Here is a 72,089-nt window from a genome sequence, read left to right as displayed (position 1 = left end):
GACCTCAGTGGGTCCCAACAGAATAAGTATATAGCCTAAACATAGTTTCTAACATGGATCACAACTCAATTACTCTAGCACGTAGAAATTTTATGGATAGAAACAAGGTTAGGTAAATACACTGTACCACAGAATCAACCGAGTCATAATTCACACGATGCACACCCACACGCCCGTCACCTAGCATGTACATCACCTCAACACCAAACCCATAGCACGTATATTTAGGGGTTCATACCCTCAACACCAAGTTTAGAAGTGTTACTTACCTCGAACAAGTGGAATCCAATACCGAGCAAGCTAAACAATACTCTAGAAATATCATCCCATGCGTATCAACCTCAAAACGACTCGAAACTAGCCAAAAGCAACTCAAATACATCAAATAATGTCTAAGGAAAGAATCACAAACGATAAAGGTCGAATCTTTAATCAAAAACCTCAAGTCAACCAAATTCAAACCTGTGATCGCACCTCGAAACCTGATAAAATTTACAAAATCCGACAACACATTCAATTATGAGTTCAACGATACTAGTTATACTCAAATCCGACTCCGAATCACTGTTCAAAACTCAAAAATTTACTTTGTGAAATTTTAGGCAAAACCCACAAATTCCTCTTCGAATTTCATAATCCAAATGCCAAAAGCAAAGATAGATTCATGTACTATAATCAAATCGAGTCAAGAATGCTTACCCCAATGCGTGTGGTGAAATTCGTCTCCAAAATCACCCAAATCCGAGTTCCCCAACTCAAAATATAAGAAAATGAACCAAGCTTCGAATTAATACTGTCTGCCCAGGCCTTTCCGCACATGTGGAATAGTAGCCGCTTCTGAGGCGTTGCCTTTGTGAGTACAAACCTGCTCATGCGGAGACCACTGCTATTCCGATATCTTGCACCTGCGGACCACAATCCGCTTCTATGACAACACATGTGCGATGTCCCTTCCGCTTCAGCGAAGCACTCGACAATCTTGCTTTCCCGCTCCTGCGCAACCATTCCTGCATCTACGCTCCCGCAGATGCGCTTAGTTATACGCATCTGCGACTTCACGCCCCAGCTTGATTTTTTGCTTCTTCGCCACCTCGCCCGCATTTGCGTATCCGCACCTGTGCCCAAATGTTTCGCAGGTGCGGTCACACCAGGTATCAAAATTCTCAGCAATGTTACCATGAATTCGAAATGGTCTGAATCAAACTGAAACACACCCGAGCCCCTCGAGGCCCCGTCTGAACATACCAACAAGTTCCAAAACATAACACACACCTACTCTATACATAACAATATCAAAAACACAGACCTACTCAAATCATACATAACAATATCAAAACGATGAATCTCATCTCACATCAAATTTAATGAACTTTGAATCTTTCGACTTCCAAAACTCGTGCCGGACCTTATCAAATCAACTCGTAATGAACTCATTTTCACACAAGTCCCAAATGACATAACGAAGCTATTTCAATTTCTGGAACAAGTATTCAAGTCCGATATCACCAAAGTCAACTCCCGGTCTAACTTATGAACATTCCAAACCTTCAAATTTCCAACTTTTGCCAATTAGTGCCAAAACCTTCTAGAATATCCAAATACAAGTCCGGGAAAACGTCCAAGTCCAAAATTACCATCCGGACCTAATGGAACCATCAAACCTCTGATCTGAGGTCAAATATTCAAAAGTCAAACTTAGTCAACTCTTCCAACTTAAAACTTCCTAGTTGAGAATCTTTCTCCCAAATCAATTCCGATTAACCTGTGATCACGCCCAACTTTAGCCCTAAAAAGGATAAGCGGCCGCTGCAAATATAATTCGGTCTAAAAGTCTGGAGTCGAATCCCATAGAGAACTAAGAATTAGCTATATCTGTTTAATAATCACTAAAAAGACAAGTTTGAACAATTTTCTAAATTATAAAGATTGAGATTTATATTTTTAACTAATTAACTAGCAAAAACTAGAAAATAGTAAAATTATCAACTAACGAGACAAAGGATTGGAGACTAAATTAAGGAGGTCTAGAGTTATGATTTCCCCAATTGTCGGAATCCTTCTAGTTATGTTCCCTACAATTTTGCCAATATATTCTCTACTGATCGTGAGCACTTTAGATGTCAGAATTCTCTCTCGAGCAACTACAATAATTTACTAGATATATTCTCTCAAACTATGCTAGTTGGCTTTATCTAACTGCTCATTATGACCACGTCAAGACTTTGTTATTTCTAAACCTACCTTTAAACCCGCTGTATTTATTTCTCATATACGTCATAAGTGACATTTTTCAACAACTACCTAAATATGTACTCTCTCTCGATCACTACACACTAAATAGGCACAGTCAATTGATGGCCATTCAATCAACAACAACAAACACGTAGTTGAACAAGTAGAGAAATCCAACGGCTCAATTATATAAAAACATAACAAGAATTTATCCTATAAAAGGTTCTATCAAAACCCTAGATAACAAATTAGCTATTATAATAATATGTAAAACTACAATACTAAAGTCATAACCAACAATGAAAAAATAGGAAGAGGAAGGAAAAACTCGTAAAACAATTCTCCGCCTTGCTCCTATTGTATCTCTGCCTCCTTAGGTCGAATCTGTATCAAAAATTGGTCTCCTCCCCTCCTTAGGTTTAAATTATGTCAAAAGTATGTATCCTCCCTCAAAAATACCGTTTTCCATGTATATATGCCTAGTAGGGTCGGGCCCAAATAATTATACCTTCTCCTACGCGAAAAAGGATAAGTTTTTAGACCTGGACGGCCGCGGCCGCGGTATTTGGCAAGTATACTACCTCAGCCCGCCTCAGATCCGCGGTTGCAGTTTCGGCCGCATTTTTCACCCTGTTCCGTTTGGAATTTGGAAAAACATAAAACATTAAAGTTGTAGCCCTTTGAGTAGCTTTCCAACCATATATTGTGGAGCTCATATGGAGTTTGAGAGAAAAGTTATGTTTATTTTATTACACAGTGCGCAGTATGCCTACTCGATTCTTCGTTTTGTTGCTGTATAATATGTCGATCCCCGAATATGATCCCGGCTTAATTCTTTGGGCTTTTACTCAGGCTTCAAAGCTCCAAATCACTTGAATTCACTCCATAACATCTACATAGCTCGGAATCACTCCTACAAGGAATAAAACACACAATTAGTGCAAGACACTAGCGATTAAAGCTCAAACTCAATTAAAGTGCAGTAAATTTGAGTGTAATAAGTGACTAAAATAAGTAATTATAGCCTATCATCAATACCCCACACTTAAACCATTACTCGTCCTCGAGAAATCAAACTACACTTTTTTTATAGACACGACCTTTTTAAACAATTCTCCAACTCATCACACCAAGAGTATTTAAAATAGACTAAGCACAAAAGCGTAACATATTCACCTCAAGATTTGACTCACAAGTACCACGCATTATTCACAATTCACCCATTTACTCTAACATAGAGGTCACTGACATTACTTTTCCTTTATGAATAAAGTGCCCTCACATAACAAAAGAGAGTAGTTCCACACAATAAAATTTAAGAACACTTAGGAACTCAAGATAGAAAGAATACACTCACTCTCAGAAATAACATTCATATGCCATAAAAGATGCACCATAAGCTTGCCCGTAGTGCACTACTCCACTAATCAAGCTCATTCAATCTAGGATCAATTAGGACTTTATTTGGTTGTAATGTAGGCTAGGGGACGGGTAGGATATATTTAGATATAAGAGTGACTACACCTCCCTAAGCACTTTAATGCATATACTTTAACATTCAAACCCCATACTTATGTCAAACCAAAACTCCACCTTCACATCAATGTATATTACCACATTCTTATTTAAGCACACTTACATCAAGAGCCACCACTTATCAAGGAATTATTTTTTCACAACAATCCAACTATTTTTTTTTTTTTTTTTTTTTTTTTTTTTCCAATTCAAGTGGCTCTTACTTTTTTCAAAATAGTGCACCTTTCTCCTTATTTCATTAATTCCACTAAAAAGCTAAACCAACCATCCCACACTTTAACTTTTACACATTTCATAATAATTCAAGTGCTCATGAGAGGTTAAAAGGTTCGAGTAGATGATTAATTCAAACAAATGGGTAAGGCTTGTAATGTGGTTGCCAAAGAAACAAGATTACATGTTCAAAGGGGTTAACTACGATACATAACAATTAGGTGGGTAAAATATACATATCTGGCTCAACAAAGAAACACCTATATCACTTCCAAGACTGAACAAAACTACTATTTCGCTTTGCAAATACACAGGGCAAGTTCTAGGCATTAAATGCAATGCACAGAATATAACAAATCCTTACACACAAATGGCACATAACTCACTCAGGATTGCACTCATCAAGACACTCTAGTCAAAACAGTTAAGCAAATTTAAGGTACTTATACAAGAGTCAAAAACTGAGTCTAAGCGTCACAACCAAAGTACTCACTATTCTCAAGGCATAACAAAGTCAAGAAATATTGCTTCAATTCAAAACACAACACAATGGCTCCTATTTCTAAAAAAGACTAACTACACCCGATTCAAATAAAACCCTTGGAAAAGAACTGTGGTTTAAAGAAAAACCAAGGGGTAATTGCTACACTATCTAACAAAAGAAAATCTTTTTGTTTTTTTCTTTAGACTTAAATCCCTCAAGAAAATTGTCTAATAGATCCATTGTAGGGAAAAGTCCAATCTTTTTTATTTTTTTAAAAAAATTATTCAATTAAACTAACACAACTAAAATAGCATAGAAAGTCACCCAGACAATCTCCTCACCCCACACTTAAAATTGTGTATTGTCCCCAATGCACATCATAACTAATAAAAGGGTAAAATAGACTACTTGATAGGCCAAAGGCCGAAGCACTAACAACTCATGGGGTACTCAGACTTCTTCCAAGCTTGGTCCTTCGTGCGGGTACCTCACACTTAGTTCCAACCATTTGGTTTGTTGTTGCATCCTTCCAATACCTTTGCTTTCCATGCTCCTAGAAAATAAAAAATTGACACTACAAAAATAATACAATTTAAAAAAATAAATAATAAATAAAAGAAAGCAATAAAGCTGGGTTACCTCCTAACAAGCGCTTGATTTAATATCGCGCCACGAGGCGAATCACTTTTTGCCTCCACCTCCAGCTTATGAATTGAACCCCCAATTTGGAATCAAGTTTTCGGCTATGCTCCAGACGTGGAGGAACAAATCTAATTGGCCCAAGCAACCATTGTACTATTCTACACTTCTTGGCTTTTAGATGAGGTATGTAATCCTGTCTTTCTGGAAAGAAAAAATCCAGAATGTAGGCACCTTGTTCCAAATTCCTTGACTTCTCAATCAGCTCAGATGACTCTATTTCTATATCGTCATCCAAGCACAATGTAGAAAAATGTTTGGAGTGAGGACAAATGTGCTCACATACATGAACTTCAAGACTTTCAGCATCCTCAACATCAATGATACTAGAGTCAACAAAATTTGTATCCTCAATGCCCTTGGCTGACTCTAGTCTCACTTTTTCAACATTGACATCCTCAAATTGTAGTTGGCTAGGTTGTTGATGTTCTACTCTGACCTCCTCAATTAACACCTCAAATTCATGTTCTTCTTGGCTACTATCATCAATATTGGTTTGTTGAGCATTAAAAGCTCCAACCACTTGACTCAATTGAGCCTCCAACATGTGAATAGTTACCTCTTACCTTTCTATCCGCAGTTGTTTCTCATTATTTTGTTCCAGAAGGCACTTTAACATATCCTTGATCTCCTTCAGGCCCGCATTCCCAGGTTCATTGTTCCTATTAAATTCACAAGAAAAGGTAGAACCATCATAGTAAGGGGTTGGGGGGAGATAAGAAATATAAGCACAACCATTAAAATGACCATTTTTACCACCACACACATCACACACATTCCACAAATAAGATTGAGTTGGTGCACATAACTCGCTCTCAGGAATATTTTGATAATTTTGATACGGGTGGTTTCCTTCACAATATGTATGAGGATGAATAGTAGAATTATCTACACCTAAATTCCCATAATTCCAAGATGTCATGTTTCTCGAATCAACAGTTATAAGAAAATACAAAAAAAAAAGTTCAAACTTGAACCCTAGCAATATATACAGCTACAACTACACCGTTAGTTCTCCAGCAACGGCGCCAAAATTTGATCACGCCCAACTCTAGTCCTAAAAAGGATAAGCGGTCGATGCAAATATAATCCGGTCTAAAATTCCGGAGTCGAATCCCACAGAGAGCTAAGACTTAGCTATATATGTTTAATATCACTAAAAAGACAAGTTTGAACAATTTTCTAAATTATAAAGATTGATATTTATATTTTTAACTAATTAATTAGCAAATACTAGAAAACGGTATAATTATCAACTAACGAGACAAAGGTTGGAGACTAAATTAATGAGATCTAGAGTTATGATTTCCCCAATTGTCGGGATCCTTCTAGCTATGTTCCCTACAATTTTGTCAACGTATTCTCTACTGATCGTGAGCACTTTAGATGTCGGAATTCTCTCTCGAGCAGCTACAACAATTTACTAGACATATTCTCTCGAACTATGCTAGTTGGCTTTATCTAACCACTCATTATGACCACGTCAAAAATTTGTTATTTCTAAACCTACCTTTAAACCCGTTGTATTGATTTCTCACATATGTTAGAAGTGACGTTTTTCAACAACTACCTAAATATATACTCTCTCTCGAGCACTACACACTAAATAGGCACAGTCAATTGATGGCCATTCAATCAACAACAACAAACACGTAGTTGAACAAGTGGAGAAATCTAACGGCTCAATTATATAAAAACATAACAAGAATTTATCATACAAAAGATTCTATCAAAACCCTAGATAACAAATTAGCTATTATAATAGTATGTAAAACTACAATACTAAAAGTCATAACCAACAATGAAAAAAAATAGGAAGAGGAAGGAAAAACTCGTAAAAACATTCACCGCCTTACTCCTATTGTGTCTCTACCTCCTTAGGTCGAATCTGTGTCAAAAATTGGTATCCTCCCCTCCTTAGGTCTAAATTATGTCAAAAGTATGTATCCTCCCTCAAAAATATCGTTTTTCCATGTATATATGCCAAGTAAGGTCGGGACCAAATAATTATAGCTTCTTTTACGCGAAAAAAGACAAGTTTTCAGGCCCAGATGGCCGCAACCGCGGTTGGGGCGCGATACGGGCGCGGTATTTGGCAAGTATACTGCCTCACTCCATCTCAGGTCCGCGGTCGCGATTTTGACTGCATTTTTCATCTCGTTTCGTTTGGAATTTGGAAAACATAAAACATAAAAGTTGTATCCCTTTGAGTTAGCTTTCCAACCATTTATTGTGGAGCCTAAATGGAGTTCTGAGAAAAAAGTTATGTTCATTTTACTAGACAATGCGCAATATGCCTACTCGATTCTTCGTTTTGTTGCTCTATCATCTGTCGATCCCCGAATACGATCCTGGCTTAATTCCTTGGGCTTTTACTCAAACTTCAAAGCTTCAAATCACTTGAATTCATTCCATAACATCTTCATAGCTCAGAATCACTCCTACAAGGCATAAAACACATAATTAGTGCAAAACACTAGCGATTAAAGCTCAAACTCAATTAAAGTGCAGTAAATTTGAGTGTAATAAGCGACTAAAATACGTAATTATAGCCTATCATTAACTTGAAAACCAGAATCGATGATTCACTAAAATTATAATACATTATATGAAGCTACTCAAGACTTCAAATGGTTGAACAGAATGCAAATGCTCAAAACTACCGGTCGGGTCGTTACAATGAGGTCTTCGATTTTCAACCCGAACGAACCTTCCCTTCCAGCCTCGATCTTTGTCCTTGTCGATGCTTGAGAACAGAGCCTTGCTGACTCAACGAACGAGCTTGATTATCCCCTTCGGAAGATTCGGGAACTGTATAGACGAAGTAGATGGTCGAGGGTGAACCAATGTGCTTCGGTGTTGTTCACGAAGTATCGAAGGGGGATTACGATTCTCCAAAAGGGATGGGTCAATTTGCCTATGGCAGACCTCGTACCTTTTACAGATGTCAAGCACTATGGGGTCCACCGGAGCGAACGTGAAGGGGTAAGTGTAAAAACTTAATTACCCCTCTACATGAGTGATGATATCGTCATTGGGCCCGGGGATGACCACCTCCTTGACCTCCCAATTATAGTCCACCCAGACTGTGGGTAGTATTAACTCAGTAACGAAGCATATGTACCTTCATTCTCCCTCACCTCGGTCCTGTTGACTAGAGGTGTTCTCGACATTAAAATCGTTCCCAATAGAGCAGCCCCCGGGTACAAAGCTCTTCAATGGGGGCTTCTGGGCCACCTCAGGAATGTCCATCTCGGCGTCTGTGGCGGGGTTGGAAGATGAAGGAGCAATTTGCTGAGGCACAAATTTGGAAGTTTTTTCCATCAGAATCTGGGAAATATGAAGGTTTGAAGAAAATATATGAAGATTTGAAAATGGGATAAAGATATGAAGATCTGGGTTGAAGATTCAAAGAGAATGTATGAAGATTGAGGATGATGATTTGAAGGTGTGAGGAGCAATGTGAAGATTTGAATGAGTTAAAAGTAAGTAGAGAAGTCGAGGGTAAGTCGAATAAAGGGAAATTTTTTCTTTTGTAACACACAAATCAAAGCAATAAAAATTTATTTTCTGCCCTTCAGTTACTTTTAAAAGACTTTGCCCATTTGTCTTATTCTTCATTCACGACTGGGCTCGAACCGAGGGTCCAATTGAGGACGAGGTCATTGTTCAATCTAAGTTCAGACTTGGTCATAACATTGCAATTGGTTTGATCGTTTATTTTGTCTCTAATTAATTTATCTAATATTCTTAATTATTTATGTTGAATTAAACTTGTATTCATAAAATCGCATACAAATTTAATTGTTATTCAATTTTGGGGTAAACAATATTTCCCAAAAATTAGGAACTGAAGTCCGAATTTATTTAAAAAATTGGCATAACTGAACCCTACTTATTTTAATTGGATGGAATAGTTTAAAGAAAAGGAAAATAAATACAGCAGAGAATTTTAAGACACAAATTGAAGTCTCCCAACTAACTCAGAGTTAGGGGTGTCAATGGATATTTGAAAACCGACTAAACCGACCAAACCGTACCGCATCGAACCGATTTTTACGTTTCTTTCAAAAAACCCATAGATTTTTATATAAATCTATAACCGTACCGATAATTAGGGTAAGTTTTTTATTTTATAAAAATAAACCGAAAAAATACCGAACCGTACCGAATAAATTTTATATGTGAAAAATATATTTATATAGTAAGTTTAAAAATAATAAAGCATTAAATTTATTCTTTGGGTCTTGGAATTATGAAAACTATTACAAGCCAACAAGTAATTAAACTCAAAATACCAAGTAATCAGGGGCCCACCTGGAGAACAAGGGAAAACAAATCAAGTTTCAAGGAAGATTGGCACAAGTATTGGTAATCAGGCACCCACTTGGAGGAACGAGGGAGAACAAGCCAAAGAAAGGTAGTTGTAAGAAGAAGATGGACCAAGTTTCAGAAATCAGGCATCTACCTGGAGAACAAGGAAAAGCAGTTAAAGATTCAGCAATCAAGCATCCACATGGAAAACAAGGAAAGACAGTTGAAATATCAGCAATCGGGCATCCACCCGGAGAACAAGGAAAGACAGTTGGAATATCAGCAATCAGGCGTCCACTTGAAGAACAAGGAATAACGGTTGAAATCAGCAATCAGGCGTCAACCTGGAGAACAAGGAACAACAATTGAAGTATCAGCAATCAGGTGTCCACCTGGAGAACAAGGAACAACAGTTGAAGTATTGGAAATCAGGAGCCCACCTGGAGAACAAGGGAACACATTCAAGTTTCAGCAATCAAGAGCCCACCTGGAGAACAAGGGGATACATTTTGAATTTCAGCAATCAGGAGCCTACCTGGAGAACAAGGGAATACAATTCAAATTTTAAGTAATCAGGAGCCCGCCTGTAGAACAGAGGATAGGCAACAATGGTCAAAGGAAGATGTTTAAAGGTTCAGCAATGAGGTGCCAGCCTGGAGGAAAGAGAAAGCATCTCAAAAATATAATTCAAGTTAGCAGAAAAAGGAACTTTCGCTGGAAAATACAAGTCAATGAGGCAACAAGAATCACAAGATCAAGCTTGAGAAGTATAGAATAGATATTTGTAATTCATAGATCATATTTTAGTCTAGCTTCTTTATTTTTGTCATGGTGTAATAAGGAGGTCAGTAAGCAGTAGCAACAGCAGTAACAATTGTAAAATCACAGCTTCATGGTAGTCCCAGCTACTGAAACTTCCCGAACTACATTGACCTGATTCCTTTATAGCCAAGGATATGTAGGAAACCTTTGAAGCAGAGGTTCGGTCAAATCTTCCAAAAAATGCTTTCCACAGAGTATTCAAACGAACAAAAATCGCTCGTATCTGCTCACTTTATCTTTGCACGAAAACTCTTCATGTTTCCGGGCAAAGAGGGGCAGCTGTGAGCACGTGATTTTTGCCTCACACGAATTACTCCAAAAGAATTCCCAAAATTAGGTCTTTTCTTTAAGATTACACACCGTAATTCCACCCCATATCATCCCAAGGCGAATGGAGCAGTCGAGGCAGCCAACAAAAACATAAAAAAAAATACTTCGAAAAATGGTAGAAAGTTCCAGGCAATGGCATGAAAAATTACCATTTGCGTTGTTGGGTTATCGCACTACTGTTCGTACTTCAGTGGGTGCAACTCCTTATTTGTTGGTACATGGAACTGAAGCGGTGATACCTGCGAAAGTTGAAATCCCGTCCCTTCGGATTGTCGTTGAGGCTGAGTTTGATGATGATAAGTGGGTCAAAACCCGTTTGGAGCAGTTGAGTTTGATTGATGAAAAAAGATTGGTAGTAGTGTGTCATGGCCAGTTATATCAGAAGAGAATGGCAAGAGCATACAACAAGAAAGTGCTTCCCCGGAAGTTTGAAGTAGGTCAGCAAGTGCTGAAACGTATTCTTCCACATCAGGCTGAAGCAAAAGGCAAGTTCGCCCCAAATTGGCAAGGGTCATTCATTGTGACCAGAGTATTTTCCAATGGTGCTTTATGTTTAACAAATATTGAAGGAAAATGTATAGACATGGCTATCAATTCTGATGCAGTCAAGAGATATTATGTATAATTTCTTTCTTATAATTGTTGATTGTTTGTACTTGGCATTGTTTCGAAGAATGAAATGACGAAGGCAATTTGTTCCGCTATCGAAACACTCTACCCTTTGTTCCCCCTTTTTGAGCCTTATTTGTTTCTTTCATACCCCTCTTTTGGAATCAATAACGAAAAGAAAGGAAAAGAAAGAAAAGAAAAAAAAGTGAAAAGAGAAAGTACAGCAACAAGGAAATTCAGATGTGAACTACGTTTGACCTGATTCCTGTTAAGGATACGTAGGCAGCTTTACAGCTCGGTCATAGTAAAATAAAAGTCAAAAGATCCCAAGCAAGAATTTGGGGCAGAAGTTGTGATTGTAATAAGAAATGTGATTCCAAAAGTTGTAATTCTAACCCATTTTGAAATTGCTTTGAGCCTTCAAAAGCTCACATTGTTGTCCAAAGAAAGACCTCCCGATCAATCTTCGAGAGATACCAAGTCAAGCAAGTAAAGAGAATTCATATCAGGGACAACACTCCAGTTTAAGCAAGTGAAAATCAAAAAACGAGAGAGTCTTATTGGTGAAAACCCTCATGGGCACCATGAGGCGACGAAAGCTGAGAGAAAATAAAAATGAGAGTCTTATTGGTGAAAACCTTCACGGGCACCATGAGGCGACAAAGAATTGAGGAATGAACAAATGAGAAAGGTTTGTCGGTGAAAACCCTTCAGGACACTGCAAGTCGAACAAGGTCCGTAAGTTGGCGGAAAGTAAATTGGGTTGTGGAGATCTTGGAGCACAAATTAAAACAATTGGAAAAGATATTGGTTAAATATACTGGGTTGATTAATCCAAAATGCATACCATGATCATTGGTGCCAGTGACTCCACTCAGATAAGTTCCTTTTCCTATCTCCAACAGTCATCCAAATTTGGATTTTCTTCTTTATTCATAACTCTCAAAATCATTGCATTTCATTGCTGTTAATTCTACTCCTCTAAACCCCTTCCAAGCTTAGCCTTGTTTCAACGACTAAGAAGGAATTTCAAAGTTTACTACCAGCTTTGATATTGCACAAAGCAAAATGAGGCTAGGACATGCAAGAGATAATATGATGAAAAGTGGGACATAGAATGTAAGCAAAAATTAAATCGGTGGAATGGTTCAGTAATGTCGTGGGAGATGTACGAGTTAAGACAGAAAGGCCAGAAATGGAGAACAACAGTTGGGGATCCTGCAGTTAAGGATCAGTCAGAAGGTCAAAACAATCTTTCGACCATGTTCGAGGCAGTCGATCGAAGCAAAGCATGACAAAGAGAAAACCATCCCCAGTAAGAACGCCACAACTAACCACCACGTTTTTAACGGACAAGATTTTCTTTGATTTGAAACAGGGGCAAAGACGGCATTTATTTCAGGAGCACCCTATAAGGAAAGCAAGTACCATGCAGGTTTGATCGTAAAATTCTCAGGACCCTCCTGAAAAATGGAACTTAGTTTAAGATCTAAAATAATCATGAGTAGCAGAATTACAAGTGGAACTTCGAAGTTTTGCATGCTTGAGATACATTTTGGACATTACCCCTAGAGGCCTCGGAATTCAGCATAATTTGGGAAACCTTCATAGCCCCGGTCTCTCGGGCTGGCTAACAAAGGGACCAAAAAGAACCCGTTTCTGATTCCTTTTTCTAAAAAAAATATCTTTTCCCACCTTTTTCCCCTAAGCAGAAACACCATATTTTTCCACCTTTTTACCCTATGAGAACAAAGATTCTGACTTTTTTTCTTTCCCAGACTGGTGGTTATGATTTTCTGCTTCCTCAAACTTTCTCCCAAGAAGAAACACCATCTTTTTCCACCTTTTCCCCCGATTTAATTGGAAAATTTCAGGACCCTCCTGGATAATGGGACTTAGCTTTAATTCTAAATATTCATAAGTACAATATCTAACATAACATCTACTTTGTGAAAATATAAGTTGGTTTGAATTTTTCATTTTTTTAAGACAATAATCAATTCGAAACTTAGGACCCTCCTGGAAAATAGGACCTAGGTTAAAATCCAAAACAATCATAAGTAGTAAATATAGGACAAATGTGCAACAAAAGGAATATAAGTTGGCTTAAAGGTTTGCATAAGAGTTTTTAGGACCCACCTGAATAATGGGACGTAACTTTAAGCATTCCATTAGATAAGTAAGTGTTGTTAAAAGAGAGTACAGTTTAGCCTTGAAATTGTCATTCGTAAGATAAGCTTTAATTCAAAATTTCAGGACCCTCCTGGATAATGGGATGTAGCTTTAAGATTGTCTTAGATAACAAGATTCAACGGAAGTCATACCTCTAAAAAAAATATAATGTATCTTTGGAAACTTACTAGAGATTTTTCAGGACCCTCCTGGATAAAAGGATATAGCTTATGAATTGTTAGAAATATTTGGTAAACTGATTCAATTAACGCTCACAAATGCGCCTAGTTACCAAACTGGGGCAGAAAATTTTCTTTTGTTGTCTATTTTGCTGAAGTCAGATGCCCGTCTGAAGAACAGGGAAGAACAACCCGGGTATTAAAGATAAAAAGTAGAGCATGACCAAGTAATCAGGGGCCCACCTGGAGAACAAGGGAAAACAAATCAAGTTTCAAGGAAGATTGACACAAGTATTGGTAATCAGGCACCCACCTGGAGGAACGAGGGAGAACAAGCCAAAGAAAGGCAGTTGCGAGAAGAAGATGGACCAAGTTTCAGAAATCAGGCATCCACCTAGAGAACAAGGAAAAGCAGTTAAAGATTCAGCAATTAGTCATCCACATGGAAAACAAGGAAAGACAGTTGAAATATCAACAATCAGGCATCCACATGGAGAACAAGGAAAGATAGTTGGAATATCAGCAATCAGGCGTCCACCTAAAGAACAAGGAATAATGGTTGAAATATAAGCAATCGGGAGCCCACCTGGACAACAAGGGAACACATTTCAAGTTTCAGCAATCAGGAGCCACCTGGAGAACAAGGGGATACATTTCGAGTTTCAGCAATCAGGAGCCCACCTGGAGAACAAGGGAACACATTTCAAGTTTCAGCAATCAGGAGCCCACCTGGAGTTCAGCAATCAGGAGCCCACCTGGAGAACAAGGGGATACATTTCGAGATTCAGCAATCTGGAGACCACCTGGAGAACAAGGGAATACAATTCAAATTTCAAGTAATCAGGAGCTCGCCCGTAGAACAGAGGATAGGCAACAATGGTCAAAGGAAGACGTTTAAAAGTTCAGCAATGAGGTGCCCACCTGGAGGAAAGAGAAAGCATCTCAAAAATACAATTCAAGTTAGCAGCAAAGGAACTTCCGCTGGAAAATACAAGTCAATGAGGCAACAAGAATCACAAGATCAATCTTGAGAAGCATAGAATAGATCTTTGTAATGCATAGATCATATTTTAGTCTAGCTTCTTTATTTTTGTCATGGGGTAATAAGGAGGTCAGTAAGCAGTAGCAACAACAACAACAATAGTAAAATCACAGCTTCATGGTAGTCCCAGCTACTGAAACTTCCTGAACTACATTGACCTGATTCCTTTATAGCCAAGGATATATAGGAAACCTTTGAAGCAGAGGTTCGGTCAAATCATTCAAAAAATGCTTCTCACGGAGTATTCAAACGGGCAAAAATCACTCGTATCCGCTCACTTTATCTTTGAACAAAAACTCTTCATGTTTCCGGGCAAAGAGGGGCAGCTGTGAGCACGTGATTTTTGCCTCACACGAATTACTCCAAAAGAATTCCCAAAATTAGGTCTTTTCTTTAATTATGTGTTATTCTAGGAATTACTCTGCGATTTTCCTGATTGTTTGCATATCTTTGTGTGCATATTTAATTTTATTAATGCATTAAAAAATACAAAAAATATAGCATCTGCACTTAGGATTTGATTTTACATTTTTTGGTTAATTTAGTAAAATGTTGTTTTACAAAAATGAAAAATTCACAAAAATAACGTATTTTTGCATTTTAGTGTTTAATGTCAAAAATTTTCGATTTTCTTTTAATTTGGTATCAATTATGTGTAATAATTAGTATTTTAAGATAATTTGGGTTTCTATAGATTAATTTAGGATTTTTAAGTTTTAATTTTTGAAAAAGAATTAATAAAAGAGAGGAAGCTAGATCTGGGCCAAAAATCCCCAGCCCAAACACAAAACCAATCCAAAACCCATTAGAAAACCATCCAAACCCGTTCGAACTGGTCCAAATACCCAGTCCGTCTCCAGCTTCAACCAAACGACGCCGTTTCAGGTATTTCAATCTGGACCGTTGAATTAGCCTGATCGAACGGTCCAAAGCCTTCCTCACAACCCGACCCGTTCCCATACCCGAACCGCCCCAGTTGCTACACCAAACGACACCGTTTCATTAAAAGGTTAATCGTATCCATTGGATTCCAATTATCCAATGGCCCAAATTAATTAGCTAATTTAATATACCCAAAACCCTTACCCCTACCCCAAACCAAACCCCCTACCTCTTCATCTCTCACTATCTCTCAAAGACCCCCCCCCCTTTAGCCCCGCCCTAAACCACATTCTGCCGCCCGCCGGAAATCGCCTATGGCGGCGGCCGGTGTCCAATCCTTTCTAAAATTACACCCCAGAATCCCCTTCACCTCCCATCCTAAATACCCAAACCATTTCCTTTGAATCGTAGCCGAACTCGTCGAATCTTCGATCGAAGTTTGAACCCCAAACCCTAGTTTACCCAATCGACCCCAAAAAGGAGGTGTGACAGCACTGGCGACTCTGCTAGGGACAATCGAAATGAGCCCACAATGGTCGTTGTAGTATAGTGGTGAGTATTCCCGCCTGTCATGCGGGTGACCCTGGTTCGTTCCCCAGCAGAGTCGTCAGAGCTGTCACACCTCCTTTTTACTACACCCGGAAGGGTATAAGGGAGTTTTTCCAATTAAAGGACAATCGAAAAGGGATTTATTTCAATTAAAATTCAGAGTCGCCACTTAGGATAATTTATGGTATCCCAAATCACCGATTCAAATCCCGAATCAAGGAAAAAGTTGACTCTGTATTACAGTTCGTGAACCAGAAATTAGGGTAAGGAATTCTGTTAACCCGGGAGAAGGTGTTAGGTCCGGGTTCCGTGGTTCCAGCACGGTCACTCAACTGTCATAACTGGCCTAATTATCTGATTTTGAACACTTTTAAACCTATGTGCATTTTTAGCTTTTAACCGCTTTTATTTATTTTAAAGAAGATTTAACGTCGTCTAAAATATGTCTTTGGATCGCGCCACATGAAATGCACCCGCAATATGAAACACATTTTTATTTAATGTTATTGAGATTTGGATTTGGGTCACATGAAATGCACACCCGAGTTTAGGAAGGTAAATTATTAAAATGGCGCGCCTAAAGAAACTACGTGTTTGCAACTTTGTGAGGGCCATGGAAATTTCACTAGGTGGCACGCCTCGATTTCTAAGGATAAAACAAGATTAATTATATGACGGCCATGCAATTGTTATTTTTGTTCGGCACAGAACACCTAAATTTATCCTAACCAAAAGGTTTCTAAGCTAACTTACGATGGTCATAAATTGTACAATTATGCAAATATGGCACACCTTGATTTATTTTCTAAAAAAGGAATTATATTCAAACGGGAGCAATCATAGGAATTCTTGATTTACTGAAATTTATGTGAAGTCCAGAATTAAGTATTCCAAATGAGATTGTGAGTTAAAGATCAACAGGCCGCCCAGTTTGGGCCCAAACTCAAATTGCGTAAATACAAAAAAAAAAACTAACGACGGAATCAGTACCAATGCAAGCAAACTTCGGAGTCATATTTCAATTTATCAATGAACAATTATCTGGTATTCTAGCCATGATTCAACTTTGAAAACAATTTGAAATCCCTTTTTTGCAACTGACAGTATTTTAATTCCCAAGTCTCCAACTTTCCTTGCAATATAGTCCTAAAGATTTAAACCAAACCAATCTAATACAAGTAAGACCTATATACAACTAAACTAGTACTTTGCCATTTTTATAGTGAATTTGAGCGCAAACCTACATTAAAGAACCCCAGCGAACCTCAACCATAACCCTTCTAAAGGAAAATCAAAGACAAGCATTTAAAAAAACATGAGAGTCTATGACCAGTTGAACCATCAATTGGTATTTTAAAATAAAAAACATGATACTTATACTAATTAATCTCTATTAGAGGAGTCCGATTGATATCCTTAAAATCAGAATCCTAAACTGTTTAATCAAATACTATGTTAATCAAAAGTCCATCCAGATTTACAAATTAAAGAAAACCCAAACAAGACCATAACTAAGCCAATGATCACACCAAACCTTTGTATTTCACATCCCATTGATTCAATTTCTGTATTTCACAAGAATAAAATAATTTCGGATTTGCAACTAGATAGGCCTCCAACAGATTCTTTTCCCAGCATTCATTCAAATTTATTAGAAGAAATCTAAATGGGTAGAGTCCACAGTCCATTTGTCAATACAAACTACAGCTAACATTTAACTATAAAAGCCTTTAATAAACCTCACTTAGGCAGGACTTTGAGTACGATTACTAACTATGCATGAACAAACATCATACAGGGCCTAACAAATCTAATGATGATTCAGACTTTAATACATGATGCTAATAGATCAGTTAATGATGGATCTAGATGATTGGATCTCTATTAATAATCATAAATCATTCAACCTTGTATGAAACCAACAAGATGAACTGAAGGTTCACCATATAAATACTAACACCATATCCTCTCTACTAGTAACTACAACATGCTCAACTAAACTGATTTGGACAAAATAATCACATTGAATAAACAGACAGATCAGAGAAGAACAAAATGGAATATTTTCTATGCTCCAATTCTTCATTTTCATTTTTTCATTCCTCAAATTCGCTTCACAACCAAAGGAGTTACAGGATCGTGTACCTGGAAGTAAAAGAAGGAAGCAAAAAAGCGAGGTATCAACAGGAATCATAGCAGAGCAACACCAGTTTCAACAAAACAACTCAAACTCAAGAAGATTGATATGAAGCAGTAGATGAAACAGTCCCAATCGAGTTGGAAATATGACCACTTCAAACCAAGCTTTTGAAAACCAGATTTAATCTGTTTCAGCTACCAGAATCAGCAATCACTTTAGAAATCAAAACTTCAAGAAATCTCAGAAAAGCTCAATGGAACAGTAAAATCTATATTCTTTTTTTCAGTATTTTTCAGAATATATCTCAGTATTTTTCCCTCAGTCTTAGAATGTTCTTATGTCCCCTTTAAATAGACATTCAGCTTAGTGCCTTCTCCATTACCAATTTCACTTTTCATTTCTTAATTCATCCACTCAATTATCCACTCAAATATCCACTCAATTAGTGCAATCCTAACCCTACTATCCACTAGAAACTTCTTAAGTAGGTAAACACTTGAATTAAACTTATATTAATCAATCGATTATTATATACATTTAAACAAGAATTAACTAAACTCAAGCTAATCCTTAATTTGACTGATTAAACATTAAACGAGATACAATTTCACAGTATTAAAATAAGTTGATATCCCAATTATACGAAACAAATCCACAAAACCAATCTTAAAGAAACAACAATGAATAGAAATAATTTATACCAAAGAACTGATCGAATTTCAATTGAAATTGACCAGAAAAAGAAAAAGAGATGAAGAAGACGAATATCAGAATAAAAATTAACCAAATAAACGAAGAAAACATGAAAGAACTCACCGACTAAACTGGAAATCAATCTTGGTACCCTGACTTTCTGATTTCGTCGCCAAATAATGTTAATCACTTGTTTTTTGCCAAAACAAATGAATAACATTATTTTGTGACGAAATCAGCTCTAAAATTGGAACCATCATCGTTAATTTCGAGTTTTAGGTTTGGCTTTTAGAACCCTGATTTGGGATTTAAGATTCGACACGTTTGCCAGATTCGAGGGAAACCAGTGATATATTGGGCATGAGAGGTTTATGGAGGTTATGGGGTGTTAGTTTGGGGTTGATTGGGTAAACTAGGGTTTGGGGTTCAAACTTCGATCGAATATTCGACGAGTTCGGCTACAATTCGAAGGAAACGGTTTGGGGATTTGGGATGAGCAGGTGAAGAGGATTCTGGGGTGTAATTTTGGAAGGGATTGGACTCCGGCCGCCGCCGTAGGCGATTTTCGGCGGGCGGCAGGCGGTGGTTTAGGGCGGGGCTAAAGGGGGGGGGGGTCTTTGGGAGATGGTGAGAGACGAAGAGGTAGGGGGTTTGGTTTGGTGTAGGGGTAAGGGTTTTGGGTATATTAAATTAGCTAATTAATTTGGGCCGTTGGATAATTGGAATCCAACGGCTACGATTGACCTATTAATGAAACGGGGTCGTTTGGTGTAGCAACTGGGGCGGTCCGGGTATGGGACCGGGTTGGGTTGTGAGGAAGGCTTTGGACCGTTCGATCTGGCTGATTCAACGGTCCAGATTGAAACGCCTGAAACGGCATCGTTTGGTTGAGGCTGGAGACAGACCGGGTATTTGGGCCAGTTCAAACGGGTTTGGATGGTTTTCTGATGGGTTTTGGACTGGTTTTGTGTTTGGGCTGGGGATTTTTGGCCCATATCTAGTTTCCACACTTTTGTTAATTCTTTTTCTTTTCTTTTCTTCTTTTTCTTTCAAAAATTAATACTTAAAAATCCTAAATTAATCTATAAAAACCCAAATTATCTTAAAATACTAATTATCTTTAAATAATAATTATCACACATAATTAATACCAAATTAAAAGAATATCGCAAAATTTTGACATTAAACACTAAAATACCAAAATACGTTATTTTTTGTGAATTTTTCATTTTTGTAAAACAACATTTTACTAAATTAACCAAAAAATGTAAAATCAAATCCTAAGTGCAGATGCTATATTTTTGTATTTTTTAATGCATTAATAAAATTAAATATGCACACAAAGATATGCAAACAATCAGGAAAATCGCACAGTAATTCCTAGAATAACACATAATTAAAGAAAAGACCTAATTTTGGGAATTCTTTTGGAGTAATTCGTGTGAGGCAAAAATCACGTGCTCACAGCTGCCCCTCTTTGTCCGGAAACATGAAGAGTTTTCGTGCAAAGATAAAGTGAGCGGATACGAGCGATTTTTGCCCGTTTGAATACTCCGTGGGAAGCATTTTTTGAATGATTTGACAGAACCTCTGCTTCAAAGGTTTCTTATATATCTTTGGCTATAAAGGAAACAGGTCAATATAGTTCGGGATGTTTCAGTAGCTGGGACTATCATGAAGCTGTGATTTTACTATTGTTGCTGTTGTTGCTACTGTTTACTGACCTCCTTATTGTATACAAAAATAAAGAAGCTAAACTAAAATATGATCTATGCATTACAAAGATCTATTCTATACTTCTCAAGCTTGATCTTGTGATTCTTGTTGCCTCATTAACTTGTATTTTCCAGCGGAAGTTCCTTTGCTGCTGACTTGAATTGTATTTTTGAGATGTTTTCTCTTTCCTCCAGGCTGGCACCTCATTGCTGAACCTTTAATCGTCTTCCTTTGACCATTGTTGCATATCCTCTGTTCTACAGGCGGGCTCCTAATTACTTGAAATTTGAATTGTATTCCCTTGTTCTCCAGGTGGGCTCCTGATTGCTGAAACTCGAAATGTATTCCCTTGTTCTCTAGGTGGGCTCTTGATTGCTGAAACTTGAAATGTGTTCCCTTGTTCTTCAGGTGGGCTCCTGATTTCCGATACTTCAACTGTTGTTCCTTGTTCTCCAGTTGGACGCCTGATTGCTGATACTTCAATTGTTGTTTCTTGTTCTCCAGGTTGAAGCCAGATTGCTGATATTTCAACTGTTATTCCTTGTTCTTCAGGTGGACGCCTGATTGCTGATATTTCAATTGTCTTTCCTCTTTTTCCAGGTGGATGCCTGATTGCTGAATCTTTAACTATTTTTCCTTGTTCTCCAGGTGGATGCCTGATTTCTAAAACTTGGTCCATCTTCTTCTCGCAACTGCCTTTCTTTGGCTTGTTCTCCCTCGTTCCTCCAGGTGGGTGTCTGATTACCAATACTTGTGCCAATCTTCCTTGAAACTTGATTTGTTTTCCCTTGTTCTCCAGGTGAGCCCCTGATTACTTGGTCATGCTCTGCTTTTTATCTTTAATATCCAGGTTGTTCTTCCCTGTTCTTCAAACGGGCATCTGACTTCAGCAAAATAGGCAACAAAAGAAAATTTTCTGCCCCAGTTTGGTAACCGGGCGCATTTGTGAGCGTTAATTGAATCAGTTTACTAAATATTTCTAACAATCCATAAGCTATATCCCATTATCCAGGAGGGTCCTGAAAAATCTCTAGTAAGTTTCCAAAGCTACATTATATTTTTTTTAGAGGTATGACTTCCGTTGAATCTTGTTATCTAAGATAGTCTTAAAGCTACATCCCATTATCCAGGAGGGTCCTGAAATTTCGAATTAAAGCTTATCTTACGAATGGCAATTTCAACGCTAAACTGTACTCTCTTATAACAATACTTACTTATCTAATGGAATGCTTAAAGTTACGTCCCATTATTCATGTGGGTCCTAAAAACTCTTATGCGAACTTTTAAGCCAATTTATATTCCTTTTGGTGCACATTTGTCCTATATTAACTACTTATGATTGTTTTGGATTTTAACCTAGGTCCTATTTTCCAGGAGGGTCCTGAAGTTTCAAATTGATTATTGTCTTAAAAAAAATGAAAAATTCAAACCAACTTATATTTTCACAAAGTAGAGCTTATGCTAGATATTGTACAAATGAATATTTCGAATTAAAGCTAAATCCCATTATCCAGGAGGGTCCTGAAAATTTCCAATTAAATAGGGGGAAAAGATGGAAAAAGATGGTGTTTCTTCTTGGGGGAAAGGTTGAGGAAGCAGAAAATCATAACCACCAGTCTGAGAAAGAAGAGAAGTCAGAATCTTTGTTTTCATAGGGTAAAAAGGTGGAAAAAGATGGTTTTTTAGCGGAAACGGGTTCTTTTTGGTCACTTTGTTGGCCAGCCCGAGAGATAGAGGCTATGAGAGTCTCTCCAAATTACTTTGAAATCCGAGGACTTTGGGGTGAGGTCCAAAGTGTATCTCAAACAAAGCACCACTTATAATCCTTTGGGGTGTATTTATGTCAAATTCTGCTACTCATGATTATTTTAGATCTTAAACTAAGCCCTATTTTCGAGGAGGGTCCTGAGAATTCTGCGATCAAACTTGCATGGTACTTGCTTTCTTTACAGGGTGCTTCCTGAAACAAATGCCATCTTTGCCCCTGATTCAAATCAAAGAAAATTTTGTCAGTTTAAAACGTGGTGGTTAATTGTGGCATTCTTGCTGGGGATGGTTTTCTCTTTGCCATGCTTTGCTTCGACCGACTGCCTTGAACTGGTCGAGAGATTGTTTTGACCTTCTGACTGATCCTTTTTACTACACCCAGAAGGGTATAAGGTACTTTTTCCAATTAAAGGACAATCGAAACGGGATAAATTTCAATTAAAATTTAGAGTCGCCACTTAGGATAATTTATGGTGTCCGAAGTCACCGGTTCAAATCCCAAATCGAGGAAAAGGTTGACTCTGTATTACAGTCCGCGAACCAGAAATCCGAGTAAGGAATTCTGTTAACCCGGAAAAAGGTGTTAGGTATTCCCGAGTTCCGTGGTTCTAACACGGTCGCTCAAATGTCATAACTGGCCTAATTATCTGATTTTGATCACTTTTAAACCTATGTGCATTATTAGATTTTAACCGCTTTTATTTATTTTAAAGAAGATTTAACGTCGTCTAAAATATGTCTTGGATCGCGCCACATGAAATGCACCCGCAATCCGAAACACATTTTTATTCAATGTTATTAAGATTTGAATTTGGGTCACATGAAATGCACACCCGAGTTTAGGAAGCTAAATTATTAAAATGACGCGCCTAAAGCAACTACGTGTTTGCAACTTTTCGAGGGCCATGGAAATTTCACTAGGTGGCATGCCTCGATTTCTAAGGATAAAACAAGATTAATTATACGAGGGTCATGCAATTGTCATTTTTGTTCGGCACAGCGCACCTCAATTTATCCTAACCAAAAGGTTTCTAAGCTAACTTATGATGGTCATAAATTGTATAATTTGGCAAATATGGCACACCTCGATTTATTTTCTAAAAAAGGAATTATATTCAAACGAGAGCAATCACAGGAATTATTGATTTACTGAAATTATTGCGAAGTCCAGAATTAAGTATTCCAAATGAGCTGGTGAGTTAAAGATCAATGGGTCGCCCAGTTTGGGCCCAAGCATGAGCCCAAACTCAGATTGCGTAAATACAACAAACAAAAAAACTAACGACGGAATCAGTACCAATGCAAGCAAACTTCGGAGTCATATTTCAATTTATCAATGAACAATTATCTGGTATTCTAGCCATGATTCAACTTTGAAAACAATTAGAAATCCCATTTTTTGCAACAGACAGTATTTTAATTCCCAAGTCTCCAACTTGCCTTGCAATACAGTCCTAAAGATTTAAACCAAACCAATCTAATACAAGTAAAACCTATATACAACCAAACTAGTACTTTGCCATTTTTATAGTGAATTTGAGCGTAAACCTACATTAAAGAACCCCAGCGAACCTCAACCATAACCATTCTAAAGGAAAATCAAAGACAAGCATTTAAAAAAAACATGAGAGTCTATGACCAGCTGAACCATCAATTGGCATTTTAAAAGAAAAAACATGATACTTATACTAATTAATCTCTATTACAAGTGTCTGATTGATATCCTTAAAATCAGAGTCCTAAACTATTTAATCAAACACTATGTTAATCAAAAGTCCATCCAGATTTACAAATTAAAGAAAACCCAAACAAGACCATAACTAAGCCAATGATCATACCAAACCTTTGTATTTCACATCCCATTGATTCAATTTCTGTATTTCATAATAAAACACATTTCTAATTTGCAACTAGATAGGCCTCCAACAGATCCTTTTCCCAACATTCATTTAAATTTATTAGAAGAAAGCTAAATGGGTAGAGTCCACAGTCCATTTGTCAATACAAACTACAGCTAACATTTAACAATAAAAGCCTTTAATAAACTTCACTTAGGCAGGACTTTGAGTACGATTACTGACTATGCATGAACAAACATCATACAGGGCCTAACAGATCTAATGATGATTCAGACTTTAATACATGATGCTAATGGATCAGTTAATGATGGATCTAGATTATTGGATCTCTATTAATGAACATAAATCATTCAACCTTATATGAAACCAACAAGATGAACTGAAGGTTCACCATATAAATACTAACACCATATCCTCTCTACTAGTAACTACAACATGCTCAACTAAACTGATTTGGACAAAATAATCACATTGAATAAACAGACAGATCAGAGAAGAACAAAATGGAATATTTTCTATGCTCCAATTCTTCATTTTCATTTTTTCATTCCTCAAATTCACTTCACAACCAAAGGAGTTACAGGTCGTGTACCTGGAAGTAAAAGAAGGAAGTAAAAAAGTGAGGTATCAACAGGAATCACAGCAGAGCAACACCAGTTTCAACAAAACAACTCAAACTCAAGAAGATTGATATGAAGCAGTAGATGAAACAGTCCCAATCGAGTTGGGAATATAACCACTTCAAACCAAGCTTTTGAAAACCAGATTTAATCTGTTTCAGCTGCCAGAATCAGCAATCACTTTAGAAATCAAAACTTCAAGAAATCTCAGAAAAGCTCAATGGAACAGTAAAATCTATATTCTTTTTTTTTATTATTTTTCAGAATATATCTCTGTATTCCCCCCCCCCCAGTCTCAGAATGTTTCTTCTGTCCCCTTTAAATACACATTCAATTTAGTGCCTTCTCCATTACCAATTCCACTTTTCATTTCTTAATTCATCCACTCAAATATCCACTCAATTAGTGCAATCCTAATCCTACTATCCACTAGAAACTTCTTAAGTAGGTAAACACTTGAATTAAACTTATATTAATCAATCGATTATTATATACATTTAAACAAGAATTAACTAAACTCAAGCTAATCCTTAATTTGACTAATTAAACATTAAACAAGATACAATTTCACAGTATTAAAATAAGCTGATATCCCAATTATACGAAACAAATCCACAAAACCAATCTTAAAGAAACAACAATGAATAGAAATAATTTATACCAAAGAACTGATCGAATTTCAATTGAAATTGACCAGAAAAAGAAAAAGAGATGAACAAGACGAATATCAGAATAAAAATTAACCAAATAAACGAAGAAAACATGAAAGAACTTATCGGTTAAACTGGAATCAATCTTGGTACCCTAACTTTCTGATTTCATCACCAAATAATGTTAATCACTTATTTTTTGTCAAAACAAATGAATAACATTATTTTGTGACGTAATCAGCTCTAAAACTGGAACCACCATCGTTAATTTTGAGTTTTAGGTTTGGCTTTTAGAACCCTGATTTGGGATTTAAGATTCGACACGTTTCAACCAGATTCGAGGGAAACTAGTGATATATTGGGCATGTAGGGGTTATGGGGTGTTAGTTTGGGGTCGATTGGGTAAACTAGGGTTTGGGGTTCAGACTTCGATTGATTATTCGACGAGTTCGGCTAAAATTCGAAGGAAACGGTTTGGGGATTTGGGATGAGGAGATGAAGAGGATTCTAGGGTGTAATTTTGGAAGGGATTGGACGTCGGCCGCCGCCGTAGGCGATTTCTGGCGGGTGGCAGGCGGTGGTTTAGGGAGGGGCAAAAGGGGGGGAGTCTTTGGAAGATGGTGAGAGACGAAGAGGTAGGAGGGTTTGGTTTGGGGTAGGTGTAAGGGTTTTAGGTATATTGGATAATTGGAATCCAACGGCTACGATTAACCTTTTAATGAAACAGGGTCGTTTGGTATGGCAACTGGGGCGGTTCGGGTATGGGAACGTGTTAGGTTGTGAGGAAGGCTTTGGACCGTTCGATCAGGCTGATTCAACGGTCCAGATTGAAACGCTTGAAACGGCGTCGTTTGGTTGAGGCTTTGGACCGTTCGGTCTAGTTTCCTCTCTTTTATTAAATCTTTTTCTTTTCTTTTCTTCCTTTTTCTTTCAAAAATTAAAACTTAAAAATCCTAAATTAATCTATAAAACCCAAATTATCACTAAATAAAAATTACCACACATAATTAATACCAAATTAAAAGAAAATCGCAAAATTTTGACATTAAACTCTAAAATGCAAAAATACTTTATTTTTTGTGAATTTTTTATTTTTGTAAAACAATATTTTACTAAATTAACCAAAAAATGTAAAATCAAATCCTAAGTGTAGATGCTATATTTTTGTATTTTATAATACATTAATAAAATTAAAGATGCGCACAAAGATATGCAAACAATCAGGAAAATCGCACAGTAATTCCTAGAATAACACATAATTAAAGAAAAGACCTAATTTTGGGAATTCTTTTGGAGTAATTCGTGTGAGGCAAAAATCACGTGCTCACAGCTACCCCTATTTGCCCGGAAACATGAAGAGTTTTCGTGCAAAGATAAAGTAAGCGGATACGAGCGATTTTTGCCCGTTTGAATACTCCGTGGGAAGCATTTTTTTAAAAGATTTGACCGAACCTCTGCTTCAAAGTTTTCCTACATATCCTTGGCTATAAAGGAATCAAGTCAATATAGTTCGAGAAGTTTCAGTAGCTGGGACTACCATGAAGCTGTGATTTTACTGTTGTTGATGTTGTTGCTACTGCTTACTGACCTCCTTATTGTATACAAAAATAAAGAAGCTAGACTAAAATATGATCTATGCATTACAAATATCTATTCTATACTTCTCAAGCTTGATTTTGTGATTCTTGTTGCCTCATTGACTTGTATTTTCCAGTGGAAGTTCCTTTGTTGCTGACTTGAATTGTATTTTTGAGATGCTTTCTCTTTCCTCCTGGCTGGCACCTCATTGCTGAACCTTTAAACGTCTTCCTTTGACCATTGTTGCCTATCCTCTGTTCTACAGGCGGGCTCCTGATTACTTGAAATTTGAATTGTATTCCCTTGTTCTCCAGGTGGGCTCCTGATTGCTGAAACTAGAAATGTATCCCCTTGTTCTCTAGGTGGGCTCCTGATTGCTGAAACTTGAAATGTGTTCCTTTGTTCTCCAAGTGGGCTCCTGATTTCCGATACTTCAACTGTTGTTCCTTGTTCTCCAGGCGGACGCCAGATTGTTGATACTTCAACTGTTGTTCCTTGTTCTCCAGGTTGACGCCTGATTGCTGATATTTCAACTGTTATTCCTTGTTCTCCAGGTGGACGCCTGATTGCTGATATTCCAACTGTCTTTCCTTGTTCTCCAGGTGGATGCCTGATTGCTGATATTTCAACTGTCTTTCCTTTTCCAGGTGGATGCCTGATTGCTGAATCTTTAACTGTTTTTCCTTGTTCTCCATGTCGATGCCTGATTTCTGAAACTTGGTCCATCTTCTTCTCGCAACTGCCTTTCTTTGGCTTGTTCTCCCTCGTTCCTCCAGGTGGGTTCCTGATTACCAATACTTGTGCCAATCTTCCTTGAAACTTGATTTGTTTTCCCTTGTTCTCTAGGTGGGCCCCTGATTACTTGGTCATGCTCTGCTTTTTATCTTTAATACGTGGGTTGTTCTTCCCTGTTCTTCAGACGGGCATCTGACTTCAGCAAAATAGGCAACAAAAGAAAATTTTCTGCCCCAGTTTGGTAACCGGGCGCATTTGTGAGAGTTAATTGAATCAGTTTACCAAATATTTCTAACAATCCATAAGCTATATCCCATTATCCAGGAAGGCCCTGAAAAATCTCTAGTAAGTTTCCAAAGCTACATTATATTTTTTTTAGAGGTATGACTTCCGTCGAATCTTGTTATCTAAGACAGTCTTAAAGTTGCATCCCATTATCCAGGAGGGTCCTGAAATTTTGAATTAAATCTTATCTTACGAATGACAATTTCAACGCTAAATTGTACTCTCTTATAACAACACTTACTTATCTAATGGAATGCTTAAAGTTACGTCCCATTATTCAGGTGGGTCCTAAAAACTCTTATGCGAACATTTAAGCCAACTTATATTCCTTTTGGTGCACATTTGTCCTATATTTACTACTTATGATTGTTTTGGATTTTAACCTAGGTCCTATTTTTCAGGATGGTCCTGAAGTTTCGAATTGATTATTGTCTTAAAAAAATAAAAAATTCAAACCAACTTATATTTTCACAAAGTAGAGCTTATGCTAGATATTGTACTCATGAATATTTCGAATTAAAGCTAAGTCCCATTATCTAGGAGGGTCCTGAAAATTTCCAATTAAATCGGAGGAAAAGGTGAAAAAAGATGGTGTTTCTTCTTGGGGGAAAGGTTGAGGAAGCAGAAAATCATAACCACCAGTCTGGGAAAGAAGAGAAGTCAGAATCTTTGTTCTCATAAGGTAAAAAGGTGGAAAAAGATGTTTTTTTTAGCGGAAACGGGTTCTTTTTGGTCCCTTTGTTGGCCAGCCCAAGAGATAGAGGCTATGAGAATCTCTCCAAATTACTTTGAAATCTGAGGCCTCTGGGGTGAGGTCCAAAGTGTATCTCAAACATGCAAACTTCGAAGCTCCACTTATAATCCTTTGGGGTGTATTTATGCCAAATTCTGCTACTCATGATTATTTTAGATCTTAAACTAAGTCCCATTTTTCAAGAGAGTCCTGAGAATTCTGTGATCAAACTTGCATGGTACTTGCTTCCCTTATAGGGTGCTCCTGAAACAAATGTCATCTTTGCCCCTGTTTCAAATCAAAGAAAATTTTGTCAGTTTAAAATGTGGTGGTTAGTTGTGGCATTCTTGCTGGGGATGGTTTTCTCTTTGCCATGCTTTGCTTCGACCGACTGCCTTGAACTGGTCGAGAGATTGTTTTGACCTTCTGACTGATCCTTAACTGTAGGATCCCCAACTATTGTTCTCCCCTTCTGACCTTTCTGTCTGAACCCGTACATCTCCCTCGACATTACTGAATCACTCCACCAATATAACTTTTGCTTACACCCTATGTCCCACCTTTCATCATATTATCTCCGGCATGTTCTAGCCGCCTTTTTGCTTTGTGCAATTCCGAAACTGGTAGTACGCTTTGACATTCCTTCTTATTTGTTGAAATAAAGCTAACCTTGGAAGAGCTTTAGAGGAGTAAAATCAACAGCAATTAAATGCAACGATTTTGAGAATTAAGAATAAAGAAGAAAAAAATCCAAATTTGGATGGCTGTTGGAGATAAGAAAAGAAACTTATCTGAGGGGAGTCACTGGCACCGATGATCATGGTATGCATTTTAGATTAATCAGTCCAGTCTATTTAACCAATCTCCTTTCCAATTGTTTTACTTTGTACTCCAAGTTTTCCACAACTCAATTTACTTTCCGCCAATTTACGGACCTTGTTCGACTTGCAGTGCCCTGAAGGGTTTTCACCGACAACCTCTCTCATTTGTTCATTCCTCGATTCCTTGTCGCCTCATGGTGCCCGCGAAGGTTTTCACCGATAAGACTCTCTCATTTTTACTTTCTCTCAGCTTTCATCGCCTCATGGTGCCCATGAGGGTTTTCACCAATAAGACTCTCTCATTTTTTGATTTCTCTTGCTTAAACCGGAGTGTTACCCCTGATATGAATTCTCTTTACTTGCTTGATTTGGCAATCTCTCGAAGACCGATCGGGAGGTCTTTCTTTGGACAGCCATGTGGGTTCTTGGATATGTTTGGAGACAAAAGGGTATTGAAAAGGCTCCAGGCATCTCAAATGGGTTAGAATTACAACTTTTGGAATCAAATTTCTTATCACAATCACAACTTCTGCCCCAGTTTCTTTCTTGGGGATCTTTTGATATTTTATTTTATTACGACCGAGCTGTGAGGCTGCCTACATATCCTTAACAAGAATCAGGTCAAACGTAGTTCACACCTGAATTTCCTTGTTATTATACTTTCTCTTTTCACTTCTTTTCTTTTCTCTTTCTCTTTCTTTCTTTTCTCTCTTTTTCGTAATTGATTCCAAAAGAGGGGTATGAAAGCAATAAATAAGTCTCAAAAGGGGGAACAAAGGGTAGAGTGTTTAGATAGCGGAACAAATTGCTTTCGCCATTTCATTCTTCGAAACAATGCCAAGTACAAACAATCAACAATTATAACAAAGAAATCATACATAATATCTCTTGACTGCATCAGAATTGATAGCCATGTCTTTGCATTTTCCTTCGATATCTGTTAAACATAAAGCACCATTGGACAATACTCTGGTTACAATAAATGGCCTTTGCCAATTTGGGGCGAACTTGCCTTTTGCTTCAGCCTGATCTGGAAGGATACGTTTCAGCACTTGCTGACCCACTTCAAACTTTCGGGGACACACCTTTTTGTTGTATGCTCTTGTCATTCTTTTTTGATATAACTGACCATGACACACTACTGCCAATCTTTTGCATTATCAAACGGGTTTTGACCCACTCATCATCATCAATCTCAGCCTTAGCAACAATCCGAAGGGACGGGATTTCAACTTCTGCAGGTATTACTGCTTCAGTGCCATATACCAACAAATAAGGAGTTGCACATACTGAAGTACGGACAGTAGTGCGATAACCCAGCAACGCAAATGGTAATTTTTCATGCCATTGCCTGGAACCTTCTACCATTTTCCGAAGTATCTTCTTTATATTTTTATTGGCTGCCTCGACTACTCCATTCGCCATGGGACGATATGGGGTAGAATTGCGATGTGTAATCTTAAACTGTTGACATACCTCTTTCATCAAATTACTTTAAGATTAACACCATTATCCGTGATGATCACCTTTGGGATTCCGAATCGACAGATGATATTTAAGTGAACAAAATCGACCACTGCTTTCTTGATCACCGATTTGAAAGTTTTGGGCTCAACCCACTTGGTGAAATAATCATGGCTACCAGAATGAATCTGTTCCCATTGGATGCTGTTGGCTCAATTGGTCCAATGACATCCATACCCCAAGCAACGAAGGGTCATAGTGCGGACATTGTGTGTAACTCGGATGTCAGAGAATGAATTAAATCTCCATGTACTTGGCACTGATGACATTTGCGCACAAAACTGATACAATCTCGGTCCATGGTGAGTCAATAATAACATGCTCGGAGAATTTTCTTTGCCAGCACATATCCGCTCATATGTGGTTCACAGATACCCGAATGTACTTCGGATATGATAGTCATAGCTTGTCTAACATCTATGCATCTTAACAATCCAAGGTCTGGAGTTCTTTTATACAAAACTCCTCCACTTAAGAAAAACCCACTTGCCAACCGCCGAATTATTTTCTTTTGATCCCCCGTGGCTTGCACTGGATATATCCTCATTCTGATGTACTCCTTGATATCATGGAACCATGGTTCGCCATCAAGTTTTTCTTCTATCATGTTATAGTAAGCATGCTGGTCTCGGACTTAAATATGCAGAGGATAGACATAAGCTTTGTCCGGATGATGTAACATTGATTCCAGGGTAGCCAAAGCATCGACAACCTCATTATGGACCCTCGGAATATGCCTGAACTCCACTGATCTAAACCGTTGACAAAGATCATGCAAACATTGTCGGTACGGTATAAGCTTCAAATATCGTGTTTCCCATTCTCCTTGAATTTGATGTACCAGAAGATCCGAGTCTCCCAAGACCAAGACTTCCTGGACATCCATGTCTGCAGCTAGCTTTAAACCCAAAATGCATGACTCGTACTCAGCCATATTGTTGGTGCAGTAAAATCGAAGCTGAGCCGTAACAGGATAGTGATGTCCTGTTTCAGAAATAAGCACAGCCCCTATTCCAACTCCTTTCATGTTGACCTCCCCATCAAAGAAAAGTTTCCAGCCTGGTTTTTCAATTTGCTCCAGTTCATCGATATGCATCACCTCCTCATCGGGAAAATAAGTTTTCAATGGCTCGTACTCATCATCAACCGGGTTCTCGGCCAAATGATCGGCCAATGCTTGGGCTTTCATCGCAGCCTGAGTCACATAGATGATGTCAAACTCTGTGAGCAAAATCTGTCACTTCGCAAGTCTTCCTGTCGGCATAGGCTTTTGAAAGATATACTTCAACGGATCCAAGCGCGAAATAAGGTAAGTAGTGTAGGATGACAAATAATGTTTCAATTTCTGAGCCACCCAAGTTAGGGTGCAACATGTCCTTTCTAGATGAGTGTACTTAACCTCATAAGCCGTGAATTTCTTGCTAATATAGTAGATGGCCTGTTCCTTTCTGCCGGTGATGTCATGCTTCCCCAGTACACAGCCAAATGAATTTTCCGAGACTGTCAAGTAAAGAATCAGAGGTCTCCCTGGTTCTAGCGGAACCAGCACAGGTGGGTTTGACAAGTATCCTTTTATTTTATCAAATGCTTCTTGACACTCATCAGTCCACTTGACCGCAACATCCTTCTTCAGCAACTTGAAAATAGGCTCACAAGTTGTCGTGAGCTGAGAAATAAACCTGCTGATATAGTTCAACCTCCCTAACAGACTCATCACTTTAGTCTTGTTCCTCGGGGGTGGAAATTCTTGGATGGCTTTGATCTTTGATGGGTCCAACTCGATGCCTCGCCGACTGACTATGAATCCCAACAACTTTCCGAAGCTTGAGGTCGTACCTGCGAAGCCTCTGGAAGAATTTCCTCAAATCCCCAACGTGGTCGGCTTGATGCTTTGATTTTATGCTTTGATTGTTGTTGTTGTTGTATCATCCACGTATACCTCAATCTCCTTGTGTATCATATCGTGAAACACAGTAGTCATCGCTCTCATGTAAGTTGCCCCAGCATTCTTTAAACCAAATGGCATTATCCGGTAGCAATAAGTTCCCCGTGGCGTGATGAATGTCGTCTTTTCTGCATCTTCTTCATCCATTAGAATCTGATGATACCCGGCATAGCAATCCACCAAAGATCCAATCTCACGCTTGGCACAATTATCGATCAAAATGTTGATATTGGGTAGTGAGAAGTTCTCCTTCGGACTTGCTTTATTGAGATTGCGGTAATCGACGCATACTCTGATCTTGCCATCCTTCTTCGGCGCAGGCACAACATTAGCCAACCAAATAGGATATCGAGTGACCTGAATGACCTTTGCATCCAACTACTTGGTGATTTCTTCCTTAATCTTCACACTCATATCAGTTTTGAATTTCCTCAATTTTTGCTTGATGGGAGGAAATATTGGATCAGTGGGTAATTTGTGGACTACTAAATCAGTTCTTAAACCCGGCATGTCATCATATGACCACGCAAAAACATCTTTGTATTCGATGAGTACTTTGATTAACTCTTCCCGGATCTTTGGCTCGAGATGGACACTTATTTTAGTCTCTCTGATATTATCTGTGTCCCCAAAATTGACGGCTTCTGTATCATTCAGGTTGGGTTTGGGTTTTTCTTCGAAGTGAATTAACTCCTTACTAATCTCTTTGAAGGCTTCATCCTTATCGTATTCTGATTCGTAGTCACAATCTACTTCTTGAACTATTATTTCAAAATCAGATTGATGTTTAAGACTAGGCTGAGGATTCCTTATGCATGCCACATCATTAGAACCAGCGTAAAAAGAACTGTATAGAAAAGAAAAGAAAAACAAAAAGGAAAACCATCAGGAATGATGAAGAAAGAGAAATTGCATTTCATTGAATGATAAAAGATAACAAGGTTTGCACACTCAAACAGACTGAAAGATAACAATCTGGATTACAACCCTAGAATAACCTAGACAAATTGAAGGAAAATCAAAATAAACTACCAAGACTCCTTTCGAATGGGGAGAGGAGTGGCTTTCCAATTATTAAGCTTTGTTTTTGGCCTAACGAATTGAATTTTTGCATTGTTAGGACCTTCACCACTTTCCACCATGTTCACACCGTCAAACAACTTCTCAAATCTTTCAACTAACTCCTTATCCAGCTTAATCATAGGATTGTGAATTGTTTTTACTGGGTGACTTCTGGTACCTGACTTGACAAATGATTTGGAAAGACGTGGGACTGACTTTGGAAGGACCCATGCCTTCTGTTTTAGCTTTCTGGCCCTTCTTATGTCTGCGGCAGTGGGCTTGAATCCCGGACCAAATGTTCCCAAGTTTTCAGGAAGAGACACCGGCTATATGATGCCTTGAAAAGATGAGCCCAAACCTTTACCAAGTACAAAACCATTCTTCAACATCTCATAGGCCACCATGACCGATGCGGCGGTTATCTTCAAATTTGGAATGTATTTCCCCTCTGGGATCTTTTCAACTGATACTGCATCAAAGACCTGATATACCCATGGCCCTTTGCCATCTTCAACTTCGATGAAAGGTATAATGGCATCACTTTGGGCACACATATTATCCTTACTGTGCACCACAACTTCCTGTCTGTCCCATTCAAATTTAACCATCTGATGCACAGTAGACGGCACTGCCTTTGCGGCATGAATCCAGGGTCGCCCTAGTAAAAGATTGTAAGAAACTGCCACGTCTAATACTTGGAATTCCATAGTGAACTCAACAGGCCCTATTGTCAGTTCCAGTAATATATCGCCTATTGAATCTTTGCCCCCGCCGTCGAACCCCCGAACACAAATGTTATTCTTGTGAATTCTGTCATTGTCCACTTTAAGCTTGCTTAGAGTGGAGAGAGGGCAAATGTTCGCACTGGAACCATTGTCAACCAATACCCGGGTAACCACAGAGTTCTCATACTTCACTGTAAGGTAAAGGGCTCTGTTATGCTCAGTACCTTCTATAGGCAATTCATCATCGGAAAAAGTAACTCTGTTTACTTCGAAGATTTTGTTGGCTATTTTTTCCAAGTGATTCACAGAGATCTTATCAGGAACGTGCGCTTCATTCAAGATTTTCATTAAAGCTTAACGGTGCTCATCCGAATAGATCAATAATGACAATAGGGAAATTTGAGCAGGCGTCTTTCTTAATTGTTCCACGATAGAGTAGTCTTGTAGCTTCATCTTCCTCAAGAATTCTTCTGCTTCTTCTTCAGTTACGGTTTTCTTTACCAGCACTGGATTATCTTTAGCTCTTCTTAACTCCTCGGGAGTAAAACACCTTCCCGAGCGAGTCAAACCTTATGCTTCATAGACTTCTTCTTTGACTTCCTTCCCTTTATACGTCACTGTTATCCGTTCGTAATTCCAAGGAACGGCCTTGCTGTTGATTATTGGCAACTAGGTTACCAGCTTGATAATTACCCAATCTGCGCAGGCACCTTCCACGATTATGACAGGTTTGCTGGCAGCTCCTGGTACAATCACCTTCATCCCTTCCTGTTTTGTTGCAACCTTTCTTGAAGATCCCTTCTCAATTTCTACAGATGGCCCAACACTCTTTTTGCTCGACTTAAGCACTGACTCCTCACCTGCTGATTGTTCAAATATCTTGACTCCACTGGACCGAATCATCATGACAGTCTGTGATGGCTTCTTGGGTTCCCCCTCCTCATGCACTATTTCAATCATATTTGCCTCCTGATGGGCTGGCATCGGATTCCTATTGATATTGGGTGCCTCGGGAGCTTGAACTTCAATTCTATTAGTATTAATGAGCTCTTGTATTGCACTTTTCAAGTGCCAGCACTTCTCTGTATCATGACCCGGAGTACCAGAACAATACTCACAACGAACAGTATAGTCAAGATTCTTTGGAGGAGGATTTGGCAGTTTGGACTGTATCGGCCTCAGCATATCCAACTGTCTTAGCCTGTGGAACAGACTAGTGTACGACTCTCCCAATGGAGTAAAGGTTTTCTTTTTCTGCAACCTTTCACCCTTAAATGCTTGACTAGGCTGGAAACTTAGTTCTCGTGGATATGGATAAGTATTTTGTGGAGAGGGAGCACGCCATTGCGTATGGGCAGGAGGTTAGTTGTATGCTTGTTCATGGTGGACGGAAAAATGAGGTTCTGGTGGGGGATAATAGTGTTGGGGTGGATTGTGGTAATAAGTTTGTTGGTAGGATCAAGGTTGATTGTAGTGGTAAGGTGAGCCTCTGGATCCGTACCAAGTTCCTGAATCAATCATTGTCGCGTCCTCTCTCTTCTTTTTCCCAATCCCTCCTATGCCGCCCTGAATAGCCTAATTAGTTGCTTTGATGGCCGAATAGCTCATAATTTTATTTGACTTGAGGCCTTCTTCTACCATGCCTCCCATCTTCACTACTTTGTTGAATGACTTCCCCACAGCTGAAACCAGATGGACATAGTAGGTAGGTTCTAAAGCCTGTAGGAAGTAATCCACCATCTCACTTTCCTTCATTGGGGGGTCTACTCTTGCTGCTTGCTCCCTCCATCGGAAAACCATATTCCCTGAAACTTTCGCTATGCTTTTTCTCCAGTTTAATCAAGGACAGTCGATCTGAAATGATCTCAAGCTTGTACTGGAAGTGACAAGCAAATGCTTGCGCCAGATCATCCCATATGTACCATCTTCCATGGTCTTGTCGGGTATACCATTCCAATGCTTATCCACTCAAACTCTGACTGAAGTAAGCCATTAACAATTCATCCTTTCCTCCCGCTCCCCTCATATTGCTGCAAAAACCCCTCAAGTGGGTTACCGGATCACCGTGCCCATTGTATAGATCGAACTTGGGCATCTTGAAACCTGCCGGCAATTGCACATTCAGAAATAGACATAGGTCCTTGTAGGCCACACTTACTTGTCCTCCCAATCCCCGTATGTACCTGAATGATTGTTCTAAGCTTTTGACTTTCCTGAACATCTCTTCCTGTTCAGGATTTTTGGATGGTTTATCAGCTTCTACCGGGAAGTCAAAGCGAGGAGTATAGGAATGGGTTTCTGGAGCTTTGAAAGTGGGCTCCGAGGGGTAGTATTGGTTGTCCTGGGCCTGGAATATTGGCTCGCTAGGATATTTGTGGAGTGTAGCTGGTGGAGGTGCTACGAAGACAAGAGTTACTGGTAGAGGAGGATATGGAATTCGTTTAGGGGGTGGAGACTGTGGCGTATGAGAAGTGGTGCCCCGGTAGTGTTGGTAAATGGGAAAGCTCGGGGATAGATCGGTGGCAGGATGATCCTGAGGTTGAGCCGGTGGTGGAGTGAAGGTAGGGTTAGCCGGGTAAGCTGATGGTGGTTGTCCTTTAGCCCAGGCCTGATACATTTCGGCCATTTGTTGTTTCAATTTGTACATCTCTTCTTTCATGGTATTGACATCCAACTCCTCCCCTTATCTCAAAGGATCGATGACACTGGTGTCTACATTTGGGATAAACATGATTATTTCACCTTTGGATCTGGTTTGGTATGGGTGGGTTGCCTGTATGCTTAGGTGAACTAACTGCTTGAATTCTGGAAACAACAACAAAACTTGTTAGTGATTAGAGATTTAACAAATAGACAACCGCACATAGGAATGCAATGCACCTAGGCAATTAGTCATTTCTATCATGTATTTGCTCGGTTGCTTGTGTCATCCCGGCTTTTCCTTTTTATGACCTTTCCCTTTTATTGTCACTCACACCTATCTTTTATTCCCTTTTTTTCTTTTTTCATTTTATTCTTTTCTTTTGGTTATGGTCGAATCCTATGGAGATTGCCTACGTATCATGACCCTGCATGAATCAGACCGAGCGTAGTTCTGGTGCAATAAAGTATAAAAATGAATAACAAAATATTTTTAATTCTTCTCATAAAAAGGAAACTCTTTGCATTACAGAGATTCAAACCTAAAAGACTCAAAAAAGGAAAACAACAGACTCCAACAGAAAAAGAAAGGTACAGACTCAAGTAAAATCAAGAATACATTAATGCTCCTGGTGCACGCGGGACATCATTCGGTCTCGCCACGGTCCTAAATGCGAGATCCCCTTGCAGTCGCTCCAAATCACTCATAACTTGGTGGACGAAAGTCATCACTGCAGCGAAAAAGGTGGTACAAGTCATGTCCTCGCACGTTTGGCACTTCATGGTAATGTAGTCAGCGATGGTTCTGATCATTTCTCTAATTCTGCCTTTTTCCTAAAGCAACCGCCTTATCTGCTGATTCCGGGCTTCTAACACTTGAGATTCATGAAGGTGTTGATTTTGCAACTATTGCATTCTTTCCTCCATCTGAGCCATCAGATCATAACAGCGCTTCCTATAAGCTTTGAAATCTTAAGCCTGCTTGACTGCCTCATTCTCGAGAGTGGCTATCTTTCTTCTTAGGATAGTGATGGTCCCTTCATAGTTCCTCTTCATTTTTTGCACAAACTTTGCCCGCTCTTCTGCCTTCTTTGTCCATTTTGCCCGAATTTTCGCTAGACCAGTTTTAGATTTTTTCAGGTATTCTTGATACTCGAGGGCTTTCTTTTTCAGACTGCTTATGAGTCTTTTATCAGCTGGCTTCTTTCCAGGTTTCTGGCAGCTATTTTCACCTTCTGGATCTGAGCTTTGAGGGCCTCATTTTCCTGAGCTAGTTTTTTCTTTTCTCCCTTGTCTGCAGCGGCTTGAACACCCTTTTCAAATTGAAGCTCCATGACTCGCCTTTCCAATTGGCTTATTTTGTCCATGTACTCGTTTTCTTTGGTCAACCAATCCCATTGCACCTGTGCCCCATCGGTGAATTGTTGGACATTGGGTCTCTTTGCGGGCCTCCCAGGGATCTGGAATCTTTTGCCGAACCAGACACTGTACTTAGGGTCCACTTCACCTCTAGCTAAATCTCGCACCATGGTCTTAGGTTCAAGAAACCTACATTCATTCCATATCTGGCGAATTTTCCCTTCTGGAAATGCGGCTTTTGGGCCCAGTTCAATGGCATATTTACTCAAATCTTCATCAGTGGGGATGGTTTGAAATCTTCCTAATTGGCGCAAAACCCCGAAGGGAGCATAAGGCTGGATGCTCCAGATGCCCATCAAAAGGATATAACATACTTCAGCTGACGTGTACACTACTTCGGTGACAGGAAACCATCCGAATGCCCACTCAATTTTATCAACAGTCAAGGATCTCAAATGTGTAAGCCAAGATTTAGTTCCATCGGGGAATTCAATACCTGCCACCCGGCTTCCAAATTCTTCAATGTAGCTCAAACCGTAATTCATATTCCCAACCCGGTGGCAGTGATGTTCTTGCATCCATAATTGTAACAACAGATTACAGCCTTGGAAGAACTTTCCCCCTTCCCGAAAGATAGTCAAGGCTCGGTAGATTTCAGATAAGATTAGAGGAACCACAGTGTTGTTGGCTTTCTTGATTGCAACATCGATCATTCCCACAAGACCTATCTCTATATTACCATCTTTTTGCAGACAAACCACAACACCCAAGAAGGCTACCATGAAAGCTAAACCCCGCCTTGTCTCCCATTTGTCTTTATTTTCGGCATGGGTTAGACTAGTGTTCGGCTCTTCAAAACCTCGGGGGTTACCATATCGATGATACAAGAACTGGAGCGTGCAATACCCTTTAGATAAATTTCCGTCCTGAATATCCCGACTAATACTCAGCAAATTCAGAAATCTATGGGGAGATACCGGTCTTGGTGCCAATGGATATCGACTTCAAAGGCTTCCGTTAAGGCCTGCATAACCCGCAACTTCCTCTAATGTAGGTGTAAGCTCAAAGTTAGAAAAGCAGAACACGATGCGAGTCGGGTCCCAAATAGGTATTAAAGCTTCAATTATGTCCAACCTTGGCTTGACATTCAATAGTCCGACGAGGCCTCCCAGAACTTTTACCATTGTTTCTCTACTGCCATTTCCTAGATCATTCCACCACATGTGGAGCTTTAAGGGGATCTCATTAAGGACTGTGAAGGGTTCAATTTTGTTTGTGCTCATCCTGCACATTTATTAAGGTGATTATTTTGACCCAAAAAGAAAAAGTAACACCATTTTTGCAAATACGACCTTTCTGCACTTCGGGGAAGAAGATTTTAAGGTTGTGCTTGCTAACCGTTTAAAAATGACCCAAGGTGGCTGTTCTTGCAAAAACAGCCTTCCGGCGTCCTTTGGGGACATTCGGCTTATTTTAAAAAAGAATGGCATCACCCGACTTATTTGTGACACAAATTAAAATTTTGTTGTTTTTGGGCTATTCTTGCAAAGAGGGAAAGTTGGACCCGATGAGGGTTGCCTACGTATCCCACATCTGGTGAGAATCAAACTGGCGTAGTTCGGGCAAATAAAACTATTTTTTGAAAACAAAACTCTTTTTTTTCATTTCATTTTTCTCAAAAAAAAATCGGCGGAGTTTCAGTACTATTTGGACATTGGTTTTTTTTAAAACAGGTGATTAACTCACTCAACCCTTATACCGCTATTTTCTTTTCCAATTTTTCTCTCATCATTCAAAAGTCGGTCAGCATGCGAACCCAAAGCAAATAAATGCACAAGTAGCACGTAAAATATGCATTAGTATGGTCTTTGATTATGGGTACACATGTTCTAGATGGACCAAACCCCTGTGTTGAGTCCCCTAAGTCAAATGCATATGATACAATCAACGTTCTTACTAGGGATCCGGCATGAGGCTGAGTTATTCTAGGTTTTAAACCTGGGTTTATTGTTCTAGACTTGGCTTACCCGAGCGGACAACTCGAGTCGAGGAGGGGCAGCATAGCAGGAATACAGAAGTTTCACCGGCTTTGCAACTTGTCCGAACCTCGTTCTAAAATGGGATAAGACTCTAGATAGAAGAGAAGACACACGAAGTGCACCCTTCTCCATGATTTAGAAGACTCAGAAAGAAGAGGGTTTCGTAGCAGTTTTATATACAATTCAAGCAATATCAAAGCAGTAAAAAGCAGCATTTAACACATTAGGTTCAAATATGTAAAAATCAGATAATAAATAAAAGCCAACTATAACAGTTATTCCAAGCTCGAATTTTGAACCCTGAACCAAAAGTTCTGGGTTCCAGTTCCCCAGCAGAGTCGCCAGAGCTGTCACACCTCCTTTTTACTATACCCGGAAGGGTATAAGGGAGTTTTTCCAATTAAAGGACAATCGAAGCGGGATTTATTTCAATTAAAATTCAGAGTCGCCACTTAGGATAATTTATGGTGTCCCAAGTCACCGGTTCAAATCCTGAATTGAGGAAAAGGTTGACTCTGTATTACAGTCCGCGAACCAAAAATCCGGGTAAGAAATTTTGTTAACTCGGGAGAAGGTGTTAGGCATTCTCGGTTTCCGTGGTTCTAGCACAATCGCTCAACTGTCATAACTGGCCTAATTATCTGATTTTGAACACTTTTAAACCTATGTGCATTTTTAGCTTTTAACCGCTTTTATTATTTTAAAGAAGATTTAATGTCGTCTAAAATATGTCTTTGGATCGCGCCACAGAAAATGCACCCACAATCCGAAACATATTTTTATCCAATGTTATTAAGATTTAGATTTGGGTCACATGAAATGCACACCCGAGTTTAGGAAGGTAAATTATTAAAATGACGCGCCTAAAACAACTACGCGTTTGCAACTTTGCGAGGGCCATGGAAATTTCACTAGGTGGCACGCCTCGATTTCTAAGGATAAAACAAGATTAATTATACGAGGGTCATGCAATTGTCATTTTTGTTCGGCACAGCGCACCTCAATTTATCCTAACCAAAATATTTCTAAGCTAACTTACAATGGTCATAAATTGTACAATTTGGCAAATATGGCACACCTCGATTTATTTTCTAAAAAAGGAATTATATTCAAACGGGAGCAATCACAGGAATTCTTGATTTACTGAAATTATTGCGAAGTCCAGAATTAAGTATTCCAAATGAGCTGGTGAGTTAAAGATCAACAGGCCGCCCAGTTTGGGCCCAAGCATGAGCCCAAGCTCAGATTGCGTAAATACAAATAAAAAAAACTAACGACGGAATCAGTACCAATGCAAGCAAACTTCGGAGTTATATTTCAATTTATCAATGAACAATTATCTGGTATTCTAGCCATGATTCAACTTTGAAAACAAAAACCCCATTTTTTGCAACTGACAGTATTTTAATTCCCAAGTCTCCAACTTGCCTTGCAATACAGTCCTAAAGATTTAAACCAAACCAATCTAATACAAGTAAAACCTATACACAACCAAACTAGTACTTTGCCATTTTTATAGTGAATTTGAGCGTAAACCTACATTAAAGAACCCCAGCGAACCTCAACCATAACCCTTCTAAAGGAAAATCAAAGACAAGCATTTAAAAAAAACATGAGAGTCTATGACCAGCTGAACCATCAATTGGCATTTTAAACGAAAAAACATGATACTTATACTAATTAATCTCTATTACAAGTATCCGATTGATATTCTTAAAATCAGAGTCCTAAACTATTTAATCAAACACTATGTTAATCAAAAGTCCATCCAGATTTACAAATTAAAGAAAACCCAAACAAGACCATAACTAAGCCAATGATCACACCAAACCTTTGTATTTCACATCCCATTGATTCAATTTCTGTATTTCATAAGAATAAAACACATTTCTGATTTGCAACTAGATAGGCCTCCAACAAATCCTTTTCCCAACATTCATTCAAATTTATTAAAAGAAAGCTAAATGGATAGAGTCCACAGTCCATTTTTCAATACAAACTACTGCTAACATTTAACAATAAAAGCCTTTAATAAACCTTACTTACCCGGGACTTTGAGTACGATTACTGACTATGCATGAACAAACATCATACAGGGCCTAACAGATCTAATGATGATTCAGACTTTAATACATAATGTTAATGGATCAGTTAATGATGGATCTAGATTATTGGATCTCTATTAATGACCATAAATCATTCAACCTTGTATGAAACCAACAAGATGAACTGAAGGTTCACCATATAAATACTAATACCATATCCTCTCTACTAGTAACTACAACATGTTCAACTAAACTGATTTGGACAAAATAATCACATTGAATAAACAGACAGATCAGAGAAGAACAAAATGGAATATTTTCTATGCTCCAATTCTTCATTTTCATTTTTTCATTCCTCAAATTCATTTCACAACAAAAGGAGTTACAGGATCGTGTACCTGGAAGTAAAAGAAGGAAGCAAAAAAGTGAGGTATCAACAGGAATCACAACAGAGCAACACCAGTTTCAACAAAACAACTCAAACTCAAGAAGATTGATATGAAGCAGTAGATGAAACAGTCCCAATCGAGTTGGGAATATGACAACTTCAAACCAAGCTTTTGAAAACCAGATTTAATCCGTTTCAGCTACCAGAATCTGCAATCACTTTAGAACCCTGATTTGGGATTTAAGATTCGACACGTTTCAGCCAGATTCGAGGGAAACCAGTGATATATTGGGCATGATGAGGTTATAGAGGTTATGGGGTGTTAGTTTGGGGTCGATTGGGTAAACTAGGGTTTGGGGTTCAAACTTCGATCGAAGATTCGACGAGTTCGGCTACGATTCGAAGGAAACGGTTTAGGGATTTGGGATGAGGAGGTGAAGGGGATTCTGGGGTGTAATTTTGGAAGGGATTCGACGTCGGCCGCCGCCGTAAGCGATTTCCGGCGGGCGGCAGACGGTGGTTTAGGGCGGGACTAGGGGGGGGGTTCTCTAGGAGATGGTGAGAGACGAAGAGGTAGGGGGGTTTGGTTTGGGGTAGGGGTAAGGGTTTTGGGTATATTAAATTAGCTAATTAATTTGGGTCGTTGGATAATTGGAATCCAACGGTTACGATTAACCTTTTAATGAAACGGGGTCGTTTGGTGTAGCAACTGGGGCGGTCCGGGTATGAGAACGAGTCGGGTTGTGAGGAAGGCTTTGGACCGTTCGATCAGGCTGATTCAACGGTCCAGATTGAAACGCCTGAAATGACGTCATTTGGTTGAGGCTGGAGACGGACTGGGTATTTGGGCCAGTTCGAACGGGTTTGGATGGTTTTTTGATGGGTTTTGGACTGATTTTGTGTTTGGGATGGGGATTTTTGGCCCAGATCTAGTTTCCTCTCTTTTATTAATTCTTTTTCTTTTCTTTTCTTCCTTTTTCTTTCAAAAATTAAAACTTAAAAATCCTAAATTAATCTATAAAAACCCAAATTATCTTAAAATACTAATTATCTCTAAATAATAATTATCACACATAATTAATACCAAATTAAAAGAAAATCGCAAAATTTTGACATTAAACACTAAAATGCAAAAATACGTTATGTTTTGTGAATTTTTCTTTTTTGTAAAACAACATTTTACTAAATTAACCAAAAAATGTAAAATCAAATCCTAAGTGCAGATGCTATATTTTTGAATTTTTTAATGCATTAATAAAGTTAAATATGCACACAAAGATATGCAAACAATTAGGAAAATCGCATAGTAATTCCTAGAATAACACATAATTAAAGAAAAGACCTAATTTTGGAAATTCTTTTAGAGTAATTCGTGTGAGGCAAAAATCACGTGCTCACACCTATTATGCTACTTCTACTTAAACTAAGTTATTCAAGTATTTGTATTAGCTAGACACAAAGTATTCTAGCAATTATGATTAACAAACTACAATGTATTTAATATGTTTCCTTTCATATAATTTAGATTTATCTTTTTGAATATTTAATCTTCTATTGACTTTATTCTTGAGTTTCAACTTGGTTAATATCTTTCCACTCGTGTGATTTATATTTTCTTTGCTTTTACTTGGATGCTTTTACGTTGCTGTAGAATAGTTGATGGATCTATACTCTAGCCATCTTTCATATTTTTTTTAAATCATCACCCTTTAAACGGTAAAAATGTCTAGAGAGTTTTGCTAGGTCATATAAAAAAAATATATGTTACTGCATTCTACGTCTACTGGTGAATTTTACATGACATTTAAAAAAATACAGAAAACTAATCGAACCGTACCGATACCGAAGAGAAACTGACGTGATTGGGACGGTTTCGAAAAGTTTAATTTTGGTTATACATAATAGAATAACCAAAAAATGGGTATGGTACAAATTTTATAAAATAACCGACCGAACCGAAACATTGACACCTGTGCTCAAAGTCCCTCGTTGAATTCAAAACTGACGTGTCACTGTCACATGTAGAAATCTTTTTTGCTTCTCCAAATGTTGTAAATCCTGCAAAAAAATCAATCAATTATACTAGTACTATATACCAAACATTACATTAACGTTGTATTTCCTGTTCAGTGTCTTCTAAGGTAAGTTCATCTTGTCTTTACAGAAAAACCCTTTTGATTTCACACTGTAATTTTATTCTTCGTTGATTACTTACACGTTATGTACATGTATTCATTTACGTAAATACAGGTCAGACTGTATAGTATAACTAGTAAAATTTTAGACACAAATGGCGGTGTCGTTTTATTGGACTATGTCAAATGATTATAGCAGAAGCACATTCGGATCATATTAAAAAGAATATGCTTTTTTTCAGCCAACTGTTCTTCAACTTAAAGTCTTGGCGGTTATTAGTTCTGAACTATGATTTCTTTTTTATTTTATATTTCTTTTTTGGTTTTCTTGATTTGGGACCCTAATCAGCTCAACACTGAATTTTGAGCTGGGTTCAGTTTCTGATGCCATTTATTACTGTTTTTTTGTTTGATTTGCTGGGTATTCAGCAAATTTTGTGTAATTGTTGTAGTGTATGTGTATCCCCTTTTAGTTTTTTCTTCTTTTTGTCTGCCTTTTTCCCAACAAAGACAGATTCTTTTCCTGATCAGTCTTTGAATTTTGATCAATTATTGTTCTTTGATCCTTTTTCTTGAAAATTCAAATAAGCCGGGGACAGTAAAGATTGGGGAAACTATTAAAAATTGGATCTTTATGGGAAATATTTGAAGAGTAATGGATGTGATGAGTGAAATGTAGCAATTGAGCTAAGAAACTACAATCTTGATGAATTGGGTTGTGATTTGTGATGTAGCAATAAGACTGTGTTAAGTGGGAGCTTTGGCAGATATTCATATTATTTAAAAATGAATACTATGGGGAGGATAGGTAGCTACATTGGGAGAGGAGTAAGTAGTGTTTCTGGGACTTTCCATCCATTTGGTGGTGCTGTGGATATCATAGTGGTGGAGCAACCGGATGGGAGCTTTAAATCCTCTCCTTGGTATGTTCGATTTGGGAAGTTTCAGGGGGTTCTGAAGGCGAAAGAAAAGGTGGTTCATATAACTGTCAATGGCGTTGAAGCGGGATTTCATATGTATTTGGATAATAGAGGACAAGCTTTCTTTCTAAAGGAGCTGGATATAGAAGATGGAGGAGACTCTTTATTTTCTTCTTCATCCTCGGGCGAGGATACTGATGGGCAAACGAGTAGTAAGCGGTCAACAAAATCAAAGACTAGCAACTATGATGCTGTTGACTCTATTTCAATTACTCAGATTAATGTGAGCGGTGAGGATGTCTTGGTGAGGGCTAATTCCCGAAGACCTGGGATTTTAGGCAGGGTTTTTGGGAGGAAGTCAATGAAGAATGACAGGCCTCTCGAGGAAGACACTAATGCCAGTGTTATCAGGGCAGACTCGTTGGAGCGTGCTGAAATGGCAGCTGATCTGTTAGAAATGAAGTGGTCTACTAATCTTACCCCCAAGAGATACAGTAGAGATTACGCCACACGAATTTCTGTCGAAGATACATCAAAGGGTGTTAAAGATGAGGACTTGCAAATTAATGACACAAAAAGTGATAGTTTTCCATCACATGATAACATGTTAGACAATCTTGATTTCCGTGAGCCTGCTTGTGGGAAGGATGATGGTAATCAACTGAAATTTCAGGCTCTGGAGAAGTCTGTCAAGAAAGCTAGTAAACATGTGTTATTTTCAGCTTCTGAGAATGCTACAAGAGTGTCAACTGTTGTCCAAGGTGGCGAACATTATAGCCGTGAAGAAAGCTTAAAGAGTTCTAATGACGGTGGTGACCTAGGCATAGTTAATGCTGATCATGATGCCAAGGGTATTACATTTATATCTGAGGTTGCAAATCCCAGTTCACAAGTTGTGAACTCCGCTGAGCTTGAGAAACACGATTCTTTTGCAACTAACCATCTTTCAGAGGAGGAAAATGAAACTGCTGCGGTCCAATCTTTTTCCTATTGTGAAACTGAAGAGAACTCAACAGCAGTGCTAAATGTTTCAATTGAACAAGTTACTCAAAACTTGTGTGCTTCTCGTGATCTAGAAGCTTCTATGGATCCCCAAACACTTCTTAGTGTGAATGATTTAATGAACTCTCAACCAGAAGAGGATTTACTAGTTGAAAAGGATCCTTCAAATGTTCAAGGATTTGAAAAAAATGATAACTGTTTCAAGGATTCAACCAACAAAATCTGTGCAAACTCAACCACTCATTTTTTGGTCTGTGAGAACGGCTCATTGAATAGCTCTGCTGCGGAAGCAGATTTTGGGTGGATTTTGCCTATCTCTTCTTCAGAGGCTCTAGGTGATCCTCATGAATCCAGCGGCAGTTTGGTCCCACTTACTGTTCCTTCATCAGAAAGCTTGGAGGAAGAGCAGCTTCTCTTTGGTGACATTGATGACTGTGGTGACACGGTTGCCAGATATGCAGAGTCCATTTCGTCAGATAATAAGGAAAAAGACTATCTAGTCCCAAAGAATGAGTCTGGTCCTGCTCTAGAAAAGTCTATCCAATGTGATTCACTATTTGTTGCAGATGGAAGAAAACTCAAAACTGTATCAAGCAACATTGACATCCCTGTAGTAGTTCAGAATAACGAAGTAATGCGGATGAGCAGATCTCTACCCAATATGTGGTCTCATGATAATGATATGCCTTCTAACCACGAGGACCTAAACTCATCAATTGTACTACAGACAACAGAAGTTGCTGAGGTTGCAGAGGAGGTGCAAAATTTTTCAGCCACTCCAGAAATTGGTAAGAGAATATATAAATGTGCACCTTTTTTTATTATCATTTTGAAGCTTATTATAATGTTTTTTCTACTCTTTACTTGTGTACTCTGTGTATAGTTTGAGTTCCAGATAATTTTTCTCATTTCTCTGCTGAAACTGTGATTTTACCTCGAGACACTTGAAGTTTGTTTTTGTTTTAGACCGCCTGAGTGGTGTTATGCTTCTTTGCTGGACCAATAAATTAGGCAAGATAATTATTGACGAGTTTAAATGAATCTTTACAGAAAGAGATGCCAGATCCAATAATTTATCGAGTAGGAGCTGGAGATCGTGGTCTTTTCCTTTTAAGAGATCAAAAAGCCAGAAAAGTTCTGGCTCGTCCGCGGATGAAGATGTAAATTCTGATGCTAAAAGTATTTCAAATAACACAGGTGGTGACAGAGAAAAAGATGTGCCCAGGCCAAGGATTTCTAAGAAGAAAATAATGTTAACCACTCCAACATCTGAACAGCTGGCCACTTTGAATCTGAAGGAAGGGAAGAATATAATTGTATTCACGTTTTCGACTGCAATGCTGGGAACACAGCAGGTCAATTGCTTGGACTCTTTTTTCATCCCCCTTTTGTGTTTGAGCACATTCAAGAAACTTTACATCTGTCTTTCTATGTGCAAACGCTTCCAAGCTTATAATTTGTTTGAGATGCATACTTCACAGGTTGATGCACATATATATTTGTGGAGATGGGACTCAAAGATTGTAATATCTGATGTTGATGGAACAATTACTAGGTAATTGATTCATTTCTACTACAGATTTTTGAATGGATGCCTTGGTGTTTATTATTCAATATCTATTTGTACAGGTCAGATATGCCAACTTTTTTCTGTTACAAAAATCTGTCTTATCCTTCTATTTTCTGGATAAGTAGGAATCATCTTGTCCAATCATCAACTTTAGCAAGTACATTTTTTGCCGTAAGTTGCTTTCTACATGTAGTTAACTTTGTGATTCACTTCCATGTCCAACAATCTAAGCGTTGGATGTGATATGTTCTCAATTGATGAGCCTTAACATGATGCACCAGGAACTGTTGAAAATTCCAGAAGCCGAGCACCCACCCTGCCCCATAGATTATCATTAACCAAATTTAAAAATAGAGTTCAATTTATAATTTATTGTAGAGAAAAACATTCAAAAGTTAGATATGAAGTGGACGTTTTGGTACGAATGAGATTTTATCTTTTTAAAAGGGAACCTTCAAGAGGGAATTTGGACACCATATTTGGAAACTTCTTCCAAATTTTCCCTTAACTGTGTACCAAAATTGTTTTTGATTGGTAGTACAAAATTGTATTATAACTAGAAATCAATTCAAACTTCTGATAGAGAATCAATGCTGAGAAAACTGCTGAACATTCATGTAACAACACCCATACTTTACACCATCTGCCCTTGAAACATTCTACTGGAAGATAGAGATTATTTGGTGGTGCAACCTGAAGTGTATAGTTATCAGAAAGAAGGAAATGAAGGATGTAGTACTTCTTTATTGGACTCCAGTAGGGATGTAAATTTAGCTGAGTTCAAGCAAATAATTGATAAGTTTGGCGTGCCTCCTGACTTTTAGATCAGCTAGATTGAGCCGTAGGATTTTTTGGTTGAGATTCTATGTTATGTCTTTCCATCAAAACATGGAATAGCAACTGAAAAAAACTGTCATTTCTAGCAAATTTTCCATCCCTTATCTTTTGTTTCGTTCTGCCCTCACTTCTACTAATTCATAAGTGTTACTTTTCAAAAGGCGGAAAAATTACAACTCTTCTTGGTTGAGTCATTCTTTATCTGGAAATATCTATAAACTGAGACGATATATTGAAACAAGTGGAAGTTGGTTTACATTTTTCAACTTGTTCGATCAGATCTCTAGGGTCCAAACTTTGTTATGCTGGTTTTCTTTTCTCCTCTTCAAACTTCTGTTGGGTCCACTCTTTGGTTCCTTGGTGAACGAGAAGAGTAAACTTTTATCTGAGCTGGTTGATATATGACAAATACCATAAATGTTTTATATAACAAAGGTAATATCCCCTCCTTTTCCCTGTGCGTCTCTGATGTGATATTTTTCTCAATTAAACAGATCTGATGTTCTAGGTCAGTTCATGCCTTTGGTTGGGATGGACTGGTCACAGACAGGCGTTGCACATCTTTTTTCGGCTATCAAGGTCCGTATACTTCATTGTTTTCTCTTCTCCCCCTTTCTTGAGGTTTATTCAGACTAAGTGTGAGAAGGTATTCTGCTACTCCTGTAGTTCTGGCAAGTAATCTGTCATTAGATCCCGGATTTTACTTTAAGAATGTTCGTCTTATATATTGTGAATATGTTTTCTGCCCTCTTTCCTCTGTTTGCTCAGGCTCGAAATGTTTCTACACTTCTATGTAAATAAAACAATTTCTCACTCATTATAGGATAAGAGTGCATAATCACTAGACAATCCTCTATGCTGCAGGAGAATGGATATCATTTGCTTTTCCTAAGTGCACGTGCTATTTCACAGGCCTATCTCACTAGACAATTCCTGTTTAAGCTTATGCAGGTAGTTTGATGAAAAGAAAATTTGGGTTAAGTAATCACCTATTTTCTCCTCATCCACTAATTTGACTTCATTTTTTTTTTGTTGATAATTTCAGAATGGAAAGGGATTACCGGAAGGACCAGTTCTTACATCTCCTGATGGAATTTTCCCTTCTCTATTTCGAGAAGGTCACCCGTTATTCCTTTCTCTATATTGTGAAGAGTTTTTTTTTCTTTGCTCCAAACTATGCATCCCATTGAGTTGCAAATATTCCGTTTTCCATATTCTTATGAATCATGTTTATTAGAATTAAACAAGCCCATCCATTATCACCTGGGTAGACTAAAAATAAGACCATGTTGTACTTTCTATCCTTGTATAATTTTTATTGGAGATGCTGGTAGAGCATTGAAGTAGAAGTAAGCTGTTGTTGCTTACTGTTTGCTTTCTCTCCTCTTTGATGAGCATATTTGCACCGCAAACCCACTCTTGCTACCCCACGTTTCTGAAAAGCATTTCCTTACTGCCAGAGTGCTATCATTGCTGCTCCCACTTTTATATGATTTTTTATTTAAGTGCATTTAAAGAGGGAATATATTCAAGAAGCAACAACTATTTTATTGGAATTATCTACTCCAGTGAACATGATAATGATGCCTGAAAGTTATATGCTATCAATTGTTTTTTCTGATTTTTCTCGCACTTTTTTATGTCCTTTTATATTTCTTTAGTTGTTCTTGCGATTTTTAACTATCCTACCAATGACAATTACCTCTATGACTCTGCGATAAAATAGAAAGATAGTTGTTATTTCTGGCAAACGTGCCTCAAACTGTATTAGTAATAACGTGCATTTAGAATGCAAACGGCATTATTGGTTCAGTCGCTGCTGGTTTCATGCAAAACGTATTATTGGTTCACTGGCTGCTGTTTCATGTTTTTGCTACATCATGAACTTAAAATGTGAAAGAGGCTATTTTCTTCGGCATTGTAACTTTAACCTCCGTGCTTGCAGCATGTCTTGATTGAGTAACTAAATATTGAGTAATTCCTTCCAGAAACTAAAAATGCTCCAAATGTTGCTAATATTATGATTGAGAGATGCATCTACCCTTTTACCTTTTGCAGTGGTTAGAAGAGTTCCTCATGAATTCAAAATCGCTTGCTTAGAGGTCAGTTTCTTGATTCAGATTTTCTTCTTTTCTTAATAGAAATTTTAGCTTATTAAGTAAACGCAGTTTTGCACGTCTTCCAAAGCCACGAGGCTAGGGAGGCTTTCAGACTTTTTCTTCGATGATCTGCATTGGCTAGATTGGTTTTGTCTTTTTACTGAAATAAAGACGACTTAATTCTATGTTTAGTCCAATTTTTGTTTTTTCTAGCTTAAGGGAGTTTTAACATGTAAACATTATACAACCCTGAGTAAGAGAAATAGATGGGTAGTTAGTGCTTTTGAATTTTGATGCACGAAGACTCACTGTTTACACTAGCAGATTTCCAAATGCTCAAAATGTCTAAACCAGCTGGTCGATACAATGAGATTTTGTCATTGTTTAACTGATCTTACTGCTGTTTAAGGTGATGAGAAATTGGTTGTTTGGTGTGCCGCGCTTAAAATATGGCTGTGCAGAAACATCAAAATGTGTTTAATGAAATAAATTGCAAGATGGATGTAATAGCTAACAAGAGAAAGCATGAAACTTTGGGAAACTTCTTTAACCATAAACGCAAGAAAGGTTTTCTTTCTTTTTCTTTCCCAGTATGTTGTTTTATTTTTCTGTTTATCATGGGTTTTTCTGTGGGAATAATAAAGTATGCAAATTCTTGAGGTCAAGGAGTGTCTAAATTACTGGCTTTGCAGAAGATATATTTACTAACTTTGAGCAATTTATCTTATATCTTATGGCAACAATTGCAGATTGATAACCTGTTAACTTTCAAGTTTGCAGGATGTAAAAGCATTGTTCCCTCCTGATAGGAATCCCTTTCCCTTCTATGCTGGTTTTGGAAACAGACACACGGATGAGATCAGCTACCTCAAGGTTGGAATACCTAAAGGGAAAATCTTTACCATCAATCCAAAGGTACGTACTGTTACTATCAATTGTTGCAGATAACTCTTAAAGAAAGTTTCTGATGACGTTTTTTTATAATCTACAGGGTCAAATTGTTGTAAATCACCACATAGATACTAAATCATATACCTCTCTTCATTGTCTTGTCAATGGCATGTTTCCAGCTATGTCCTCATGTGAGCAGGTTGGATTTTTCCCTTTTCGTATTTTTTATGAATGCTTATTAGCTGGTTAATCATGTGATAGAGTAAAGACAAGTATGTGATCTGTTCCTTCAATTTTTCTTCATCTGCAAAGAGACGTAGGATGTAATTAGATTTCTTGAAGTGGAGTAGAAGAGTCACTTTCGTCGTGATGTTCACTTTAACGACTCATCATCTTGTCTAGTCATGAACAACGTTTTCTTTATTTAGAGAGTTAAAACTTTTTCTAAAGATAGTAGGTTCAGACTTTAGAGTAGGTTCACTACACTCAAGTTCTCTCCCTCGTCTTCTGTGGAAGCTGAAACTTCTGGACTTGCCATCATTCTGTTTCAAAAGAATGTCTGTTGTGCAAGGTCCAGAAGCGAAGTAGCAGCCATTTGGTGTGCCCCTCTCTGCCTGCAGCGTTGTTGTAGTAGTGTTTTTTTTTGTTGCTGATTATTACTATTATCGAGGTTGGGATTGAGGCATAGTTATTGCATCATCGTTATCTTAGTTCTTTTGGATGACACCCACTTTTAAGTGTGTGCCCTTCTGGAACACTATCTATGGAAACGGGGTTGGACAAAATTCTGTTTCAATAATTGAACCAATCATAGAAAGTAAAAAGGTTAGACTTTAGGAATGTCCTTTTGGCTGGAAATTTTTTATGGCCAACATGAAAAGTCTAATAGTTAATGAATTGGAAGAGATACTTGGTTGTATCGTTTTGCAGGTCATGGAGCCTAATAGTGCTGAAATTTGAAATTTTATTTTAGAAAGTTAAAGCCACGTTACGGAGTAAAGAAAATTGAAGTAAAGAGCTTTGAACCTCAGTCCTTTTTGCTTGGCTGGACATGATTTTGTCATTGAACTGGAAAAATCATACTCAAATAAGGGATAACTAGCTTATCTCACTAAATAGTTGAGCTGGATAGCAAAAATACCAACATTTTCAGCTGAAGCTAAACTATTTTTTCAATGTAAATGTTTATCCCACACCACATTGGTTGAGGGAATAGGTTGTGTCCTTGTATGGTTTTGACAAATCTCGTCACACGATCTAGTTTTGCAGTTGAGTTAGGTTCGAGGTTAATTTTCTTAACATGATTTGACAACCAGACCCATCATTGTTGTAGTGTTTTCCAATGTTGTGGCCCTTCAATTTTGTTACTCATGTTCCAGATGTCTAGTGCTGGGTGTGCGGAGGTGTTACAGTCCCTGTTGAGGAAAGTTTTTGTTTTTTCTTTAGTTTGTAAATGTTAAATTAGATGGCAGCTTGTTGAAGACGTAATTAAGCAAATACTCTCTAACAGCTTGAGCTTTTGGATGAGATGGTCACACACTTCAATATAGTACCACGGTACGAGAGCAGACAGAGGTAAAGAGTTTTCACGTGTTTGGCCAATGATAAGGAATCAGGCCCGCACGTGAAGGAGCGTGTTAAAGACATAATTAAGTGAAAAAAGTGTGCTATCTCTAATAGCTTAAGCTTTTAGATCAGAAAGTCACACACAGTTCAACACAACTTAATCAGAGTGTTGCTTGATTGTATCCCGTATTCTTTGGTGCTATATGTGTTACCATGTAAATGCTTGCTTGATATACATCCAATGCCGACTGAAAAGCAAAACCTTACTCTTGCGCAACAATTTTCTGTTTTCTTCAGGAGGATTTTAATTCTTGGAATTTCTGGAGACTTCCACCTATTGATTGAAAATTAGCAGTCCATCCTAAACTATTTTTTGAGATTCAAGGGTGGTACTCCCACGGCCACGGAAAGATTCAGGTAACTATTGTTCAACCTTTAACTTAAAACTTGTTCTTGTTTCTAAGCTATAGCCTTGTCTGCATGCTAAAGATATCATTGCCAAAGACAGAACAACTGAAAGTACAGGATTTTGTTTGCCAAGACATAAGAGTAGATTCAGAACTCAATCTGTGGTCTAATGTATATGCTTTTACTTTTACTTTTTTTTTTTTTTGCAGCAAAAGGCTAGAGTCCATAATATAAATAGCTAGCATGTGCTTGACTGAACACACAGACAAGCTCATTGTAACTGTATATTGCACATGGAAGTGACTAGATACTGTTATTTTATACACTCATCCTGGAGGAAGAAAATCGTATACTCAATCTTCCGATATTGTACTCATCAATTATAGACTTGCCGATTAGCTTGGCCATACATGTTTATACATAATTATGGGAGGAAAATACAAATAGGTTCCACGTTACTCCTCCTCCAGGACGAGTTGAACTTTGTAAATTGTTGTAGTATTATATGTTCTTGAGCAGGTGTAGATTTTGTAGTAGTTCAGTCATTTATAGAAACTTTAGCTTGTAATGAAGAAAATTGTTATGGCAAACTGTTATTTATATGAAAAGCTGTTTTTAGCCTGTGATAGTCATTGACTGCAGAGTATGATGCTAATGATGCATACATATTTGACTTGTGAATGAGACATATCAGCGCGTAGCTGGTAAAGTTTGTGACCAGGAGATCACGAGGTTCAAGCCGTAGAAGCATTCTCTTGCAGAAATGCAGGGTAAGGCTGTGTACAATAGACCCTTGTGGTCCGGCCCTTCCCCGGACCCATGCACATAGTGGGAGCTTAGTGCACTGGGCTGCGCCCTTTTAATGAGACATATGAGTGTATTGCACCTGCATTTGAGGTAATTTATCTGTATGAAGGCTTTAAGTACTGGATTTAGTACTTGAAACTGTTTAAATTTATTTGTCTAGTAGTACGAGTGAGAGTTCGTCGTGCAATTTACTTGCGGACTATCCTCTCTCCTTTCCTCCTATGTAAGTGTGTAACAAAAGAATTTTTTTTAAATTTTTTCAAAGGAAAGCGATAGATTATATTAAATTAAACCACAAGTGTTACAAGTCTCAAATAATATTCAATAAATAAGTACATGCAGCAACATTTGTGAGAGACCCTTGAAATTAAAAAGAAAATACGAGTACACTCTAATACACTCTTGCCTTGTCTTCACTTTGTGTCCTCTCAAGTAAATACAGCTTGCACGCCTTAACAAACAAAAAAACTATTGATTTAACAGTCTATTTTTTTAATATACTATTTTTAATTGGTTACACATTTGGTACCTGTGTAATTTAACAACATACGAGTCACAGTATATTTTTTCGGGAAAAAATAAAAAATGGCTAGATTTATAACTGGTAATTAAAAAAATTCTACAATTTGAAAAGTAATCAAAATTTAGTCACTTTTTATGTAAGATAAAATCTGAACAAAAACGCCTTTAAAGATCCTGAAATATTCCAGCATAAAATGCTAGAGTTCGAATTTTTTCACATATGAGGTTCCAACATATTGTGCTGGAGTTCCAATATAATATGTGGGAAGTTTATATACAAGAGCTCCATAATCCAGCATATTTTCCTGGAACTTTTCATGTGCTGGAGGAGCTCCATAATTCCGCATATTATGCTGAAATTTTCCGTGTTTAAGCAAAACAGTGATTATTTTTCAATGACTTTACAAATGTTGTCTATTTTTGTGCTATTTTTTCCCTTCCATCTCAATTTATATGATACACTCTCCTTTTAGTTGATAAAAAAGAATATTGTATTTTATATTAAATAATTTTCTTAATTTACTTATTTTACCTTTAACGAGAGAATTTATAAATACATAAATATATATAATTTATCTTAAATCATAAATTTAAAAGTCTTTTATTTTCCTCAATATTAAATGGAGACAAAAGAAGTATAAGTGTATAAAATTACTACTCCATTAGAGACATTGGTGGTGTCGTCTTATTGGACTGTGTCAAATTAATTAGGAAAAATACCAGCTATATTCATTTATAAAACAAAAATGCTCAATTCATAAAATATTACTAAATATTAGACAAATGGTTATTTGTAGCGAAAAAAAGTTAAATTTTTGCTTTCTTTTGAGTGTTTGCTATTAGAATAGATTTGACACATCTTAAAGAGTTTGAATCTCAGTTTTGAAATGGTTTGAATCTCAGTTCATCTCGCACTTCTAGAGGGCAGTACAACGTGAGTTGAGCACGCATGTTGAGTTGAGCACAACATTTCATCCCCAGATGGACGGACAGTCCGAGCGCACTATTCAGATATTGTAAGACATGTTTCGCGCTTGTGTTATGGATTTCGGGGGCTCTTAGGATTAGTTCTTGCCACTTGCGGAGTTTGCCTACACTAACAACTATCACTCGAGCATTCAGATGGCTCCGTATGAGGCATTATGCGGGAGGCGGTGCCGATTGCCAATTGGATGGTTCAAGCTAGGGGAGGCTTGGTTATTGGGTACAAATTTGGTACAGGATGCCTTGGATAAGGTCAAGATTATTCAGGATCAATTTCGCACAGCTCAGTCTAGGCAGAAGAGTTATGCCGACCGTAGAGTTCGTGATGTTGCATTCATGGATAGAAATAGGGTATTGCTCCGGGTTTCACCCATGAAGAGTGTGATGAGGTTCGGAAAAAGGGCAAGTTGAGCCCTAGGTATATCGCACCCTTTGAGATTCTTGAGAGGGTGGGTGAGGTGGCCTACAAACTCGCATTGCCACCTAATTTATCAGCAGTTCATCCGGTGTTCCATGTGTCCATGCTCAAGAAGAATCACGGTGATCCATCCCATATGTTAGATTTCAGCGCAATCCAATTGGACAAGGATTTGACTTATGTGTAGGAGACGATGACTATTCTAGCCCGGCAGGCTTGACAGTTGAGGTCAAAGAGCTATCCTTCAATTCGAGTGTCATGGAGAGGTTAGCCGGTCGAGTCAGCTACTTGGGAGTCCAAGTCGAACATGCGGAGTAGATATTCATCCCTTTTCACCTGTCTAGGTACTTTTCTATGTCTGTTAGAGGACACACATTTATTTTAGAGGTGGAGACTATAATCACCCGATAGGTCATCTAGAGTTTTATCCTAAACTTCTATGTTTTGAAACCCCAAATAGCTCCTTTTAGTCTTTTTCGATTTGTGTGAGCAGTCCATGTCTTTTTTCGGAAGGCTTTTATGTGAAAAATTGATTAAATTGTGAATTCGTGCCTTCAAATTTATTTGAATTTTGAGCAAACGGACCCGGATTCGTATTTTGACGGTCTCGGTATATCTGTCTCGTGATTTGGGACTTGGGCGTATGCCCGATATCGAATTCGGAGGTTCCTAGCTCGAGTTATCACATTTTGTCGAAAACTTGAAGTTTAAAGAATTTATAAATTTAACCGAAGTTTGACTTTATTGCTATCGGGTCCGGATTTTGGTTCTGGAACTTGGTATATGTTCATTACTGTGTTTAAGACTTGTCTGCAAAATTTGATGAGAAATGGAGTCGATTTGACGTGATTCAGACGTCTAGTTGTTTAAATGGAAGTTCTTAAGTTTCTTTGAAAAATTCATTCCTTTTGGTGTCTGATTCATAGTTCTAGGTGTTATTTTGGTATTTTGATCGCGCGAGCGAGTTTGTATGATATTTTTGAACTTGTGTGCATGTTTGGTTTAAAGCCTCGAGGGCTCGGGTAAGTTTCGGATACGCCACAGAGTGATTTCGGACTTTGTAGAATAGCGGATGCTCTTTTGCTTCTGGTGTTCTGTTGTAGGTCTCGCATTTGCGAACAAGGCTTCACATTTGTGAGCATGGGTTGGCTGGGGAAGTCTCGCATTTGCGAGGTAAAACTTCGCATTTGCGAACTTTCTAATTCTACTTTTGCGAAGGCATAGTCGCATTTGCGACTCAGCATGTTCCTGGCATTCTTCGCATTTGCGAAGAAGTGGTCTGCATTTGCGAAGGCTTGGGGTTCACATTTGTGACCAAAAACATCGCATTTGTGATGATTGAGCTTCTGAGAGGAGTTGTAAGCACGTGATTTTTGCCTTATATGAGAATTACTCCCAAAAAAATTCAAAAATAAAATGATTTTTCTTTGGTGTGCAATTTTGTGATATTTTTGTGATATTTTGAATAATTATTTGTATTTGTCTGTGCATGTTTATTTGTTAAATTAATAAAAAATACAAAAATATGTCGCATTTTGCATGTAGGATTTATTTCTACAATTGTTAGTAATTAAATTTGTTTTACAAAAAATTAAAAATTACAAAAATAGGCATCGTTTGCATTTTTAGCATTTAATGTCCAAATATACAATTTTATGCTTAATTATTACTTAATTGTGCGTTAATTGTTATTTGGAGTTAATTTGCGCTTTTATAACTTAATTTAGTTCTTAATAATAGTTTAAGTATTTTTATAATTTAGTTTTAGAGAAATAAAAGAAGAAAAGAGAGCGAAAATATAAGGAAAGTCGGAATTGGGCCTCTTCTTCAATTTCAAGCCACAGGCCCAAAAAATGGCCCAATCTTCCCTACGACCCAGTCCATTTCGAACTGGGTCGACCCAGTCCATAACCCAAAAGACCCAAACCCCTTTTGTCTTACATTTTACAAAAAGAAAAACAAAACAAAACAAAATGAAGAAAACCCTAAAAATTGCAAAATCATCCGCCACCCTCCTATCTTCTTCTTCTTCCTCAAGTTCCAAGTTACCCTCCCATGTCCGCCCGTCGACCACCGTCCAACAGTTGACGCAGCAACAAAGCTGCTCTCCGACCACCCATGGCTACATCGTCTTCATCTTCTTCTTCTTCGTCCGAAATTCCTAGCCCTATCCGCCATTGACGAAGCTCGTCGAGCTCAAGCTTGAGCTCGACGCTCATGGCTGACCATGCTGCTTCTGTGTCTCAACCAAACAACCAAACGAACACAGCCCTCGACGAGTCAGCTGTTGTTCGAAGCTCCCATCGCCGCTGCTCGTCACGGCCAAGCCCGTCGCTGCCCTCGTCGTCCAGCTCATTCAACCATGGATGAGCTTGAGGCCAGCTGCTTCCGTCGAGTAGTTTGAGGCCAAAACAAGCCTCAGCTGCTGCTGTTCTTCTTCGTCTTCTTCAGCTTGAGCGTCGCCATGGAAGTCGTCTCCGAGCTGCTGCTTTTGCTTCACGTCCATGGCGTCCAAACGTCGACCAGCTGCTTCCCGTTCCACCTTCTTCTTCACTTCCAGCTGCTTCCGTTCATCACTTCTCCTTCGTTTCAGCTGGGTTGAAGCTGCGGACTGCTGCTCCTTTCCCTCCGTCTTCTTCGTTTTAGTCGAAGTCGTCGAGCGTCGTTTTGAGTTCGTCAAAGTTTACAAGGAAGGTGAGTTCGTCGTCGAATCCGGACAGATTCATTCCCATTCGAGGTTCGTCGAAACAGTCCGTACATATTTCATTTCGATCCGGTTAGTAGTTTTTGAGTTTTATTTTGTCCGTATTTTGCTTTGATATTTTCGAATCTAAAATCGGCAAATGTTTGTTTTGTTTATCGTTTGAATTAATTTTTAGTTCATGCTCATGTGTTGTTTGTTAAATTAATTTTTCAGATTTCAAACGAAAGATTAATTAGTTATGTTTCATGTTTATTTCATGTTTGTATTGTTGTTTAAGTGAATATTTGTTAGTTTAATGTTTGTTAGATACAAATTGAAGTTTAATTAATTGTTTCTTCAATTTGTTTCATGTGTTTATGTATTGTTAGAAATTGTTAATATTGTTAAGATCAAGCTTAAGTTCATAATTGTTTATTCGTCGATCTTGTTATTTGTCTAAAAAGAATTTAGTTGTGTTAAAGGAAATATATTGATTTAATCGTTTAATCCGTCATGTTTGTTGTGTTAAAATAGATTCATTCATGTTCATACTTTGTTTGGATGATCTTGAATCCGAATTTTGTATAGTTTGATTTCTTGTTTATCATTTATGATTATTTCGTGAATTTGTCTCATAATCTTGTTTAAGTTTGATATAGGAATTGTTAGTTGTAATGTCGTTATGGTTGATTTTAAGTTCAATATGATTGAAGTTAGAAATCTAAATATACTTGTTTGTTGTAGTTGTTGAATCCGAAAATAGGATTGTTTGTTGCTAAAATATTGTTCAAATCAAATTTTAGTTGTTCTTTGTTGTTCAATTTGTGTTCATGTGAGTTGTTGTTGAAATGTTGTTGAAATCATGTTCATGTGCTTTGTTGTTGAAATGTTGAAGAAATCATGTTCATGAAATTTGTTGTTTGAACATTGTTAGAAATTAATCATATTGTCTATATTTTGGTTAAGTTTGATTAAATGATGTGTTATAGCTGATGGGTAGTTTGGTAATTTGTAGTACGTTCAGGGGTAGTTTGGTAATTTCAGTAAGGTCGTGAGGGGTAGTTTAGGAATTGTACATTTTGTAATTGTTTATTTGAAGCATGGGGGACAAAATGAAATGGGGTGGGTGGTGATATGATTATTTAATATAAAGGGGGGACAAGATTTAATTTAAAGGGGGAATCTTGCATTATTTTATGTTAGGCATGGGGGACAAAATGAAATGGGGTGGTGTGATATGTTTATTTAATGTAATGGGGATGAGTGGGAAGATAATGGGTTGGGTAGAGAAAAAGTATTGATTTTAATTGATTAAAAGATTTATGGGATGAGATTATATATATGAAGTCTTGAACACAAGACAATGCAGAATATAAGAGAAACATACACGAGACAGAGAGAAAAAAAAATGGGAGAGAGAAACAAATCTGAAAATAAGAGAGAGAAAAGGGCTGAACATTTAAAAGATAGAAAATTCCGAAAAATATTTAAGCTTTCAAATAAAAAAAACTAAAAAATCTTCTGCTTTCTTTCTTTGTTTGAAATTAGTATTAATGGTTGTTGTTTCATTCAAAACTTAAAGCTTTTGTTTTTGGGATTACTACTCCACCGGTCTGTTACTGGGTTGTTACTGTTGCTGGGCAGTTGTTGCTGTTACACTGTTATTACTGTTGCTGATTTTCATCTTCATTTTCTTTTGCTTCCAATATCAGGTACATATCTTTTAAACTCATGTTGTGAAGAGCTTCAACATGGCAAGTAAATGAAGTTTGGAATTATAAGGATGTCTTTTACTCATTTAAATTTTATTAGTTTAAGTTTCAGTTTTGTTTTAGTTGGTTAATATAGTATTAAATCAATTGGTAGATTAGTTCTCTTTCTTAATAACAAATGGCTTAGTTATTTTAGGAACGCGATCAACTCATTTCTTTTAATATATGAAATAATGTCAATGATTTTTTACAAAATATAGAGTTAGTGTTTGCAAATATTCGCATAGGCAGAATATAAGAATTGGTTTATTTATCTCAAACCCAATCTTCGTAAGCAAAATTAACCAAACAATTATAACCTCGGACTAAAAACAAGTGGTGTAAAAGAAGGATGAGATTTATAGATTGTAACATTTTAAGTCAAAAAATGTGTAAATAGCGTTTGCTCCAAATATAACAATGAAAATTCTTCAAAAAAAATATTACTTCATTTATTAAATCAATTGTTTTCCTAAGTTTTATACGCAATTCGCTTTTTGGGTAGATAAATATTGTATTTACCATAAAAATGGTAGTATTAATCACACGTTGTTTATTTTTATTTTATTTTACTCTTTAAACTCATGGTTTTTGAGGAATATAATTCACACGTAAAAATATAATTTGCGGTCAACACTTAATGAATTGTGAATTCTTTTCAAGGAATTTAGAGGCATCTCAAATAGTGATTTCTCATGACTCTTACATTTAAAAATAGATGGATGCAATAAACATTTGTAGAGAATTTATATTACTGTCAAGAATATTTGCATAATTAAGGATGCGTTCGCGTGACTTGATTATACTTCTAAAGGCGATTCGGATTATGCGTTCGCGCAACTTCGAGCAAATTTTTACTAAAAAGAGATTTCTCGGAGAATATCATTATTAATTTCATAAAAACCCGAGATGTGATGTTCACTACTTAATTATACCAAATGGCGAATGTTCTTGATTTTATTTAAAGCATAATTTCGAAAATGATTATTTTAATAAAAATATTATCTGTATTATTGTGTACACGTGCGCGTGACACAACTCCGCATGTTTTAAAAATATAATTTATAACACGAATATACGTACGCGTGATTCGATTCAAAGAAGGGTCTTTAAATCTAAATAGAAGCGGTAACAATAAAATCATGCAATAAAAATGTATTTAACAAATCAAAAATAATCAAGCCGAATATAACAGTTGAGCGACCGTGCTAGAACCACGGAACTCGGGAATGCCTAACACCTTCTCCCGGGTTAACAGAATTCCTTATCCGGATTTCTGGTGCGCAGACTGTTAAATAGACAGAGTCATATTCTCCTCGATTCAGGGATTAAAACCGGTGACTTGGGACGCCTTAAAATTCCCAGGTGGCGACTCTGAAACAAACAAACAAATCCCGTTTCGACTGTCCTTTAATTGGAGAAAACTCCCTACGCACCCTCGCGGGCGCGGAAAAAGGAGGTGTGACAGCTCTGGCGACTCTGCTGGGGACTTAACCCAGAACCACTGGTTCAGGGTTCAAGAATTCGAGCTTAAAATAATTGTTATAGTTGGCTTTATTTATTATCTGATTTTTTTACATGATATATGCCCAATGTGCTAAATGACACTTTTACCGCTTTAATATTATTTGAATTATGAATATATACAACTGCTACGAAACCCCCTTCTTTCTGAGTCTTCTAAATTTATGGTGCACACGTGCGCGTGGCCCACCTTTCTGTTAAAGTCATACCAAATAAGACGAAGTTGGGACAAGTAACTAGGCCGGGTAGACTTTCGTGCTCCCGGTACGTTGCCCCCGCTTCGGCTCAAACTGTCCGTTTGGGTAAGCCAGGGCTAGATCAATATGCCTCAGGTTTTTTCACTTAGAATAACTCAGCTTCATGCCGGATCCCTAGTAGGAGCGATTGTTTGCATCACGTGCATTTGACTTTGGAGACTCAACACAGGGGTTGGGTCTGTCTAGGACAGGTGTACCAAAAAAATGACCATCCTGATGCATCTTACTTGCTGCTACTTGCGCATTTATTTGATCCGGATTTGTGTGTTGACTGACTTTTGAATATCATGAATAATATTTTAAAATTGAAAAAAAGAAATAGCGGTTAGGGAATTGACTGTTTATTTTTGAAAAAAAAAAAACAATGCCCAAATACTGTCAAAACTCTGCCGAAATTTTAAGAAAATGAAAAAAAATGTCTTATTAGTTTGTTTTATTAAAACCAAAGAAAAAATAGAAAGAAAAAAAAATCGTTGTTCTGTCTTATTTTTCAAAAAATAATAAAAAAATATATATATATATATATATATATATATATATATATATATAAAGGAAAATAGTTTGTCTTCCCCTGAAAATGACAATGAAAAAGAGTCTTACTTTTAAAATAGTTTTTTTTTATTCGTTTCTGAAAAATTCAAAATAATAAAATAAAAAGAGTCGCGTTGAAAGTGGTTTTATTATTTGTTGCAAATATATATATATATATATATATATATATATATATATATATATATATATATATATATATATATATAAAAATCCAAAAAGTTTTTCTTTATTTCCAAAAATGTATATATATCTTTATTTGTTGCAAAAATATTTGTCCTGCCAAAAAGTCTAGAAAAGTTTTTTTAGACTCCCAATTTTCAAAATAAAAAATCCAAAAATATTTTCCATTATTGACTTCTTTAAGAAAGTCTTTTTAATTATTAAAATATATATATATATATATATATATATATATATATATATATATATATATATATATATATATAATAAAATAAAACAAATTCGAAAATATTTTCCTTCTTCTTTAAAAATTGAAAAGAAATTTCAAAATTCAAAAAAAAAATATTTTTTTTTAGAAAGCATTTCATTTATTAAAGGTAAAATTCCAAAAAAATATTTTCTTTCTTCTTAGAATAAGAAAAAACAAAAAAAAATCTTCCTTTTACTTTTGAAATTCTCAAAGTTCAAATCAAAAGAAAATGAATTCTTAGAAGTCTTTCTTTCAAAAAGAAAATCAATCAAAAATTCAAAAAAATATATATACTTCATTTCTTCTTTCAAAGCAGTTCTTTTACAAATTCAAAATAATAATAATTTAAAATTAGTTTACTTACTTTATTCATGACCTGCCCGAACTACGCGGGTTTGATTCTCACCGGATGTGAGATACGTAGGCAACCCTCATCGGGTCCAACCCCCATTTTTGCTAAAATAGCCAAAAACCAATAAATAAATAAAAAACATGTCAAAATTTTAATTTTTTTCATAAATAAGTCGGGCAGTGTCCAGCCTCCACTTTTTGCTAAAAAAAAATAGCAACAAAAAAAATATGTCAAATTTTAATTTTGAAGTCGGGTGACGCTCTTTTATCAAGACATAACCGAATGTTTCCGAAAGGGACGCCGGAAGGCTGACTTTGCATAAACAGCCACCTTTTGGGTCATGGTTAGGATTTTGGTCCAGTTGACCCACACAGCCTTAAAAAATCTTCGTCCTCGAGGCGCTGAAGGGCCGTGATTGCAACACCACGTTTTCATTATAATTTGAAAAAAAAACAAAGAGTCAGCGGTCAGGTGAATACCATTTGAATTTTTTTAGTCAAAAATAAGTCAAGCCAGCTTCGGCCGCGTCTTAAACCGTTCTTGCCGAAATAGCCTTAGAATATCTTTCAGTTGTCGAAAGGCTATTTTCGTAAAAGAATGAACAAGTTTGTAAAATGTCATAAAATAATCCTCTCCGGCTTCAAAATTTGGACGGGGCCACATTTGCAAAAATAACCGTTTGGTTGCATTTGTCAAACGGAGAAAGGAAGCTGGCCGTTTGTTTTGGAGTTTGTAAAACTTTTGATTATAATATGTGGGTCGTTTGATTTTCAAGTTTGTAGGTCATTTTTAAACCTTTGAAACCCAATATGAAAATTGAAAAAAAAAATGATTAGTATTGCTTATCTTTTATTGGTCCGAACTACGCAAGGTCTGATTCATGCGGGGTCATGATACGTAGGCGAACTCTATAAGATTCGACCACCACAATAAAATATATATAAGAAAATAAAATAAAATAAAAGTGAATAAAGTTTTCAAGAAAGCTGGGACGACACAAGCAGTCGAGCAAATGCATAATAGAAAGGGGATATTTGTCTAGGAGCATTGCATCTCAACGTGTAATTATATATGTGTTAAATTCTCAAAACTAACAAGTTTGTTCATTTTCAGAATTCAAGCAGTTAGTTTCTCTAAAGAGTATACTGGCATATTATCATTATCACACGAGATCAAAAGGACCAATACCCGAAAGTATGTCTATCCCAGATGTTGACACAGGTATTGAGCTAGAGGAGATGGATGTCGGGAAAATGAAAGAAGAGATGTTTAAACTCAAGCAGCAAATGGCTGAGATGTACCAAGCCTGGTCTACAGGACAGTTACCCCCATCTTACCCAACTAACCCTGCTCCATCAATGACCCAAACTCAGGATAATATTACCACTGAATTATCCCCAAATTTCCCCATTTACCAACACTACCAAGGAACCACCTCTCAGACACCGCAGTCTCCACCTCCGAAACCAGTTTCATACTTTCCTCCACCTGTGACTCCTGTTTTCGTAGCACCTCCCCCGGCTACATTCCACAAATCTCCTAGTGAGCCTACATTCCAGGCCCAGGACAACCAATATTACCCCCGGAGCCCACCCTCAAAGCCTCCGAAATCCATTCAACTACTCCTCGTTTTGACCTCCCAACCGAAAGTGACAAGCCAGCCAAAAATGCTGAACAAGAAGAGATGTTCAGGAAGGTCAAAAGTCTAGAACAATCGTTCCGAGACATGCGAGGGTTAGGTGGGCAAGTCAGTGTAGCATACAAGGATTTGTGCTTGTTCCCAAATGTACAATTACCAGTTGGTTTCAAGATGCCTAAATTTGACCTATACAATGGGCACGGCGACCCAGTAGCCCACTTAAGGGGTTTCTGCAGCAAGATGCGAGGAGCTGGAGGAAAAGACAAATTATTGATGGCTTACTTCAGTCAAAGTTTAAGCAGATCAGCTTTGGAGTGGTATACACACTAGGACCATGGGAGATGGTACACCTGGGATGACCTAGCACAGGCATTCGCACACCATTTCCAATACAATCTGGAAATCATCCCAGATCGACTATCTTTGACAAAATTTGAGAAGAAACACAATGAAAGTTTCAGAGAGTATGGCTTCCGGTGGAGAGAACAAGCAGCAAGAGTGGATCCTCCTATGAAGGAGAGTGAAATGGTAGACTACTTCCTCCAAGCCTTGGAACCAACTTACTATGCCCATTTGGTTTCAGCGGTTGGGAAATCATTCAACGAGGTAGTGAAGATGGGAGGTATGGTGGAAGAAGGCCTCAAGACAAATAAAATTATGAGCTATTCAGCAATTAAGGCAGCTACTCAAGCTATTCAAGGCGGGGTAGGAGAAATCGGAAGAAAGAAGAGAGAGGAAGCAGCGGTAGTTGATTCAGGAATTTGGTCGGGACCCAGAGGTTCACCGCCTTACTATAATCAACAACGACCTCGCCAATCAACTTACCACCACAATTCATCCCAACACTACTATCACCCTTCAGAGCCCCATTCTTCCATTAACCAAGCCCAAACATACACTCAGCCTCCGGTTCGCTCGCAATGGCGCGCGCCGGCTCCCCAGAACACACATACACCACTGCAAAACACCTATTCACCACCAAGAGCCTACAAGAACCCTCCAGGGGCAGGTTTCCGGGGAAATCAGGCTTTCAGAAATGAAAAAATACAAAGAACATTCACTGAGTTGGGGAAACCTATACTGCCGTGTTCCACAAATTAAGGCAGTTAGGCTTGTTGAGTCCTGTCGAGCCTAGATTGCCAAATCCCTTTCCCAAAAATATGGACCACTCGGTAAGCTGTGAGTATTGTTCGGGGGCTCCCGGACATGATACCGAGAAATGTTGGAAGTTGAAACATGCAGTACAGAATCTTATTGACACCAACAAGATTGAGGTTCAGACACCAGAGGCACCCAACATCAATCAGAACCCGTTGCCGGCACACCTTGAAACCCACATGATTAAGCTAATGCACGAAGGAGGGAAGCTAAAGAAACCCTCACAAACAGTGATGATGATCCGTGTCGGTTCAAAAGAAATGTTAACCAGTGGGAAAACGGTGGTATAGTTAGAAAAGGTGGATGACAAGCCAGTTATGGTGTTGGGAAAAGGGTCCAATGAGGCAGATGTACAGTTTGTGGGGTTGAAAGCAAAAATCAACAATTGAATGGCTACTCCTCTTCCTATACGAAGGGAGTCTTGGTAGTGGGCTCTGATTTTCTTTTTTGTTGTCTGGATTATTCCAGGGTTGTAATCCAGATCTTTCTTGTGCTCGCCAAAGTGTGAAACCTTGCTATCCCGTATTTTAATAAAGTGAAAGTTTTTTTCCTCATTCCTTATTTTGTTTTAATTTTTCTTCTTATTTTTCTCTTCTGAACAGTTCTCTTTCTACTGGTTCTAATGACATGGCATGCACGACGGATCTTCAACCTAGTCTAAAAAAGAAATCAATCAATCTGATTTCGAACTTATAGTACAAGATTGTGATGATAAGTCGGAATACGATAAGGATGAAGCCTTCAGAAAAATTAACAGAGAGTTGAGCCAATTTGAAAAAAAGAAAAAAAAAAAAAGAGCCCAACTCAAATGACACGGAAGCCGTCAATCTAGGGGATGCGGATGACATCAGGGAAGCTAAGATAAGCATCCACATGGAACCAAACATCAGGGAAGAACTAATCAAAGCACTTACTGAATTCAAAACATTTTGCATGGTCATACGACGACATGCCAGGCTTAAGCACCAATCTAGTGGTTCAAAAATTGCCCACTGACCCGGCATTACCCCCCGTCCAGCAAAATTCAGGAAGATCAAAACCAACGTGAGTGGGAAGATTAAGGAAGAAGTGACCAAACAGCTGAATACTAAGGTTATTCGGGCCGCTCGATATCCTGATTGGTGGGCTAATGTGGTGCCAATGAAAAAAAAAAAGAAGGAAAATCCGAGGTATGTGTTGATCATCGCAATCTAAACAGAGCAAGCCCGATGACGCTTTATGATCCACAGATATCGAAGGGAAATGCGTCGACATGGCTATCAATTCTGACGCAGTTAAGAGATATTATGATTTCTGGTAATTGTAATTGTTGTTTGTTTGTACTTAGCATTTATCAGAGAATGAAATGACGGAGGCAATTCTTTCTTCTATCCAAACACTTTGACATTTGCTTCCCCTTTTGAGCCTTATTTACTCTTTCATACCCCTCTTTTGGAATCAGTAATGAAAACGAAAAAAGTAATGATAATAAGAACAAAAGAAAAGTCAAGAAAAAAAAAACAAAAAAAAACAAAGGAATGGGAACTACGTTGGGCCTGATTCCTCAAAGAAGGATACGTAGGCGCCTCACGGCTCGGTCATAGTGTAACATAGTGTGCATAAGGTAACATAGTATGACAAAATAAAAATCCCCGAGCAAGAAAAAACTGGGGCAGAAGTTGGCGCTTGTAATTTTGTCAAGAAAGTTTGATTCCAAGAGTTGTACTATTTTACCCCTAAAAATTATTTTTGAACTTTGGATACCCCCTTCTACTTTCAGCCATACACAAAAACCCCTATTAATGTCCAAAAAAGACCTCCCGATCAGTATCTGAGAAATGCTAAGTCAATTCAAATGGAAGTCGGGAATAACACTCTGATCCCCAACAAAGAAGAAGATCATAAGCTGAAAATGAATTGATAGCCGAAAGAATCCCCAACAGAGAGAGTCATATCGGCAGCACTCCAATCCCCAGCTGAAAAATAAAATAAAATAAGAAAGTCTTATCGGTGAAAACCTTCAGAGGCACCATAAGGCGACGGGAGTTGAGAGAAATGAGAGAGTCTTATTAGTGAAAACCCCTCGAAGGGCACTATGAGGCGACAAGACAAGATTGGCGGGAAGGATCCGCATTTGGCAAAGAGTTGAGTGCCTGTTTATCCCCAGCAACATGAGGCCGTCTGGAAGGTTGATTGATACAAATAGACTGGGTTGATTAATCCGGAATGCGCGACATGATCGTTGGAATCGGTTATATCATTCAGATAAGTTCTTTTCTTTCCTTTTCCCTAGCATTTGTTCAGAAAGACTTCTTCTTTTTTCTATTTTTTGAAATCATTACTTTTTCATTTCTTGGTTTAAGTGACTTTACCTTTCCAGCAGTTTGTTTTTGAAAAGGATTTTCAGAGCTTACTACCAGTTGCCAAAATGATGCAAAGCAAAATGCGAATAGGACACGCCAAAGACAAGGCGATAAAGAGAAAAGAAGTTGGTCGCAAGACCAAATGATGAAAGGGGCCTAGATCCCAATAGGACCAAATTTCCAAAGGAAGTTGGAGAAAAACAGGAAAACAACAGTTGAGAAAATTGTGGACCTAATTCCAAGAGGGCCCCCGGCAGATCATCGAGATGTAGGAGCATCCCCGACAGATTTTCGACCAAGTTCCAAGAGGGTTGGACAACATAGAGTGGGGAAGGGAGAAAGGGAAAAACCATCCCAGTAGGAGTATCATAACCAACCACTGGTTTTTTTTTAAACTAACAAATTTTGTTTGGTTTGAAACAGGTAAAGGGAATGGCAGTGAAGACCATAAGGGAAAATGCAAACTGGGGCAGAAAATTTTCTTTTCAGTTAGAAAATTTTCTGGAAATCAGGTACCCATTTGGGGAAGAATAAAGATAGCATCAAGGAAGTGGTCTTTGAACCAGGGTTGCCCCCAACATAATAAGCTTCCAATGGAGGAAGTTGATCCCCAGCAGACAGAACAAAGAGATGACATTTGTGCTCAGAAAAGCAAAGAGCCATTATCCTCCCCAGCAGCTTCCAGAAGAATGAAGCATCGATTCGAAGGGATAAAATTCCCCAGCAACGTTATCCTCAACAAAGTTATCTCAAGAAGATAACACTTTTATCCCCAGCAGTGTTAAGAAAAAAAACAACAACAAAAAAAATTGAATTTGAAGGAGGGAAAGAAAGGAGACTCCCCCAGTGGTATTATCCCCAGCAATCAGGCGTCCACCTGGAGAACAAGGAAGAGCAACGGAAGTATTAGAAGTCAGGCGTCCACCTGGAGAACAAGGATGAGTAATGGAAGTATTAGCAATCAGGCGTCCACCTGGAGAACAAGGAAGAGCAATGAAAGAAACAGCAATCAGGCATCCACCTGGAGAAACAAGGAAGAGAAATGGAAGTATTAGCAGTCAGGCGTCCACCTGGAAAATAAGGAAGAACAGTTGAAATATCAGAAGTCAGGCGTCCACCTGGAGAACAAGGAAAAGCACCAAAACTGGGGCAGAAGATTTTCTGCCATTGTCGAAAATTTTCTCGGAGGAACGAGGAAATCAATTCAAGTTTTAAGAGATAGCAAGACAACACGATTCGAAGAAAAACAGTCGGAGGTAAGACAATTCCAAGATTTTGAAAATGGGATCATCCGCCCTCGAATAGGATATTTCGGGTTCATCCGCCCTCGAATAGGATATTTTGGGTTCATCCGCCCTCGAATAGGATATTTTTGGGTTCATCCACCCTCGAATAGGATATAATGGGTTCATCCGCCCTCGAATAGGATATTATGGGTTCATCCGCCCTCGAATAGGATATTTTGGGTTCATCCGCCCTCGAATAGGATATAATGGGTTCATCCGCCCTCGAATAGGATATAATGGGTTCATCCGCCCTCGAATAGGATATTTTGGGTTCATCCGCCCTCGAATAGGATATTTTCGGGTTCATCCGCCCTCGAATAGGATATAATGGGTTCATCCGCCCTCAAATAGGATATTATGGGTTCATCCGCCCTCGAATAGGATATTTTGGGTTCATCCGCCCTCGAATAGGATATTTTGGGTTCATCCGCCCTCGAATAGGATATAATTTGTGACGTGGCAATAAGACTAAAATAAGTGTAATAAAGACTCTAACGTTGGTTTGCCTAGCGACTAAAATGTTAGGCGCCATCACAGTCCCGAAGGTGGGAATTTCGGGTCGTGACAAG

General features: G+C 37.9%; 2 protein-coding genes across 3 annotated transcripts; one reads left to right on the top strand and one right to left on the bottom strand.

Moving 5' to 3' along the window:
* Positions 1-36,876: 36,876 nt before the first annotated feature.
* On the bottom strand, positions 36,877-37,575 carry LOC138890432 (uncharacterized). Its single transcript, XM_070173816.1, has one exon. The coding sequence runs from the start codon at positions 37,573-37,575 to the stop codon at positions 36,877-36,879; it is 699 nt and encodes a 232-aa protein (XP_070029917.1).
* A 7,899-nt stretch (positions 37,576-45,474) lies between these two features.
* Positions 45,475-55,441, top strand: LOC104215059 (phosphatidate phosphatase PAH2-like). 2 transcript variants are annotated; one of them, XM_009764802.2, is made up of 11 exons: positions 45,477-48,232; positions 48,495-48,799; positions 48,926-48,999; positions 50,346-50,430; positions 50,716-50,802; positions 50,897-50,969; positions 51,910-51,953; positions 52,731-52,865; positions 52,942-53,040; positions 54,705-54,824; positions 55,025-55,441. In XM_009764802.2, the coding sequence occupies exons 1-10, from the start codon at positions 46,309-46,311 to the stop codon at positions 54,750-54,752; spliced, it is 2,874 nt and encodes a 957-aa protein (XP_009763104.1). In that variant the 5' UTR covers positions 45,477-46,308; the 3' UTR covers positions 54,753-54,824; positions 55,025-55,441. The 2 variants fall into 2 exon arrangements, with proteins under 2 accessions (XP_070028418.1, XP_009763104.1); XM_070172317.1 differs by lacking the exons at positions 50,897-50,969; positions 51,910-51,953; positions 52,731-52,865; ... (1 more) ...; positions 54,705-54,824; positions 55,025-55,441 and having other exon boundaries at positions 45,475-48,232; positions 50,675-50,721.
* Positions 55,442-72,089: the final 16,648 nt, after the last annotated feature.

This window comes from Nicotiana sylvestris, chromosome 4 (genome assembly GCF_000393655.2).
Source record: "Nicotiana sylvestris chromosome 4, ASM39365v2, whole genome shotgun sequence".
NCBI classification, from domain to species: Eukaryota; Viridiplantae; Streptophyta; class Magnoliopsida; order Solanales; family Solanaceae; genus Nicotiana; species Nicotiana sylvestris.
Note: the sequence above shows the minus strand (reverse complement) of the source record. Positions and strands in the feature narration are given on the sequence as shown.

Excerpts from the sequence above, each read along its gene's own strand:
- LOC104215059 (XM_009764802.2), top strand. The coding sequence starts at position 46,309 with ATGAATACTATGGGGAGGATAGGTAGCTACATTGGGAGAGGAGTAAGT. Across the intron at positions 48,233-48,494 it reads TTCAGCCACTCCAGAAATTG|AAAGAGATGCCAGATCCAAT; the intron begins GTAAGAGAATAT and ends GAATCTTTACAG. Across the intron at positions 49,000-50,345 it reads GTTGATGGAACAATTACTAG|ATCTGATGTTCTAGGTCAGT; the intron begins GTAATTGATTCA and ends TCAATTAAACAG.
- LOC138890432 (XM_070173816.1), bottom strand. The coding sequence starts at position 37,575 with ATGAAAGAAGAGATGTACAAATTGAAACAACAAATGGCCGAAATGTAT.